Source organism: Salvia miltiorrhiza, chromosome 3 (genome assembly GCF_028751815.1).
Source record: "Salvia miltiorrhiza cultivar Shanhuang (shh) chromosome 3, IMPLAD_Smil_shh, whole genome shotgun sequence".
Lineage (NCBI taxonomy): Eukaryota > Viridiplantae > Streptophyta > Magnoliopsida > Lamiales > Lamiaceae > Salvia > Salvia miltiorrhiza.
This window is the reverse complement of record NC_080389.1, coordinates 55,751,225-55,823,313: the sequence shown is the minus strand read 5'-3', so window position 1 is coordinate 55,823,313 and position 72,089 is coordinate 55,751,225. Positions and strand designations below refer to the sequence as shown.

General features: G+C 37.4%; 4 protein-coding genes across 6 annotated transcripts; 1 reads left to right on the top strand and 3 right to left on the bottom strand.

Annotated features, from left to right (window-relative positions):
- Positions 1-27,148: 27,148 nt before the first annotated feature.
- On the bottom strand, positions 27,149-29,075 carry LOC131014555 (protein DETOXIFICATION 49-like). The gene has a single exon (XM_057942560.1). The coding sequence runs from the start codon at positions 28,926-28,928 to the stop codon at positions 27,357-27,359; it is 1,572 nt and encodes a 523-aa protein (XP_057798543.1). The 5' UTR covers positions 28,929-29,075; the 3' UTR covers positions 27,149-27,356.
- Positions 29,076-46,490: 17,415 nt separating this feature from the next.
- On the bottom strand, positions 46,491-50,681 carry LOC131014554 (serine/arginine-rich splicing factor RS40-like). Of its 3 annotated transcripts, none has more exons than XM_057942556.1 (6): positions 50,541-50,681; positions 49,730-49,862; positions 48,064-48,176; positions 47,718-47,953; positions 46,825-47,589; positions 46,491-46,714 (listed from the first exon to the last, which is right to left on the bottom strand). In XM_057942556.1, exons 2-6 carry the CDS (start codon positions 49,833-49,835, stop codon positions 46,684-46,686), a joined length of 1,251 nt encoding a protein of 416 aa, XP_057798539.1. In that variant the 5' UTR covers positions 49,836-49,862; positions 50,541-50,681; the 3' UTR covers positions 46,491-46,683. The 3 variants fall into 3 exon arrangements, with proteins under 3 accessions (XP_057798539.1, XP_057798541.1, XP_057798542.1); XM_057942558.1 differs by having other exon boundaries at positions 50,427-50,616; XM_057942559.1 differs by lacking the exons at positions 49,730-49,862; positions 50,541-50,681 and adding an exon at positions 48,375-48,404.
- An 806-nt stretch (positions 50,682-51,487) lies between these two features.
- LOC131019031 (two-component response regulator ARR10-like) lies at positions 51,488-54,865 on the bottom strand. The gene is made up of 7 exons (XM_057947717.1): positions 54,739-54,865; positions 54,371-54,523; positions 53,995-54,303; positions 52,566-52,696; positions 51,878-51,961; positions 51,663-51,752; positions 51,488-51,565 (listed from the first exon to the last, which is right to left on the bottom strand). Exons 1-7 carry the CDS (start codon positions 54,863-54,865, stop codon positions 51,488-51,490), a joined length of 972 nt encoding a protein of 323 aa, XP_057803700.1.
- A 4,119-nt stretch (positions 54,866-58,984) lies between these two features.
- LOC131019030 (uncharacterized) lies at positions 58,985-69,689 on the top strand. Its single transcript, XM_057947716.1, has 4 exons — positions 58,985-59,074; positions 59,170-59,223; positions 59,854-62,001; positions 69,394-69,689. The coding sequence occupies exons 3-4, from the start codon at positions 59,865-59,867 to the stop codon at positions 69,687-69,689; spliced, it is 2,433 nt and encodes an 810-aa protein (XP_057803699.1). The 5' UTR covers positions 58,985-59,074; positions 59,170-59,223; positions 59,854-59,864.
- The last annotated feature ends 2,400 nt before the right edge of the window (positions 69,690-72,089 follow it).

Below are 72,089 nucleotides of genomic sequence, written 5' to 3'. Positions count from 1 at the left end.
TCATAACAATTATTTCAATTTTCAAATATCGAAGTCGTTAAGCCCAGAGTCGCAACTTGGATGTCATAAATCACAGGTCAACCTATCTCTAATTTCAAAAACCAAGCTCAGTCAACCAATTTATTAGAATTTAAATCCAAATCTACATTGAGTTTGAGGTGAGGTGGCTTGTCTTTTCGTTTTTGTTTTACAATACTCCCTCCGTCCCACAATTAATGGCCCGTTTCTTTTCGGCACAGGTATTAAAGAGAGTTATATTAAGAGATAAGTTGTATGACCCACATCTTTAATGTTATGGTTAATTAATTTTAAATATTGTTAATAAAAAAATCTTTTCATATAAAATTATCCTGTTGCCGTCGACGCTCTCATCACCGGCGCCGCCGCCATCCCTTAACCTCGTCGTCTCCCTCCACCCCCAAATCCATCTACAAATATTTCAAATAACAATGGATCCATCCACAGATCCGAACAAAAATGGATCGATTCACAGAAGACAAATCAAAAACTCAAAAAAACAACAGAGCAATTGATTCAAGAAATCCATCTTTCACGCAAGAAAAAATAAAAAAATCAACAAAAGAGGGTGAAGGCGGAGGAGGTGGAAGAGGCAACGAAGATCCGACGGAAGTGGAGGAGACGTAGCAGATCCGGAGGCGAGCGAACTGGAGTAGCCCTAATTTCCGTCCTGGTCTCTCTCTCTCCCCCTGCTCTGTCAAGCAACCTAATTTCTGAAGATTAAAGGGGAGGGTGGAGGCGAGCGAACTGGAGGAGGAAAGAGAAAGGCGGAGGCGGTGGGTGGAAGTGGCGAGGCTGGACGGCGGAGGTCGGAGGCGACAGGGTGGCGGAGGCAGCACATTTCTGAAGATTAAATGGGAGGCTGGAGGCGAGCGAACCGATGGGTAGAAGCGGCGAGGCTGGAGGGCAGAGGTTGGAGGCTGGAGGCGACACGAGGGCAGCGGCGGTGGGAGCGCGAAGGCGATACGTGGGCGGCGGGAGGATGGAGGCAGCGAAAGGGAGATGCTGAAGTGGGAGAGGGAAAAAGAGTGGTGTGTTTTGATATTTGAGATTTAGGGTTAGATTAATTTTTTAGGTATTTATAGGTTGATTAGTGTGAATGTTAATTGAGTCCTAATTATGTCTAAAATTAGAAACAGACCATCATATATGGGACAATCCAAAAAGGAAAACATGCCATTATTTATGGGACGGAGGGAGTACTAATGTTTGTTGCAATTTTGCACTCACTATGTTTTATGTGCTCATGTTCCTGTGTAATAGTCTACAAATTGCACATATCCGTCATAGATCTCCGACGAATTCACGATGAAAAGTATGTTTTCGTATAGAATCACACACACACGTGGATCATATAGATCCCTTAACTTTTCGTATTATCAAAATCTGTATATTATTTAAACAAAATATACATATTGTTTGAATACTGTATATATGAATTCAAATATGCATATACTCTTTTCGTCCCATTATAAATGACTCAAAAATTTTAGCACGAGAATTAAAAGCGATAGAGCTTACACTTTTTCAAGGGTTAAATTTTTTCATTTATGGAAACAAGCTATTTATGGTAGGACGATCCGAAATATAATAGAGACTATTTTTAGTGGGACGAAAGGTAAATATGTAACAGCCCGGCCACAGGCCAACACGAGTCTTTTCTAGCGTGTTTTGTCATCACTCGCACGTCCCCGAGAAACTTCCCAAGGGGTCACCCATCCTGAAATTGCTCCAAGCCAAGCACGCTTAACCTTGGAGTTTCTTCCACGTGGACAATAGAAAAGAAGATGCATCTTGTTGTATGAATAGCTCAATCAAATCCTTTAAGCTCTCCTTGAATATGTCGTCCCATTCCAACATATTCTCGGACTCCCTCTCGTTCGGGTGTGTTCCGGTTCATTCATGCGCCCCTCCGTTTGAAAATTTTAATTGGAGTTGCTCCTTGTTCGTGTCTCTTTGCACCGATGATCACTCCACACTTTGTCCCCGAACGTCACAAAATAATTTATAAATATATAATTGTGTTAAATGTTATGTATAAATATGGAGATCCATGATTGAGGAAGGACTAGGTTCTACATAATCCCAACCCTATACATCTGTATGGAGTTATTGATGAGAAGTTGGAATAAATAAAATAAAATAAAATAAAATGAGACACGCTTCACTCAGTGTATCTAGATAGGCGGTGCATGCGTGTCCTATTAAAAAATTATAGTTGTGACCAATAAGCTTAATTTAATTAATAGAGTATTAGCGTGAATGTATATATCATACATCTGAAATGTACATCATATTTTGTGAAAATGAAAAATACATAGAACAATGTGAAATATTATTAAACTATTAGTCTTTCAAAAATTAAAAGGATGTTATTCAACAAAATTTGATGGACACATCCTAGCGAAATAATTCCTAATAATTAGATCTCCACAACGTAATGCTTTCCTCCATTTTCTTCAACTTCAATCATATATTTACCTTAAAATAACAGAAGGTTCAGTCTATTTTAACATTATTATGGCTACAAATTCTAAGAAATGAGCATGAAAGCCAGAATGTGACATGCAACTCAACTGCCTTAATCTTCAAACAATTCAGAAAGCAGCCGACATATATAATTTTTAATTGATTTAAGGTTCTTGGCTTGTTAATCAAATTAGACTGTACAAATTATTTATTCCAAATTCACTAATATCTTCTAGTTCCTTATCACTATCACAAAACTTTACTTGAAAATCATGTTATGGGCCAAAAATTCCATAAAATAGTACTTTATAAATATAAATTAATGTTTCAATATGATTTTATACCATCTTACGGCTTTTAACCCCTTTGAGAAGGTATATATTTTCTCATGCAAGACTCCACATTTGACAATATATAACTCGTGTGTTTTTTAGATAGCATATATATATGTAACAAACACCCTTTGGATGGAATGGAGGAATCCGTTTGTATTTAGGAAAATTTTAATCTCGGGATTATTAATTGCACTACACATGTAACCATCAGTAATCTTACATCTAATCTTGATTTCATCATATTATTATAAAACAAAGTTAACTAGAAGCTCAGGCGCCGCATATGTGCACTATCACCACAAATAATACTTTAGTAATTTGCTATATAGGCCGCCCTTTTGATTCTGCAAAATCTTCCCTCATTTGTTGATTAATCTTCCAACTTCAATTTCCAATTAAAATAATAATAATAATAATAATAATAATAATAATAAAATATTAGTCCACTGGACTCACTAAAAACTTGGACGTTGAGAAGTTGGTATGATAACATTATAGTTGGGGAATGTATTACTCCCTCCGTCCCACTTCAATTGGCACTTTTACTTTGGGCACGGAGATTAAGAATAAAGGGTTGAGTGTGTAAAGTGGGTGGGGGTCATTTGTTTAATGTGTGTAGAGAAGGTAGGGACCACATGCTATTTTTGGAAAATGTCAATTGAAGTGGGACAAACAAAAAAGGCAAGTGTGCCAATTGAAGTGGGACGGATGGAGTATATTTTAGAGATGGTTTTGGGTACATTTACTGAAGATTTTGTGTATATTTTATATATTTATCACAAAATCTTCTGTACATCCAGATGTACGGTATAAACTATACACAAAATTTTCTGTACATCTAGATGTACGGTACACCCGAGTCGTACCTGACCTGGATTCTGATTTAGATCTGACCCAACTGAATTATCTTATCCGAAGTGTTAGTGTCATTTACATATAGTGTTAGTGTCATTTGTAAAACAAAATAGTGTTAGTGTTATTTTCGAAATAGTGTAATTTGTAAAATAAAATAGTGTTAGTGTCATTCCAAAATCTTATTATTGTTATATATATATATTGAGTTGTGATACTATATTATATACAATCCATTGCCTTCTAAATCATATTTTTTCATCAATCAATGATGTGATAATTAATCATTTGGATGCATCATATATATAATTGTGGCTTGGACAAAACCGTTCCCCTATTATAACGTGGGCATGAATTAACGTACCCACCGTTGAGGTGAATTTCATTTTTTTTATCATGTATTTATTAGTGATAAAAAGATGAAAAAATATTTGGAAAATATTTTTACACTCCTACTTTAATATCATATTAGTCAATATTAGATCGAGAGAAATGAGTGAAAAGAATTGTTCGAAAAAATATTTCATCATGTCTGAAGAAAATAGTAAACATGTAAAAATGATGAAAAATAAATGAATATATACTTTTTGTGTCATTTTTCATACATGTAAAGGTACCCTAAAAACATTTATCTCCTATTCATTTGTGGAATTGGATTTTATTGATTTCTCACATGCATTTGCATATATGTGTAAAGAAGTATATATAATTACTAAATAAACACTCTTTTAATAGTATCTTCCATCAATTTCCCCGTTAAAAAGGAATTATTTTCCACCACATTTAGCATTTTCGTTATCTTATAAGATTGGACCACGAGATGTGCTGCCCTAATTAATTCATGCCATTAAATATCATCATTCCCAGTTCTCTCCTTCTATTATGTGGCTGATAATAATTAATAATTTATTAAAATATTGTTGCAGAATATTGCTTATCAATCTATTCAAATACATCAATATCCACATAAATAGAAATTGTTATCTTACGCACGTGCTGTAAGCACATCTACGAGCAGTTTGATATTAATATGCATTAGTTGTCAATTGCACTTTGAAAGAACTATATATGACAAGATAAAAAAAAAGTATCAACAATCAGATCACATGAATTTTTGTATCCTATTTTTGGTATCCCATTTATGTTCCATAATTGAATTTCTAAGTTTTTCTTCATCTTTATATTTCAGTCTTTAGTTTTTCGGTATATATTATTCAAAAGTTTGGAATTTTGTCAATTACATTGTGTGCGTTTCAATGCAAAAATGAATACAGTAGCTTAATTGGTGCACGAACACTTATACTCTAATTCTTCATTCGTGTATCACTACCAGAAAAATAGACTATTACTACATTTAACTTATGACATTTCGTAAAAACTGTCATTATAGATGCCCAATTGATACACTAGTCTTTTATTACATTTATATCTAAAGTACCCACATGGGTACTTTTTTTCAAGGAGATTTTTCCTTTTGAGTCATAGTTTATGATGACTTCTTTGGATTTTAGACTTTTTAGTACACTTTGTTTGCACCTGTTCTTTAATTTTTACATTTGGTCCTATTATAATATATTTTTAATGTTATATTTCAAATTTTGGTTAATAATTTATTAATTCATAATTAATGAGATGAAATTTCTAATTTTATAGTTCTAGATTATAAATGAGCATATTTAGGGTTATTAATTTCATAATTTATTTATTTTTAAAATATCAAATATAGAATAATACCTGGTGCGCAAGTGCGACGCTACAAAAAAAAAGGACAAAATAATTCTTCGCAGCTATAGATAGGGTTCACCTATAATCTTCGTTCATATAATGTGTAGGGTAACATTGATAAAATGATTTTTCATGATATATATATATATATATATATATATATATATATATATTGTTGGGGATGGATCCAACAATTACGGATAAGGACGTCGGGGTCGTCCGGTACGATGGGCACTAGCAACCTGAAACACGAACAACGTTAGAGCCTTCCTTGGAGCACCGGTGGGGGTGTCGATGGAAGGGCCTCCGACGCTCAAGTCAGTAAACAATATTAATAAAAATCGTATTGAAAGCAATTGAAAATAAATGAAAGATTAAATCGGGTCGATCTGGTCGACGGAGTTGAAGGCGATTGAGCAATGAGCAAAGGTCGTTGGGTCGTCTCGGTTGATCTGATCACCGGAAAACCTAAAGCTGAGAGCGTGGAGGCAGAATAGTGCGTGAGGGGAGAGAAGAGCGAGAGAACGTGTTGGAGTGCGAATGATTGTGTGGGTCGAATGACCTAGTAAGTTCTCATTTATACCGCGATGGCCTGACGGCTAGGGATTTGCTGGCACGTCTCCTTAAACCCTAATCGTTCCGATATTAGGGGGATCGTATCCCTGACCTCATTCCTTTCTTTCTCCCCAAGTCGCTGCCCTATCTAGGGTTTGGGTCGATGGGCCTTGATGACCTAAAGTACCGGGTTGGGCTGAATTAATTTAAATTAATTCAATTTTTCGGATTGGGCTAGGTGCTTGGGCCGCGAATATTTATTCGAATGGACTATACAAAATTTGCCCACTACAGTTTGTCCCCCACTCTCTAGTTTGATATTTTATCAAATAGAGAGTATGATTACGAAATATGACAAATAACAAAATAATCCAATTTTTATGAAGATATTGCTTATAATCTTTCAAGCGTGAGGCTCTCTGAGCTTATGAAATCGGGCTGATATATTAATTTAGGAACAAGAAATGTCCAGTCGATTTTTCTTATTTCAGCATATATTACTAATGTAATCGTGCGATTATATATAGCAATTGAATTAAATGGCACGTGGCTTAATCATTTTGGGCTGGCGAAATTCGTGGGCCCAAGTTCAATGTATGGGGCGTGGCCCATGCAATTAGTTGGCCCAAAACCCCTCCCTAGGGTTTCAGAAAAGAGATAGGGAGCAGCTGCTGCCCTAGAGCGCCGCTTCAAAGGCGGAATCGGAGACGGAGAGTCCCTGAGACGCGGCTGCCGGTGGTGTTTGCTCCGACGTCCCGGGAGCTGACGGCGAGGCCTATCAAACAGACTAGAGGCGACGGCGGGCTCTCTTGGAGCCGGCGGCGAAGCCCGATAAGCGGTTTAGAGGTGGCGGCGGGCCACGATGGCTTCGAGAGAAAGCCATGAAAGCTATGGTGACTGGAGAAATCGGCGGAGAGAAAGATAGCTGCGTCGTTGGTTTTAACGGGGGCGGCGACGGCGGATCTGCTAGAGGCGGACGAGAGAGATGGCTGCGCGAGTCTTGAGAAAGAAAAGGATTGAGTTTTCCTTCTTTTCGTTTTTCCCTCTCTTTTTTTTTTGTTTTTTGTTGTAGATCTGATGAGTTTGGCCGGAGATGTGAGGGGCAGTCGGTCCTTTCCCGGCGATTCTCGGGCAGTTTTTGCGCGGTCCGACGGGACGAGAGATGAAGGTGGCGCTGGTATGAGCGGCAGCGGCATAGGCTTCGCCGGATTCTGGAGATGACGGCGGTAGTTATAGAATCGGCCGGATCTTTTTCTGCCTTTTTTTTATTATTGATTTTCCCATTTTCTGGGTTTGAATGGAAATGTAAGATGAACACCTGTAAGATTGGGCCAGATTGAATAGAAATTTTCTTATTTTACTGCTGGATACATAGAATTTATATCATAGAGTTTCTTGTTTTCAGCTTTGATTTCGTGAATAAACAAAAGTTGGTCGAACATGTGTTCTTTGTGAATTTCTGGAGTTATTGGTGTAGATTTGTGGATGATAGGGTCGATAGGGTTGATGCTTGAAAGTGGATATGTTGGTGCAGCAGGTTGATGTGGTTGATAGGGGCATTATTTTGCCTTAGTTTGTTTTGTGTAGTGGAAAGTGGGGATACTGATGCACTAGGTTGATGGGGTCGTTTGGGGCATTATTTTGCCTTCGTTTGTTTTGTGTAGTGGAAAGTAGGGATACTGATGCACTAGGTCGATGGGGTCGTTTGGGGCATTATTTTGCCTTGGCTGATGGAGTATTACTCAAGTTAGCTGCGGATAGGTTGATCAGGGCGATAGGATCACTATTGGGTAATCTGTAAGTTGGCTAGGGACATAAAGGTTGATGGGGTTGAATGAATGTTAAACAATATAAAAAGGTAGGAGCACATGGGTGATAGGGTCTAAAGGCCTCTGCGATTTTCAGACCTTGGGTCTTTGAATTTAATTTGACCAATGACATTAATAAAAATGATAAAAAAGAGGTTGGTGAAAATATTGATTTTCGAGATTCTATAAAGTGGGGAGCATGTTCCCCATTTTTCCCACACAAAATTTTGAGGCATTTGGAGTTGAGAGCTTGAAGTTGGAAGAGTGGAATCTTAGAGAGAGGATTTTTGGAGGAGATAGAGAGAGGTTGGTTTACCCCTCACTATCTTTAAATGTTCTTGATGAATTTCTTTTGATATCCCAAGCATGTTAGCTAGGATTTTTGTCGTATTTTGCTTTGAGCTTTAGTCGATTCTCCGTTTGTCGTATTCGATTTTGATCCAAACTTGTTGTAAATATTTGCGTATTTACTGTTTGTTGGAGCATGTTAAATTTTTCTAAGTATGAGAACTAGTGAGCCCATTAGGGGCGATAGGGGCGATAACCTCTATGCGAAATAAATTACAATTTGGCTCCATGGGGGTGATACAGGTAATAACCGTTATGCATGAAAATTGATGACTTGTGCCCAACGGGGTGATAGGGGCAATAACTTTTATGCCTAGAAGCTTATGAATCGGGCCCAACAGGGCGATAGGGGCGATACCCTTATGTGTAATAAATTGAAACTTGGCCCCATTGGATCAATAGGGACGATAATTTTCACATAAAAAATTAGGAATCGGGCCCAGCAGGGCGACAGGGGCGATACCCTTATGTGTAATAAATAGAAACTTGGCCCCATTGGATCAATAGGGATGATAATTTTCACATAAAAAATTAGAAATCGGGCCCAACAGGGCGATAGGGGCGATACCCTTATGTGTAAATAAATTAAAACTTGGCCCCTTTGGATCAATAGGGACAACAATTTTCACATAAAAACTTAGAAATCGGGCCCAACAGGGCGATAGGGGCGATACCCTTATGTGTAAATAAATTAAAACTTGGCCCCTTTGGATCAATAGGGACAACAATTTTCACATAAAAACTTAGGAATCGGGCCCAACAGGGCGATGGGGGTAATACCCCTTAAGCATAATAAATTAGGACTTAGCCCCATGGGGTCAATAGGGGCAATATGATCTACATGCTTAACATATATAACCTAAAATAAGGGCGAGGAGATAATATAACCAACACTTTAAATGTATGATAACAACTGATAAGCCTCGATGGGGGTAATTTGGTTGATGACTTTCAAATATGAAAAGTAGAAGCTAGGCCTCATTTGGGCGACACGGTCATTAATATCACAATATTCACGGTAATGTAAAGGTCAAGCATGCTCTTATAAAATTAAAGATGATGTTGAGCAATGGAGTCGTACCTGTTTATTTGAGTGAATCACCCTTGTACAAATGCATTCCTATTATCCTTAACACTACTTGATTGGGTTGGGGCGGTCCTTGTTCTCACATGGCCTTCATCCTTGCTACTTTAGGGGCTTTGATTATTATGTCACGTGCACGAGAAGGATCAATCGGGTCGTCAAGTAGGACTCGACATTTGGTTGATGAGGATGAGGATAACATGTTAGACATTCCTACTGGAGTGGAGATCGGGGCTTGGCGAGGTGAATCGGGTGATTCATCTCAAGAGATGGGCTTAGGGATTAATAGTGCTGACGGACTTTACGGGGTTAAGGTTAATGAGACATTTTTGTTGGGTAAGAACCATCCCTCAAAATTCACCAACATAAACCAAATGTATAACCTTCGAATATTATACAACATACCAAAATGGGTTAGCCTTCACGCACCTGGTACGGCCCTTAGGGCGGATCATAGTGTCGCGGGTTGGGTGTGTATGTACGAGAAGACCTTCAAAGAGGGTCTACGACTTCCTCTTCCCCGCTTGGTCCTAGAGTTCTTGCATTATTATCATATCTCGCCGGGTCAACTCATGCCTAATGTCTGGCGAGTGTTGATGGGTATGCAAGCTTTTGGAGAGCTGAAGGGCTTCGAGGTCGATCTTGAAGATGTGTTGTCTACTTACACGGTTCAAGAAAATAACATGGAGAGAGGGCGATACCAGTTATCACGGGGAAAAAAGCTTCCCGAATTGGTTTGTGGTGTTACGGATTCTGGTTTTGCCTGGAAACAAAAATATTTTTTTATGAACTATGATGCCCTTGGCGACCTGACGGGCTATGATATTCCATCAGCTTGGTGTAATGCCCGTGAGTATTTTTGGGTTGATCGGGTCATTATGGTTTAAATTTCTTCTAACTTGACATTTTTTCTTTGTTGGTTTGTTTTGTAGGACGTCTCACCGTTCCTTGGCCGGTGAGTAATAGAAATTCGGAGAAAAGAAGAGCACGTTTCACCATATTTCCTAGCGACCAGAGGCATTGGAGTGTTATCTTGGAAGAAGAGAGTTTAAGACAGACTACTTTGTGGAGTTCCGTCCCTCCTGGTCCAGAAGGTATTGTTTTTCCTTCAACTAGTGCTCACTCCGAGCTTATCTTGTCTATTTGGGCCTCGGAGATTTTAGGGCATAGCGGCAGTTTTCACCCGGCTCTACACGACTTGACTTTGGATGAACGGGCTTATGCAGACTACGTGATGTCGCACCCTAAGATGAATCTTCTTCCAGAAAAGGATAGCTACGAAACTTACTTGAAGATGCGGGAGAAGAAGAAAGCGTCCGGCAGGGGCAAGAAGGGTGGTTCGGGTAGTGAGCCCGTTAGTGAATCCGACGTCCAAGTAGCTGAACCGTCGGGGCGGTCAAAGAGGAAGAAGAAAGCAGCGCCTTTTGAGGTCCCGGACTACTCCGATGGCTCTATCCATCTCACACTTCCTAGTGGGACTTCAGCCCAGACCGACTATGATTCATGTGCGGATCATTTTGAGCGTCTGTTGCTAGAGGACGACCGCACCCGGATGTTGAAGGTTGGCGTGGTTGATTCTGCCAGCACTGCCGCCCGTCTTGCGTTTCAGGTATGGTTAGGGTTGATTTTCATATGCATATTTATAACTATCTTTGCACGATTCATATTTGGTATAATCGAACTCTTTTGTTGCTTGTTTGATGTAGGGCTATCAGTATACTCTGTTAATGAAGGAGCAACTGGTAGAGGCGGCTGACCAGCTCAAGGTGGCTCTGAGAGAGCAAGACGCCCTTCGGAAGGAACTCGAGGAAGAGAAGGGTCGTTATGAAACGGCAGAGAAGGAGCTGAGGGACGAGCTATCCTTGAAGAGTCACCTGATTTCTACCCTTCAGTCTCAGATAGGGCAATTGGAGGCGACTTTGAAGGTCCGAGAGGAGGAGCTTCAGTTTAGCCATCTTCAGACGGTCGTTCTTACCCGTGGTGAGATGATGAAGAAGTTCAAGGAAGGGAAAGCGGGTTCCTGGAACGTAGAGAAGGGCATACGTGAGATGGAGGATGTGCTACGTGACAGAGCTGAAGGAGTGGGAGTGGTTGATGCCACTACTGACGGCGAGGGCGACGGGAGTGAAGACTAGACTTATTTGTAGTTGAAACTTCTTCAAACAATTTCTATTTGGTTATGTAATAGTAATTAGGCTCTTCGAACTTGATATTATCTACTTTTCTCCCCTAGTTTGAGTCTAGTCTCTTTTGGCTGGACTTGGACTTGGTATTTGTAGGACGTGTCATTTTTCGGTATATCCGGCCCGATCAGGGGGTTCGCTCTTTGATGCTTTATCCGACATATGTCTGAAGTTTATAAATTGGAAGATCATATTTTCAATGGTTTGGCATAAGGTTCACTAGGTATGCGATCTAAGATTTCCTAAGGGTTGAAACCCATGTGATGTGTGCTCAAACTCTTTCCTTGGTTAAGTGAGAAATGGTTGGTTGAAGGGGTGGGGGGGCTGCGCTCCTTAGAGCTGCCTACATACCCTTAAGAGGGATCAAGCCCGAATGTAGTTCTGACCTGCATAGAAAGGTCAGTAATTGTAGAAGATGATATGGGTCTCGGAAGACCTTATTGAAATAAAGTGAAATTTGTAGAGTTTAGGGTCAAGCGTGGTACTGCTTGAGATGTAGGGCGTTCCAACTGTTGTTGATTTCACGCCCGTCTGATGCTTGTAGCCTATAGGCTCCATGTCCGATCACCTTGGTGACCAAGTAGGGTCCTTCCCAATTCGGAGCTAACTTGCCAGCCCCTGCCTCCTTGGTATTCTGGAATACCTTGCGAAGTACCCAATCGCCCGGTTTGAAGGTTCGTGTGCGAGTGTTCTTGTTGTAGTGTCGAGCAATACTTTGTTGATATGAGGCTATTCTTATGTTTGCCCTATTCCTCTTCTCGTCGAGCAGGTCGAGTTCGTGGCACATGGCTTCATGGTTGTCGTGGTCTGTGGTAAACTCATACCTAGCGGTATGCACTTCGCTCTCTGTGGGGATGACTGCTTCCATTCCATAAGCGAGGGAGAAGGGGGTTTCTCCCGTCGAGGTTCTTGTGGTTGTCCGGTAAGACCATAGGACGCCGGGTAGTTCATCTGCCCATTTCCCCTTCGCCTTCTCCAATCGTTTCTTGAGTGTGTTCATGATGGTCTTGTTGGATGATTCAGCTTGCCCGTTGGCTTGGGGGTATCTTGGCGTTGAGAAGCTTAGCTTGATGTTCCAAAACCTGCAAAAATCTTGAAAGTCTGCGCTTATAAATTGGGACCCGTTGTCCGTGACGATCTCCTTGGGCACCCCATACCTGCATATAACATTCTTCCAGATAAAACCTTTTACCTCTTTATCCCTAACCTGGTGAAAAGAATCTGCCTCGATCCACTTGGTGAAGTAGTCCGTCACGGCTAACATGTAGACTTTTTGCCCAGGGGCAACAGGTAGTTTGCCTACGATGTCCATCCCCCATTTCATGAAGGGCCATGGAGAAGTAATAGCTCTTAGTGGCTCTGGGGGTAAGTGGGAGACTTGGGCAAATCGTTGGCACTTATCGCATCTCTTGACATAGTCTGCTGAATCGGCTTTCATGGTGGGCCAATAATACCCACTAGTTAGGGCTCGATGGGCGAGGCTTCTTCCACCCGAATGGTTGCCGCATTCCCCCTCATGTAGCTCGGAAAGGACATATCTTGCCTCTGCAGGGTTAATACATCTCAAGTATGGACCATTGTAAGAGCGCTTATACAATTTACCTCGAATAATGGAGAATCGGGCTGCTTGGGCTTTGAGTCGGCGGGCTTCATTTCTGTCATCTGGGAGTGTGTCTTGTGCTAAGTAATCCGTTATGGGGGTCATCCAGGTTGGTTCGGCTGACACTTCATGGACTTGTTCCTCCTTATCCTTTTGAGTCGCTGGCCATTGGAGGCAGGTTATCTGAATGACCTTTGGTTGCGTGGTCTGGATGGATGACCCCAAGTTGGCTAATGCGTCGGCATGGCTATTGTCCCCTCGTGGAACTTGGCTCAGGGTGAACTCCTCAAAGCTCGATTGTAACTCTTTAGTTTTGCCCAGATAGGCTATCATTTTGGCATCCTTGGCTTGGTAGGATCCTTGCATTTGATTGACCACAAGTTGGGAGTCGCTGAAGACATTGATTCGTTTGACCCCTATTTCCTTGGCCAATTCAAGTCCAGCCAGCATTGCCTCATACTCCGCCTCGTTGTTGGTTGCCTTGAATTGACACCGAATTGATTGTTCAACCATGTCGCCCTGAGGTGAAATAAGGACCAAGCCAAGTCCACTTCCCCTCATATTGCTGGACCCGTCAACATAAAGTTTCCAAATCCCCGTTTGATCGGGTTCTTCGGTCATGCAACATAGTTCCTTGTCGGCCTGCACGGTAAGGTTAGGAGTGAAATCAACAATGAAATCTGCTAGTACCTGAGACTTGAGGGCCATTCGGGGCTTGAAGGTAATGTCGTATTCGCTTAGTTCTACTGCCCATTTGGTCAATCGACCCGATAGCTCCGGCTTGTGGAGTATGGCTTTGAGGGGGTATGTGGTCACCACTGAGATCGGGTGACATTGGAAGTATGGTCGAAGTTTTCTTGCTGCGTGGACCAATGCGAGAGCTAGCTTCTCAAGTTGGCTGTATCGGGTCTCCGCATCCAGGAGGGACTTGCTCACATAGTATATTGGTGCTTGTCTCCCTTCGTCCTCCCTGACCAACACGGCACTGACAGCAGTCTCGGACACGGCCAAATAAACCAGTAGGACTTCATGGTCTTTTGGTTTGGCCAGAAGGGGCGGGTTGGTCAGGTATTGTTTGAGTTGTTGTAATGCCTCCTCACACTCCTCTGTCCACTCAAAGGTTTTTGATTTCCTAAGAGTGTTGAAGAATGGGTGACACCGCTCTGAAGATTTTGAGATGAAACGGCCCAACGCGGCTATCCTCCCGGTTAATTTTTGTACGTCCTTGACGCATGTTGGGGATTGAATCTTCATGATGGAGTCGATTTGGGCCGGGTTGGCCTCTATGCCTCTTTGGGTGACCATATAACCTAAAAATTTTCCTGCATTGACACCAAAAGAACATTTAGCAGGGTTAAGTTTCATATTATACTCCCTGAGAATTTTGAAGGTCTGGTTGAGATGGTCGATGTGGTCCTTTGCTTGAATTGATTTGACGAGCATGTCGTCGATGTAGACCTCCATCGTCTTTCCTATCTGGTGCGCAAACATTTTGTTGACCAAGCGTTGATATGTTGCCCCTGCATTTTTTAACCCGAATGGCATGAAGATGTAGCAATAAAGGCCCATGTTGGTCAAGAAGGCTGTCTTTTCCTCGTCATCAGGGTGCATTCGTATCTGGTGATACCCTGAGTAAGCATCCATGAAGCTCAGGAGCTCATGGCCGGCGGTTGCGTCCACCAACATGTCGATGTGGGGCAACGGAAATGAGTCATTCGGGCATGCCTTGTTGAGGTTTGTAAAGTCGATGCAGACCCTCCACTTGTCATTCTTTTTCTTTACTACTACCACATTAGCGAGCCATTCGGGGTAATGGACCTCTCGGATCAATCTGTTCGTCAAGAGCCTTTGGACCTCTTCGTTGATGACTTGATTTCTTTCAGGAGCAAATTTTCTTCGTCTTTGCTTTCTTGGTGGATAGCCCGGATCAACCTGTAGCCTGTGAACAATAACATTTGGGTCAATGCCCGTCATGTCCGCATGGGACCAAGCAAAACAATCGTAGTGTTTAGATAAGAAATTGATAAGCTTCTCTCGGGAGTCGGTGTCAAGTTGTGCTCCAATCCGAACTTTGTGATCCGGGTGGTCCATGTGGATTTGGACTTCATCTATCTCTATAGCTTCTTCCTCGATCAAACTACGTGGTCGTTTTGGGCGATCGGGTCGATCAGATTGATCTTCTATAACAGCTCTGCTGCTTGGATGACTTTGGTGCGGGCTGTTGGGCTGCGTCCTGCCTTCGGGCTCATCTGTTCGTGCGGGTTGACATGATGGAGATGGTTGATCCATCTTTGGGTGGGTCGAACCATTTTGCTGTAATTGCTAATGAGTGGCTTGCTTTGCCTTCATGGTCGTTTGGTAACATGCTCTTGAATCTTTTTGCTCGCCCCTGATCTCCTTGATGCCCCATTTAGTTGGGAACCGGATGACTTGGTGGTAGGTAGATGGGACTGCTTCCATATCATGGATCCATGGTCGACCCAAAATGACGTTGAATGCGGAAGGGGCGTTGATCACTAAGAACTTGGTTGATTGATTCACCCCTTCGGCATAGACAGGAAGGTCAATCTCCCCCATCGTGGTCTTGGTCTCACCACTGAAGCCTATAAGGACCGCGGACTTTTTTATTATTTTGGACTCGTTCAAGCCCATCTCCCTGAAAGCATCAAAAAACAAGATATTGGCAGAACTACCATTATCGATTAGAACACGCTTGGTCAAACAGTTTGCAATAAAAATTGAAATAACTAAAGCATCATGATGAGGGTGAAGAAGCTTGTCTGATTCAGTTGTATGAAAACTGATTGTTTGGGCCGGAAGGGTTGGAGCGGTCTGGCAGGGCATGTTGGTTTCCGCCTTGTTAGACTTAGCCTGTCGAGTATGCTTCTTTGCTGCGGAGTGGGTGACCCCGCTTACTTCGGAGCCACCAGATATCACATTCACGGTTCTTTCATGAGATGGTGGGTTTGGCGGTGTAGCTTCTCTATGGTCATCATGTCTATCATTTCCTTGTTGTAGGGTCTGCTTGCCCTTCTCGGTTAGGTAATCGGTGAGGTGGCCTTGTTTTAGTAGGTGGGCCACTTCCAATCTGAGGGCGATGCAATCCTCTGTCCGATGCCCATGGTCTGCATGGAACTCACACCACTTGGACCTGTCCCTCTGGTCGGCTGGGGCCCTCATCCTCTCTGGCCATTTGACCTTGTTGCCCAGGTTCCTTAGTGCCTCAACTGCTTCGGCGGGGGAGATGGATAGGGCATACTCTGGAATCTTTGCTTTCTCGCGGGGGCGTGCGTCGGGTGCCCTATCGTACTCATCCCTTCCTCTGCTTTGTCGATAAGGTGGATATGGTTAAGCACGTCTGTCACGACCTGACCTCCTGTCCACCCGGTGGTCTCTTTCGGGTCTACTGGGTGGGAAGACCCTCTGCATGTTGTATTGGTCTTCCTCCCACTTAATCTGTGCCCAAGCTTGAATCAACACGTCCTCCATGGTCTTGCACGGGTACTTGGTGAGAGTTTTATAAAGATCCGAGCCGGGCAATAGACCCTTGCGAAAAGCGGTGACAGCGGTTTGCTCGCTACAGTTGGTGATTGACACCTTCTCCTTGTTGAAACGTCCAATGTAGTCTCGAAGGGGTTCTCCCTGTCTTTGGACAATGACGTACAAGTCTTCCGAGATCTTCTCCAATTTTCTGCTACTTGCATACTGTTGGACAAAAACATCAGTTAGTTGGGCAAAAGAGCTAATAGAGTTATTCGGGAGATTCGTATACCACTGGAGGGCCGGTCCTATTAGACTAGAACCGAACCCCTTACACATGCACGCCTCCCTCATGTCACGAGGGATGGCCACGGTGAACATCCTCTGTCGATATTGGGCGATATGGTCGTCTGGGTCAGACGCGCCATCAAACATCTTCATGTGGGGGAAGTTGAACTTCCTCGGCATTTCCACCAAAGCTATTTCGTCCACAAAGGGCGAGTCAGCATAACAGCCCTTTGCACTTTTCTTGATTGGGGCCGGGACTCCTGGGATTCGTTGGATGACAGCCTCCATATCCGCCAATCTTCTAGCCAAGGCGGGGTCTAAATTCTGGATGGTGTTTGACGTGCCATGTCGTCCCTGATCGACCTGAAATGGTTGATCTTGGATGCTGCCATTATGACCGAGTGGACCTGTTCGCCTTGCTCCATCTGGTTGTCCCGTTGGGTCACCTTCGTGTGGTCCCATTGGCACAACATGCCCCTGTGTGGTATCGGTCCGGCCTATCTGGGTAGGATGGTCCACTCCCCCAGTCGTCAGGTTGACTTGAGTGAGGGCTCCCATTAGGTTTGTCCCGGTTGCTCTGGTTGTCCCGGGTGTTTGATCCAAAATTTGGGTTTCACCTGCATTCACATGAAGATTGCCCGTGTTAGGATGAATAACCTCCGATCTATTGTTTCTTACCGAGGATGAAGGGTCATCCGGGTTGATCTCAGTTCCATTGGGTGTGAGCGGGATGTCCTCAATATCCATCATGGGGTTAATAGAAACCCGGAATCGATCAGGGTGTTGCGTTTGAATTGGCGGAGGCGTTTGGATCTGAGTGAGAGCGTTCAGTCGGGCTAGTAGCTCTTGGTTTTGTTTTTCCAACAACAACCGACTCTCCCTTTCCTGGGCCATCTGGTCCATCAGGGCATTGAGCTTGGCATCTATCTCTACTTGGGCCAACAACTCGGTTTGCGAGGGAGCATCGGTCATGTCGCGTGTGTCGTTTTGGGTACTCATGGTAGAACTCGGTGATTGTTCGTCGGGAATGCTTGATTGCTAGGGCCCCACGGTGGCCGCCAAATTGTTGGGGATGGATCCAACAATTACGGATAAGGACGTCGGGGTCGTCCGGTACGATGGGCACTAGCAACCTGAAACACGAACAACGTTAGAGCCTTCCTTGGAGCACCGGTGGGGGTGTCGATGGAAGGGCCTCCGACGCTCAAGTCAGTAAACAATATTAATAAAAATCGTATTGAAAGCAATTGAAAGTAAATGAAAGATTAAATCGGGTCGATCTGGTCGACGGAGTTGAAGGCGATTGAGCAATGAGCAAAGGTCGTTGGGTCGTCTCGGTTGATCTGATCACCGGAAAACCTAAAGCTGAGAGCGTGGAGGCAGAATAGTGCGTGAGGAGAGAGAAGAGCGAGAGAACGTGTTGGAGTGCGAATGATTGTGTGGGTCGAATGACCTAGTAAGTTCTCATTTATACCGCGATGGCCTGACGGCTAGGGATTTGCTGGCACGTCTCCTTAAACCCTAATCGTTCCGATATTAGGGGGATCGTATCCCTGACCTCATTCCTTTCTTTCTCCCCAAGTATCTGCCCTATCTAGGGTTTGGGTCGATGGGCCTTGATGACCTAAAGTACCGGGTTGGGCTGAATTAATTTAAATTAATTCAGTTTTTCGGATTGGGCTAGGTGCTTGGGCCGCGAATATTTATTCGAATGGACTATACAAAATTTGCCCACTACATATATATATATATATATCTCAAGATCTGCGGTTGATTCGTAACCCTGTTGAATGAATTCGTGGTCCTGAGTTCAAAAATTCATACATGTTCTACATAAAATTCGTACATTGAAAAACGTTTTTATTTTTATTTTTATTTTTATTTTAAGAAGTGTTTTCACGGTAGCCCTTCCACACACACACACACACACACACACACACACATATATATATATATATATTTATTGAGAATTTGATTTTCGTAAGAAATGAGAATAATGAACAAATCAATAAATTCTTTGAACATCCTCATAAAACTGATGAACATACGTATCTATTTAATTTGTTAAAAATCTCATCATCAGTAGGATTTGAACCTCATACCAAAATGCTCGTTCATAAAAAATTATTGACATGTTCATGAAAATGAAATGACTTATTCACAACGGACGAATTCTCAATTCTCAACATATTTAGCATTCTCAATTGAACCTTTCTATATATATAATCCGTTCATAAAAAAATTACAGACATGTTCATCACAATTATTGATATATTCATCAAAATATGAACACGAGATTTATTCTTAATTTTGGACCGTTTGATGGATCATGATCAATGGATGAGATTGTTTCTCACTTCTTTAAATATTTGTCTTTCTCAATAGAACTTTTTCATTTATATATATATATATATATATATATATATATATATATATATATATATATAACCAAGTGTTCCGTCTTCGAGGCCTGGAATGGTGAGGCATGGGCTGCTAAGTCCCCGAGCCTTGTTCTATGTTCTAAAGACCCGATTCTTTTGTTTTGGATTGAATCCCACTTGAATTTATGGTTTTGTGGCGATGTTCTACCGATGCGTCGACTTTTTGGTTGCGGGCTTAGACTCATAGACTAGTAGTACTCAACCAAGCAAAAACTTTCACTTGCGCGAGATTCTCACATGGATGGATTGCTATCTTCCATACGGGATAGGAGGTGCGGAAATTCAGTAGCGTATTTGCTTTATCGAAATGCTAACTAAGGACTTTAATGCATTGCCTCTTTGAGTGAAGAAGAGAATATATATATAGCGTGCAATTACTAATGTATAGGAGCATCTCCAGCGCGCGTTTGGCGCCCCGGGTCGATCCGTGGCGAGGATAAGGCAGCCGCGCTGGAGACCTGGGCTGGGTCGAGGCCGCGTCGTAGCGGCGACACGGGGCGAAGGCCGAAGAGATATGGCGCGTTCGGCGGACGCGCCCCCTAAAAAAAATTGAAAAATCAGATTTTTTCAAATTTTCGAACGTTTGATTTTTTTTTTAAATTCGACCGTTTGATGAAAAACGACTAGTTTAGGTAATTTTTTTTTCTTTCTTTCCCTTCTATAAATACCACACTTCCCCTACATCAAATTTCACTCCTCTTATTCTCTCAACTAAAATTTTTTTACAAATGGATCGCGAGTTCGACGAATATCTTGAGCAACATGGCAGTGGTTCGAGCCTCCCTTCTAATGTCCCGATGATGGGGTTTGCTCCGTTCTCGCAAGCCTCAAATATCTTGGTTACGGAAAATCTTCCAACGCCGGCGGCACTCCCAAACATCCAAGAAGATCCGGAGGAGGAGAAGCCGAAATCCAAGACCACCCGCGCCAAATACTCCGGCGAAGAGACCGAGCTCGTCAATATTGCGGACGGAGGCTACCCACAATCCTATTTTTGGAACCTCCCAAAAGTTGCTCCAATATTGGGGATCAATCATCGAGAAATACAACAACCTCAAACCGGTGGGAGCGCCGACATGTAAGTCGGATCATCTCAAATCTCACTTCGCACGTGTCCAAAAGGGCACAAATTTTTTTGAGGGCTACTACAACACTTGCAAGGACTAGTGGGGCGGCGGTATGAGCGACGACCAAATCATCGAACAAGTCTAGACGATGTACGAGGTAAATTTTTGGAAGAGATTCAACTACATCAAAGCTTGGAAAATCATGCGCGCGAGTGTGAAAGGTTCTCGTCGCAAGCCGCGGATGTCCACTCCGCGAAGAAGTCGAAGGGCTTTGAAGGCCAAGCAACTAGCACTTCTTCGGAGCCGAGTATCACGACGAGGCCCCAAAGCCAAAAAATGGCAAAGCGAGACAAGGGCAAGGGGAAGAAGGGGGAAGAGTCTTTAGGAAAGTCGTCGTACTCCGAAGCCCTTGAGAAGGTCGCCGAAAGCATGAAGGAGCATGCCCTCCAAACGAGCCACATCGCCGAGGCCAAAAAATGCAAGTCGAGTTGAAAAGGGAGGAGCTCGATATGAAGCTCTTGAACACGGATACTACGCACATGACGGATGCACAATTGGCCTTGCACAACTAGGGATGGCAGTGGATCTTAGACCCGGTCCAGATCCGTTGATCCAGATCCGTTTTTACGGATCTGGATCTCATTTTTTTGGACCCGACGGATCTGGATCTGGATCTCAGTTTTGAAAACGGATCTGGATCTGGATCTTGAGATTTTAGATCCGGATCCGGCCCAGATCCGACCCGTGGATCCGTTTTATTTTATATATATATTTTATATTTTATATTTAGTTTACTAATAATATTAACTAAATTAAAAATAATAAATAAATTATATTCAAAAGAATAAAAACTAAAAGTAATTAGATAAAAGTATTTTGTGTTATATTTTTCATGATGGATATTAGATGTTGTTGATTTTGTGAAATTTTTTTAATTTAATTTAAAAATAGCAGATCCATGGATCTGGACCCGTGGACCCGCGGATCTGACGGATCTGGATCTGGATCCAAAATTTTCAGATCCACGGATCTGGATCTGGATCTGGATCTAGTATATGAAAACGGATCTGGATCTGGTATTGGCCAGACCCGGTCCAGATCCGGCCCGTTGCCATCCCTATGCACAACCACATGGTCCAAGAAGTGCTAAAGCGTCGATCGAGGACTAATTATTTAGATTAGGATTTTAATTTATGTAATTTTTTTTCGTTAGTTTAAATTATGTAATTTTTACTTTTATTGCAATGTTTGAATTTTAATTTTAATGAAATTCAAAATTTTAAAATTAAAGTGTAAAATTGGGAATTTTGTGGAAATGAAGATCTAAAACACAACCTAAGACACAAGGACTGTAGAGAGCTGTGTCACCACCTAAGACACAAGCATTGAAGATGCTCTAAATGTCAAGTGCAACGCTCTTTAAATAAAATATAATGAACTCTACGTCAAGGTTATCAAATAATTGATAATAGTATTTATTAATCATGCATGTAGAAAAATATAAAAAAAACATTCGATTTTGAAATTGGACTGTAATAATAAAATCTCATTTTCTGTAATTTTATTGGCCAAAAGAAGTCTGCGTGGCAACAAAATTATGTTTGGAACTTTTCATAAGATTCGTAATTTTAGTACTGGGTCACTGAAATAATGTATTTATCTCTTACATAATTAAACACAACTCTTTTCATAAAAAAAGGTAAGAATAGACCAATTCTATTATTAAACTAGATATCGGGCCACATGTGAAATATTACGTCGATGCTCTTCGGAAGTACGTTATGAGAAGAAAAAATATATATTAAGATTCATAGATACTGAATCTAATTTCTTCTTTCATAATTCTAATTAATTAGTCTATTTTGCTTGATTCTTTAATTTTTTTAAGAGTCAACTGAATTCTGACCTTTCAGAGTGAATTTAAGACTAATCGCGTTTCGTTAAAAAAATTAATTAGGATTCATAGATTAATTGTTTTGACTTTTGAGTTTCATTTAATTTAATTCCGACATGGTTCTTATTCGTTTCGTGTTAGTTTTTACTAGATTAATATTATCCATTGATCTTCTCGTTAAGAGGATCCGGATTCTGATTGCTTAGAATATTTAATTACTTAACTAAAGTAATGAAATTAATTAATCATTAGCAATGCTTGAACAACCAGACATATAGGGAGATTGGTTTGTAAACAGAATAAATAGAAAATGGAAATTGATATTCCTCAAAAGAAGAAAAATGGAAATTGAAATCAGCAAGATAATAATTTAGGGATTAAAGTTTTGTAAGTCATCGATATGTGGTTGAAAAATTATTGGACTCATCGAGCAGACAAAATTACGAGTAGTTAGTAAGTTAAAGGAGTTTTGAGTTTGATGCAGTCGATCCCATCGTAGGAAACAGTAAAACAAATTGTCATGCTAATTGTAATCTTGATTAGGTGTTGATTACGATTTGGAGGTGTAGAAAGTCTTGTTTCCTTGTTCGAGGCGAAAACCCATATTCAAGAATCATAGTACATTGCTGCGTCTTTATTATTGTTTACAAATCTCAATGTAATCAAATCTACTTCACTTGACGTAATTTACAAGATTAGTTGCAAATACGGTGAAGGCTTAGTTATCATGAAAATTGAGAACACCGTAATGGCCTGTAAAATTACTATATTCCTTCATAAATTAATTATAGGATTAATTGTTCATAAAATACTGAACTTTTGTCCAATTCTGATTTTGCACACAAACTTTGAACTATAGCGTGATAATTACTAAATTTTATATTTTATCTGATTTTGCTACTAATCCAAATTCCGGTCAAATATCAGGCTAATATGACGTGCCAATATTTGACATGACGTATCTATTGTTTAGCTCACCTGGCCACCGGGTCCTCACTTTAGTGATGAGACTTGGGTTCGATCCCCATTGAGAGCGAATTTGGTGTTTGGAGAGATAAGGTGGGTTTGGTGATTTCTTGGAGTGTTTGGGGTACTAACTGTTAACTTCTAACATTACTTTGTCCGATAAAAAAAAAACACACACACACAAAGCAAATAACTCAAATTGTCAATAATTTAATATATCAAATCAAATAATAGTACTTTTTTAATTCTCAAGTTTAAATCATTTTTTTTCTAATTCACTACTATTACACAACAAATTTCTCCAATATATAAAATAGAAGCCATTCAAATAGTATAAATATATATATAGTTTATAAAAAAATTAATCTTTAGATAATGAAATTTAATAAACTTTATTACTTAGCTAAATAAATTTTTTATATATTAAGTTATTGATAATTAAAATGTTCTTTGGCTGACACACCTAAATTCGAAGAATCCCCTTACTATTATTGAATTTATTCAATTAATTAATTCAACTAAAAAAAAACTATTATTTGATTTGATATATTAAATTATTGACAATTTGAGTTATTTGCTTTGTGTTCTTTTTTTTTATTGATAAGAAATTAAATAAAAAATATTAGTTTGCCAACTAATTGTCATGCAAGAATAAATACATCACGTTAAAATTGACACGCCATATTATATATTAGCTTGATATTTGACCGGAATTTGAATTAGTAGCAAAACCAAATAAAATCAAAAGTTTAGTAATTATGACGCCACAATTCAAAGTTTGTGTGCAAAATCATAATTGAATGAAAGTTCAGTATTTTATGGACAATTAACCCTTAATTATATTAAAAAAAGGATTAATTGCATATAATATCACAAACTTTGCCCGAAATTCATTTCCCCTACGACCTTTAAAAATTTCATTTTTTATTAAATACTTTGTCATTTGTTAAATTTCCCCACAATTTTTCCCCTCAAATCAGAATCGACGTGACGCTAATGTAGCTCGCCGGCACACGCCATTCCGGTAAATGAAATGTTGCGTTCAGTGTAAATATTAAAATCCTAGCTAGTTCCTAAATTTAAAGTAGCGTCCACATCAAAAAAAAAAAAAAATAGCATCCATTTTCTTCCACTTTCCCTCTTCTTCTTCTTTCTCATTTTGCCCGGCGAAGCACCGACGCCAACAATCGGTGCACTGGTTTGGAAGACTGGAAATATTAGGATTAATTATGAGGTATATGAGAGTGCAATCGGCACCACTGGTTTGGAAGACTTCGACACGAAGACTTCCACACTGGTCTGGAGAGGAACCCTTAGAAAAAGGTGGTGGAAAGGAAAGCAATCGTTTTTTTCTAGCGCCAAAAGCAATCTTTAATTTTCTTTTGGCTGAAAAAAATGAGAAATTAATAGAAATTAGGGCTTTTATTATTATTTAATATTATTCCACGTCAGTGTTACGTGTAAAATTAAATCCACATCATTGCTATGCCATTTTTCCGGTCATCGAAAAAAAAAATCGTGTGAAAATTGAATAAATGTTAAACTATTTGATAAAAAAATAGAATTTTTAAATATCGTAGGGAAAATAGATTTCAGGCAAAGTTCGTGATATTATATGCAATTAACCCTAAAAAAATGGGGGGGGGGGGGGAATGAAATTTCCGTTGCGTAATTCGAACTCAAATATTACATTCATTCATCAAAATGATATGTCCACCATAGATCTTCATGGTCAAAGGGCTGAGAATGATTTTTCATTCTTATTTTAAATAAAAAATTATGATTTGAATCTCTCCCTATGTATATAGTGATTTGAACGAGTTCAGGTCCCGATAATACACTATGAATTTGTTATGAAATGTATATTATGAATTTACTGTAAAAAATTATAAATTAAAATATAATTTAATTTTGTTATCTACGTGATTCAGAGCCTGAACCATAAACTTATTCAACAAAATGATTCCTAAAATTCATATGAAAATTGTGAATTTAGGTAAATGTTACTATATGCTCTTTCCAGAAAGAAACTTGAGGTAACAGTCAAATGCCCCTTAGGTCCGGGATGTTACATAATTTGATAGTATTGTTCATCCAAAGTTAGGAAGAAAAGTAAGAGAAGATATATTTCGATTGTGTGACATTGTGAATCATAAGATCCGTTTGACTTGCACTCAAGAAGGATGTGAATTTTAGGCAAGTTGGGAATATATGATTTCATAGTTTTGATGGGGAGCGTGGACCAAATAAATAACCCCACCCACCCGCAATACAAATTCTACGCAATTTTTCTCTTGGAACTACAAAGATACATTATTTTAATTAAAGGTACATATACAAATTGTGGTTCTAAAAGAGCAATATTTTGCTAAGAATAGTAAAAATTCGCATGCCTCAACGAGATAATATATGCGTATTTGCATGGCTCTAACTCCTCTCTCTAGGGTTCTCAAAAAAAAAAAAAACTCCTCTCTCTAGACCAGATTTCGTACAAATTTCTCAAAGAGAATCGGATCTTGATGATTTCCATGAGATGACCTCAAATTGCAACCAACAAGATTTTGCCATTTCATCTTAATTTATCACTACGAAAAGTTGTTAGAGGGTTTTTCAATAGATGTAGCTTTGACTCGAAGAGTAGTTATATAGAATATGAAATCCTTCATTTCAAATGAGTGTTAATTAAAAAGATTAAGAAATAAAACTATGGCTTTACTAATTAACCACATTTTAGTTTATGTAATTAATTAGTTAAACTGTCTAAAATTATATACGTACACTGCATTTTGTTTTAATTGATGTGATATTCCATTTTTTTTAAATCATTCCACTTTTAACTTATTAATTGATGGTGAATGATATAGGAATGTTTAATTATTCGTTGTTATTTTGACTATTAGGTCTTTTGTTTATTTATATTTTTTGCTTTAGTTTATGGGCTTGACCTGTTTATTTTGCAGTTGAATTTTCATAATAAAAAGTTGAATTTTCTTTACTTTCCCCCGTGTTCTCCCATATTCAAGAGAGAATCAACGAATTAATATTACTTTTATTTGTATTTCATTTAGTTATTCTTTAAATCAACGAAAGTACTCGTCTATTAATTTTTTTTTTAATGTTAAATCATTAATTAACATTGTAACTGTATATAATAATGATATATATTATTATGATGCAAGATACCATATATATTTTTACTACAACATATATATTATGATCAGAACCATTAAATTGAGATATATTTGATAACGAGTGATTCGACAACAAAAAGTGAAAAAGGTAACCTTTAAATTTTCAAAATGGAAAAACTAAAAAATGTGTTATTTGAACGAGTCACGCGTGCGAAGACAAATATAGGGTCAAAATATATAAATTTTTGGCTTGAAATCAAAATCGATATCCCTCCCTTCTTCTATTCGTCCTGTTTCTCGTTATTGGAAAAGTACTTGTATGTGAATATTCAAGTCTTCCTCAAATTAATTAGTTAGACATCATCAACAAATGTTGGTTGTCTAGGCCTCAAAATTAAACGTGGCCTAAAAATAAATACATTTTGTTATCAAATCTTTAATTCCAGGGGTCAAAAGTCATAACATTATAGTATATTTTCTTCTTTTCTAATTGGAATTATGCATATATTTCATGGAATTATTCGCATGAAGACAATAGCTCTTCGTAGAATCTATTAAAATTCTTTTAGACTGCGTCTAAGATAAATTGGTTAATTTGAAAAGATCGATGATTATTTTCAGATGGGATCCTCTGTCCCAAAATATTCTGTGTACCACGTGTACCACTCTTTATTTCTTTGTTTTATAAATTATTTTTTATAAAAATAAAAATTATTATTATATTATATGAGTTATTTTTTTCTCACTTTTTTTGTATATGTGTGTGTGTGATGACTAGGATAAATGCTATCCAAAAATATACTTTTAGTAAATCCCAATAGCCACAAAGAGTACCAGAATATGTCCGACGATTGTTAAATAGATAAGATGAAAACAAATACTACTCCAATACATAGTATAGTCATAAAAAATTAAGGCTACGGTGCTTTCCCTCGTGATATTCAAAAAAATTATCATCACAATCACATTGTCAAATTCCTTGAATCCCACTAAGAAGCAACGCGAAGTTACATCCTTACCCCTGCCTAAAAAATCTCATATCTAATCTACCCCTCCTCTTCTCCTCCATTTACATTTCAATAGTAAAATATAAAATTAAAAAAAAAAAAAAATCAACAGAGACAATCTTGGTTATGTTGAAATTCAAGAATTTGATAGGTCCCGGTGAGGTCGTCGGCTCTTCGGGCCTCGAATTCCCAATCGGTTCTGAGCAGCACGAGCATCATGGTAAGCATACACGAAGCCTGGGCCGCCAAAAGCCCGATCCAGAGGCCCTCAAAATCCATGTTGTAGTAGAAGGCCAAGCCAACGGCCACGGGCATCCCCACCAGATAGAAGCACCCCAAGTTGATATTGGCCCCCACCTTGGGGCGGGCCGTGCCCCTCAGCACCCCGCAGCCCGTCGTCTGCGGGCAGTTCCCCAGCTCGCAGAGCCCGATTATGGGCAGCACCAGCGAGGTGAGCGCGATGATCTCCTGGTCGTCCGTGAACATGCGGGCCCACACTTTCCTGACCGAGACCGCGAAGAAGAGGGCCACGAAGCCCAGCAAGAAGCTGGCGGAAAGGCCGATGGAGGCCGCGAATTTGGCCCGGTGCGGCCTGCGGGCCCCTATCTCGTTGCCTACTCTGGTGGAGACGCTGAAGCTGAGGGAGGAAGGGAATATGTAGATCAATGCGGTGGTCTGGATGAGGATCCCCATTGAGGCGACGGTGGCTTTGGGGTTGATGAGGAGGCCGCATAGGAGAATCATGATCTCGTACCACCACCATTCCAAGCACACCGAAATGCAGCTCGGAATGGCTAAGTCGAGGAGTGATTTCCAGCCGGTGAGGCATTCCCGCGATAGGCCGCCCCAGGTCTTCCGGTGGCTGCCGGAGATTACTACGTAGAGGATGAGTGAAACGACGACGTTGAGATTGGTCCAGACGGCGCTGAGCGCCACGCCTTGGATGCCGAGGCCGAGCTTGCAGACGAGGAGGTAGTTGATGGGGACGTGGAGGAGGATGGAGGCGGCGGCGCACAAGGTGAGCGGCATGGTTATGGACTGGGTTCTGAGATAAATCCGCAGCGGGTGGAGCAGCGCCTGCGCGAATAAATCGGGCAAGGAGAAGAGGAGATAGGACTGGGCTTGGGCGGCGATGGAGGGGTGTTGGCCGCAGAGGAGGAGGATGCGCTCCATGTTGAGCCAGAGGAGGGAAATGGGGAGGGAGGCGAGGAGGAGGAGGAGGACGGTGCGCTGGAGGGTGAGGCCGAGGAGGCTGTATTTCTTGGCGCCGAAGGCCTGACCGCAGATGGGCTCCATGCCCACGGCCAGACCGGAGAGGATGGAGTAGCCCGTGATGTTAGCGAAGCCCACGGCCAGGGAGCCGCCGGCCAGGGCCAGGTCGCCCAGGCGCCCAAGGAAGAGCATTGAGATCATGGAGCGGGAGTAGAGGAGGAGGCCAGTGAGGATCATGGGGAAGGCCATGCGCCCCAGGGAGAGGGCCTCCTTCATAACTGTTGCGGCAGGTTCCTCCACTGCTGATTTCGTGGGAAGGAGGAGGAGGTGCTCCGTTGGTGAGGAGGATACGCATTTCGTCTTGGGTGGCATGGGAGTGCTTTGTTGGCACATTTTAATTTGGAGAGAGAGAGAGGGGGGGAATTCACAAGGGGAGGGGAGATGGGTATATATAGCTGCACTCATCGGCTATTGTGTGTGTCGTGTTGTGACCGGCCGCCATGCGCCAGCAAACTAGTATGTGTAATGTGTGTGTGTGTGCAGCCATATTTGTTTAATATAACTAAGATTCTACAGTCGTAGATATAAATTTCTCACTTTTGTCGACACGGCTAAATCATCTTGTATTTGTATGCATCCAGGGATACACTACAACTTTATCATTTTTTCTTATACCCACAACCACTTTTATCTCTTCCGCGGGAGGAACAACATTAAAGCCACTGGAATCTTCTGGAACCCTCACTTCAAAACATGTTTATTTTTTTATTCTAATAATATTAATATGTGTGTGTATGTGCTTATTGACTCATGGAATGAGTTTAACTGCTAATATTAAACTGCAATCCATGGAACGTTGTTATTTAATTGAAGTCAAATATGAATTTAGTAGATTTAAAAGAAAGCCGTGGGAGACAAAAAGTATTAAGTGTGAACAAGTGATATAGTATGGTATAAAATAAACATGCCTGCAAGTGCAACAAGTTTAATTAGTCAAGTAAAAAAAGTGAATATCTGAGTTACTCGAAAGTTAGCAACAAAGAAGAGGACAATTAATTAAAATAAAAAAAAGGACAAAAATGAGAGATATAGGTGTTTTGGGGCGGTTTATAGGTGGACCCAACAATCGGAACGGCCTGCTACCGCTAGGCCCAAGCAGTGGTGTACGTATTTGATCCACGCCAAAAAGAAAGTTGCTAAGATTAGGATTTACTCATTTTCAACTTCGTTTTGTTGCGGCTAGGCGCACCGAAAGTATCACACTATCTCTATCCAGATGTTTATTATACCTTGCTTGTGCTTTTACTTCCTTCAAGTTTATGTCCAGAAAGCTACTATTTTGTTGTCAATTTTTTATTGTGTCCTCTTGATTTTAAAACAATGAAAAACATTGATTTTTACATTACATATAGATATAATAGTGTCGAATTTCAAATAATAATGTTTAATATTAAGGGCGCGCTTGGTGCCTTAGTTTATGCAGTACTAGCATAGGTATCCAGGCTTATAAGAGAGTTTGGTATCCTTTTCACTATTACGCACGACCCTCGATAAACGTAGGGCCCGATAACAATTTCACTTATTACGCTGGATTACGAAACTCGCCCCTCCCCCTCGGAATACCAAATGCGCCCTAAGGAAATTGGGCTTCGTAAAGTTGAAGTATAATTCGATTGGAGTTCGTAGACAATAAATGTGTGCAAATTACCGAAGCTCAATAAAGAGAGAATGACTCAAAATGAGAATGTTGCATAGGAGGGACGTCTGCACCATTAGGGGTGAGCAAATTCGATCTGGAACTAAGTAATTGAATCGAACCGTTGGTATTTGGTTGGTTTGATTTGGTTTTCAACTATTTTGATTTGGAAATTGCATAGGAGCAAAAGCTTGAGATTTGTTCATTATCATCCACTAGTGTATCTCCCGCGCGATGCGCGGTGATTATAATTCTGGACTCGCGTGAGCTACACATATAATTTACTTTTTAATATAAAAAAAAGTCCTACCATTATAAGAAATGAGAGGTTGACATTAAATTAAGGATGATATTTTTGTAAATAAATTATATTTGTAAGGATAAAAGATGTGAGACTTGTCTTAAAATGGAAAGTGTTATAATTTTTAGGGAAAAGTAGCAATTAAACCCCTTATATGACACCCCTATGATGTTTAACTCCCTATACTCGACATTGCATCAATCAATCCCCTGATGTCCAATTTTGGTGCAATTAAACTCCTCTCCCAAACGTACATTAAACGTTAACGCCTCATGTGCGATGTGCGAAAAATAATATATGTGTTGTATACAAAGATTTTCAAATATATAACTATTATTAAATGACAATAAAAATGTGAAAATTTTAAAAATATGCATGTATTGCATATATATTTTTTTGGAGCTTTATATTTAATTTTGCCAAACTCGCGCCCGCACTGGGCCCAACCCTCCCACTTTCCTCCCCCCTTTTTCCCCTTTTCGTTTGGGTCAATCGGACAAAGTATCATTTTTTATTTATAAAAGTGTTAGATGTATGCACTAAAATTATCATTTCTAATGTATTACTAATTATTTTTTATATAAAATATTATTTACTTTTATAAAAAAAATATCACATGCAAAGAATCATTTGCATTTAAGAATTTTGTCTTTTTTTTTTATATTTAAAAGTGTCATTTGTATATATTAAAAGTATAATTTGCAATGTATTATTTATTTTTAATATTGAATGAGTTAGCTTATTTAGAGAGATAACCGTTAGCAACACGTTAAAAATTTTCAATTACTTAATATTTATATTTATTTTATTGTTATTTTTCAAATAGGCAATTATTTAATTTTTTGTTTCCTCACAAATCATTTAGAATTGTTTTGGCTAATATTGAATTCATTTTTCGGTTAATAGTTTTGGAAATTTTTGTTGGAGTTTAACTACCGCCAGTTTTGTAGGAGATGTGCATTATAATATTTTTTTCTTAATTTCCAATTATATCCTTCTAATTGAACTTATTTACATTTATTTTGCTTTTTATATATATAAAGATTTTAAGACCGGACGGAAGTTTCTAAATTTAATGATAGGTAATAGGTTTTTAAAATTAAAATATCATGTCAAAGTGAAAACCGAACCAAAATGAAAGTTTAAGTACGGTGAATTGGAAGAAGAATTTAGATTTGGATGGATTCACATTGTTTAAAAATTTAGATGATTTGATTTTGAGAATTTGGATCAGTTTTCAACCAACCCGACCGATTACACACCCCTTTGCACCACGGTCCATTCCTACATGAGTCGCGGCCGCGAAATTTGACGGGATTTTGTTATTTGGAATCCTTTAATCCAGTTCTTGGTGTCATATTTATGCTCCATTTATTTTTAGGAGTGAATTAGTATACTTTTATTGTTTTATTTTTCCTTAAAAAGAAAATGGAAGAAAGGGCAGCATATATAACACAAGTGGTAATAGTTAAGGATTGCGATTGAAAGTAATTAATAAAAGAAGGAGTTAATCATAAATTGTAGTGTTGGAATACACCTGCGGTGGACATAAGGAGTCAATCAAGCGCAATTTGTGTTCAACCCAAAATGGAAATGAAGTCGTAGTAGTATTGATATTGGTCAATCATTCTACAGTAGACTGAACTAAGCTGCCCAAAGTGGACGTCTCACACACACACACACACTCCATATATATAAGTGGTCTGAGGTCCATTGCTCACCGTGGGACCAAACCATTTTAAGGTAATGCTTTGGTCTTATAAGCGTGTGGAATGTAATACTTATTGTTTTTTTTTTGTTTCCAGAAGTGGAAATCTTAATATCAGAATAAGCCAAATACACTCTTGCATGCTTTAACTGCCGTTGCCCAAGCTTTTACTTGACTTTAACCGCCCACTCATTTTCTTATCTCTTCGCATATATTCCTTTTACATTGCTTTTAACAACATTTATGTGCCAGGATATATCGATTTACTAATTTATCTCACCAATATTCCGAGTTTGGTAAGATATATATACAGCGGCCTTTCAATTTATTTACGCTCCTCCTCCATCTTTTCAAATTCACACTCTTTTTTATTGGGACAAATAATTGACTCAAATTTTTATTTGCATACGTGGGTGAGAAATACGAATGAATTTGAGACGTGAGATATTCAAATATTACGGTTGGTATTTATTCGAGCTAATTGTTAAAACATGACCATAACTTTCAGTGTTTTCAAAAAGAGAGCTATATATTACGGAATTTGAAAATGAGGACTATATGTTACGAAATTTGAAAATTAGGACTATAACTTCCATTTTTTACATTTACACTCTTATTGAACACATCATAATGAGGACTACAACTTTCATCACAACCCGAAATATGAGTGTAAATGTAAAAAATGAAAGCTATAGTCATCATTTTCAAATTTCGTAAAATATGATCCTCATTGTCAAATTTCGTAATATATAGTCCTCTTTTCTGAAAACACTGAAAGTTAGGGTCTTGTTTTAATAATTAGCTCTATTTATTCGAATTAATAGTGTGCAATGAGAATAACAAATTAATGAATATACATTTATGAATAAGCTGCTTGTATTGCATGAAAGACAAAAATTTCACCATATTAACTGAAAAGACTATTCGTCCATTAAAAATAGTTTATTCATAGATTTATATTGGTTTATTCATTATTCTCATTTCTCATAAAAATATTCATTCTCACTATAATCCAACTCGATATATAGGGAGGGGCTACGGTAAAAACAACTCTTAAAATAAAAAATACGAACCAGTAAAAACATATGAAATTTATGTAGAATACATATGAAATCGATGTATAAAGGTATGAATTGCGATTTTTTTTTTATATTTGCTATCTATGGGATTCGACCCCAGGATCATGAATTCATTCAACAAAGTGATGAATTGACCGTAGATCTTGAAGATATAAGGGCTAAAAATGGTTCCTATTTATATTTTAAGACTTATTTTATTTTAGCCCTCCCATATATATATTCCTGAAGGGGAATTTTTTTTTTCCTGAGTTCGAATTTTAAAGGAAGCGAAATTTTTTATTAATTTTTTGAATATCATTATTCAACATTATATGTACAATTGTTATGAAATATGTCACGATAAGTAGTTATAAATGTTTTTCGGCCAAGCTTTTGCGAGAATGGTCCCTTAGGTGGTGGTCTTGGTTGGTTGTTTGTTGGTGTTGTTTGGTGGATCAAACTGGCATCTTGTTGATGCCTTTTTCTTTCGGTTTGATCGCTGGGTTTGGAGTGTCAAGCATCGATTTTCACAGGGTGGGTTTGCTTGATCGAACTTCGTGGGGTTTGTTGTTTCTACCTGCAACTGTTTTAGCAGTTGCTTTATTTCTTGTTGTTGTGCTTTTTTCTTTTTCTTAGGTTGTGTGAGCCGAGTCTACCGAGAGGCGATGGTTAGGCCGGAATTCCTGTGATGGTCTCTCTCCGCTCTTCAACCCCCTTTGCTTAGAGGGGTATTCCCTTTCAAAAGTTTTTCTTTTAGGTTTTCTTTGAAATAGTTTTAATGAGACTCGGGCCCTTAATTTGTTTTTTCTGTGCTTTAAAGGATTTTTAGATTTTCTTTTTTCGTTTCAATAAAATCACAATTTCATTCATAAATGTTTAACTAATTAATAACATGGTCATATATGATATATATGATCATGTAGATATATATGACCATGTTATTAATTAGTTAAACATATATAACTACTTATCGTGACATATTTCGCTTGTTTAATTATTACAAAGTAACCAAATTACTTTAATAACGATCGAGGAGCTGCCACTTCACTACGCATGCACTAGGACTAGGAAAATCCCGCTTCAATGCAATAGCATGCAAATTGTACAAGAAATATATATAAATTGTATTTGAAAAATTAAATGTGATAGGATTGATCTAAAAATGTCGGTGAGATTCAAACGTAAAATATTTGGCCTCAAAAACACTTTAACATTAAACTAAAATAAAGTAGAAGTAAAAAGTCATCAGATTGGTATATATGATGTATCATGACTATAATGTATGCAATGCATGACCTATTAATTATCTTCAAAAAAACACCAAATATATTAAAGGGAAAGAGCTTCAAACAATATTTCACACTGTAGGGCATTGTTTGTCAATCTTCTTGAATGAAAGTGTCGAAAAAGAACACCAGAAATTATTAATAAATTATAAAAAGAGAGAAGTAGTTGAAGACAATAAAGCAGGCTGAAGCATCTAGATCTAGCTAGCACGACTTCTTCGACAAATTAAACCCGAATTTGGGTTTCACCAATCATAACTAACGCTAATTTCTTCAATTACTAGAAGCTGTTTTTATATTTTCAATTTTCGTCAAACAAAAAAGAAAAATTTAACTAGTAATTAACCAACCCACTAAGACGATGCCACTTCCCCATTCTAAATTAGGAAACGTCGAAAGTGCGTCATTTTCTTTGAACATTTCTGGTTTTACTTTTTGTATCTTACCTCAATTAATCATGTGTCATGACTTAAATGGTTGTTTACAATTGAAATATACAAGCTACACCGACAAAGACCGAGAATAATTCTACATGTTGCACTCGTTAGATTGTGTCACATGTATTTCTATAAATTATAGTAAAATTTTATAAGAAATAATATTCAAAAAATTAATAAATTTTTTAAGATAATTATTTTTTCGGTTGATTAATAATAATAATAATAATAATTTTTTTGGAGAACCTCATATCAGTCCAATCAATTTTATAAATTAATAATAGTTCAATATTATAAGTATGAACACTATGGTATATATCTTGATTATATTACTAGTTGTCTATTTTAATTCTTCTAATTGCATATATACCCAAAAAATTCTGGGATTACACACTAACTTCCTCTTATATCCGTTGAAATTGGGATAACATTCTAAAAAATAAAATTTCCATACATTAATAGTTCTCTAAATTAAAAAAAAAATTATATGGTCCAAATATTATTAATATAGAGGATTTTCTCTAATCGTTTTCTAAATATGACGTATAATTATTAACGAGTTTCTAATATACACATGTGCGATTAAAATATGGGATAAGACATGAAAATGTAATACATAATATGAGTTGTTAAATGACACGAATTCAAAAAAAATACTAGTATTTGATAGATAATATATGAGTGCAAAAAGAGACCAACTACCACTACAAGAAAATGCGGCTCTAACGACCGAAATTTGAGTCGTTAAAACCAAAAAATCGATCGTTAATGTTGTTAACGACCGAATTAACGACCGTTTTCGGTGGTCGTTGTTTGCATCGTCGTTCCGAGTTTTACGACCGTTTTTTTCGGTCGTTACATTTAACGACCGTTTTTTTTATTATTAACGACCGAATTTTCGATGGTTAAAAATAAATAATATATATATATATATATATATATATATATATATATATATATATATAGGGGAAGACTAAAATAAGAACGCTTCTTAAAATATAAATTAGGAACTATTTTCAGCCCTTAGATCATCAAGATCTACGGTTGATTCATCACCTTGTTGGATAAATTCATGGTCCTGAGTTCGAATCCCAAAGTAGCAAAAAATTATTTTTTGCAATTCATGCATTTTTGCTGGTTCGTAATTCTTAAAATAAGGGTGGTTTATTGAATAACCGCCCCTATATATATATATATATATAGGGGGACGCTATTCAGCAAACTAGCCTTAGCATATAAAATAAGAACAAATTCTAACCTTAGATATTGGCTGATTAAACGGTTGTGATCAAATAATCTTGGTAATCTTTAATTCATGGCATTCATTAATAACATGCATAGAGAGATACGTTTGGAGGGTAAAACTGGTATTCAGACTTTCCATATATCTGATTTTGACTTTCCATAATCTCGAGATTAAATATTCGAATTGATTGACAATTGAGTGGCTAGCACTCAATACTGCGTGAATTGGACTACCATATCTATGCATAGTAAACATTATAAATTCATATGGAGTTGTGTTATAATTCGTATTAAAATATTTCTAATTATTGGGACATTAATCATCAGGCAATTTAAATTTGGCTAAATATGTGTTAAAATTCATGCATGCATAATCTGTATATTCAATGCGTGAATATAATGTAATTGTGTGCAGGGGCGGAGCCAGACTTTCGATTCAGGGGGGTCCAAATTTTTTTTAACGTAACTTTGAAAGTGTGGCGAAGTAAATCACTCATCTTTTTTAATTTTTGTAATTTCATCCCCCAATTTTTTCGATTGTCGAATTATTAACTTGAAGTTTGTGTGAATTATTTCTCCATGTAATATTCGTGTTACGATGTATTTTGCAATAAAATTACTACATATTAAAAATTATGGTGCAAATACAAGATACTGTCTCTTTTCATTTGGAAAAAAATTTATTTGAAATTATACGAAACGACGTCGTTTAGGCCTCACAAAAACGACGTCGTCTTTACTAATCCACGTGAGCTGCAATTCAACACTCCGACGATCGAAAAAAAAAATAGGGGACGTAATTGAAAAAATTGAAAAAATAGTGATTTAATTCGCCACAGTCAAAAGTTACATTAAAATTACAAATTTGAAATAGAATGTGATATTATTTGCAAAAATCTCATAAAACTTTGTAAGACAAAGTAGCTTTCAATATCAAATTAAAAAAATAAATATCTGGAATCCAATCAAATCATGATATGTATAAATTAATTATGTGTTCACTTCTTCAAAACGTCTTAACTCTAAATATTGCATACTAATTACAGTTTAAAATAGCTCAACATAATAATAATGTAGATAAAATTATATGTTTTTTATTTTTAATATAAAATTACAAAAATACCCCTACTATTTTTTAAAATCCCAGGGGGGCCCAGTGACCCCCCTGCCCCACCCCTAGCTCCGCCCCTGATTGTGTGTGAATCAATATGTTTATGTGCATGAATATTTTAATAAACATAATTATGATATAATTCAATACAGGAGCGGGTGCGTGGTTTGTAAATTTTGGCAAGAACATCACATGAATTGTTATTAAAAAATGCATGAATTTGTTTATGACCAAATTCAAATGTAATAAAATTAATTTGATGAATATAACAATAATATTACTTTTGATCATACATGCATCTTGATTGGACAAAGACATGATACATCCAAATAACATAATGAAATAATATGATTCATACACCAGTTCACATGAGGCATAACAAATTAACAATTATCCATATAATTGTTAAATAAAATATAGATTGAACTCCAAAGCATATTATTAGTGTGTTTAACTTAATGAATAAATGAATCGAAGATTATTTAAAGCATGAATCTTTTTCTCAGTTCGCATGAATAAATGAATCAAAGATTGTTTTTATGTGTTGCATGAATTATATTTTATTTATTTTTTCATATGCTTTTTAGCTTGAAAATTAATGAATATTCTATAAATTAAATCTGAATAATATTTAATGGGTGGTTCTGGTATGAATTTCTCGTCTATTCATATTAAGGAGTATGTAAGTTGTTTCATAATGCATGAACTGTTATAACCAATTATATGAATATTTGTTTATCAATGCATGATTTTCGATGGCATTTGAGATTGTTTTAATGCAACTTAATAAATTCTATATAAATAACGTGAATTTTTTTACTTTCCTTGAACAAATCGATTTTTTTTATTCTAATTTGCCTGTATCAATATAATAAAGGATTTATGAGAAATGATATGTATCTTTGATCGTATAATACTATCCCATTAATTAAGGAAATGATTTGTAATCAAAAACTGAAATTACCATCCTAACCTATGAGTATATGTGGCGTTAATTTCATTAATTATGAAGGAGCAAGATCTGACCGTTGATTATTATATATCCAATGGTTTATAGTGGTTCCTATGTCTTTATCTCACAGGTATTTTAGTGTATTTCTAATGTATTTTGACATTAATTGCATACCATTTGACGAACTTCTCACTGGGTCACCCATCTTAGTTGTGCGTCAAGCACGCTTAACCTTGAAGTTTTTTTCGAGTGGTCACCAGTACAAAACATCTCGTACTATTGATATATCTAGTACCTATTAATTCATTTAAACTCTATTTCAATATACAAGATTATTAATCATTCATAACCTTATAATATGTCGAGATGATATCTAAGACTTGTAAAGCCGGCGAAACATTAACGATAATTATATGATCGAATTTAAAATAATAAAAATTTAATATTATCGTAAAGAAAAAGAAAAAGAAAATATGAGTATGAAAAATAACAATCAAATATACAATAAAATCAATATACAATCAAATAATAATCGTAATATGCAATATTATCGTAAAAAATTATTAATTATTATATTTATTTAGATTTATTATAATTCAATATACAATATCACTCATTTACTAAATCAAATAATTTATTATTTTAAAATAATAAAAATTTGAAAAATGAATAAAATAAATTAAATCAAATAATTTATTATTTTAAAATAATAATATTATTAATATGTTGAAAATAATGAATCTAATAATTTAGTAGATCTAATAAATCAAATAATTTATTATAATAAATCTAATAATTTATTAAATCTAATAAATCTAATAATTAATTATAATAAATCTAATAATTTATTATTATTTGCATATATTATCGTATTTTTTTTAATAATCAATATTATCTAATTTTTTGAATAATATTATGAAAATAAAAATCATTTTTAAAATATTCTCAATAATTTAAAAATAAGAATTAAATAGAAAAATAATTAAATAAATATAATAAAAAATTTAAAATAATAACGAAATTTAAAAATTTAAAAAATTGTAAAAATAATATTAACGACCGATTTTTTGGTCGTTAATAAATAAAATAAATAAAAAGATAAAAATAAAATAAAAAATTAATAAAAATAATTTTAACGACCGAAACATTATGTCTTTAAAAAATAAAAAATAAAAAATATTTTTTTATTAAAAAATAATATTAACGCCAGAATTTTCGGTCGTTAAATTTTTTTTTAAAAAAATCAAAAAGCAAAAAATGAAAAAAATATTAACGGCCGAATTTTCGGTCGTTAAAAAATAATTTTAATGACCGAAATTCGGCCGTTAGAAAAAATAAAATTTTAAAATAATAAAAAAATAATTAGCGACCGAATTTTCGGTCGTTAAAAAATTAAAAAAAAAATCGTTCGTAAATCGGTCGTTAAGGCTAGGGGTGAGCATTCGGTTATATGGTTCGGTTTTTGCTAAAACCAAACCAAACCATATTTTAGTTCGGTTTTAAAAAAAAAACCGAACCGAACCGAATTAACCGAACAAACCGAACCGAATTAACCGAATTTTTTATAATTAAAACCTAACCGAACCGAAAAACCAAATTAATCGGAAGAAAACCGAAATTTTTGAAAAAAAACCGAAAAAACCGAAATTTTTGAAAAAAAAACCGAAAATTCCAAAAAGAAACTATAAAATTAAAAAAAATATTAGAAGTTAGATATTATAAAATTATAATTAAAATATTATATATATATATATATTTATTATATATATATATTATAAATATAATTCGGTTTTTCGGTTTTGTTCGGTTTTAAAAAATCCGAACCGAACCGAACCGAAAAACCGAAATTTTATGAAAAAAAAAACCGAACCGAACCGAAAAATCGAAAAAACCGAACCATATTTTAAAATTTCGGTTTGGATCGGTTCGGTTATTCGGTTTCGGATTTTTTGCTCACCCCTAGTTAAGGCCGTAAATTTAACGACCGAAATTTTCGGTCGTTAAACGCGTGTTTTCTTGTAGTGTACTTTTTTAAGAAATGTGATAATATGTTGGTAGATGGGAAAGAGAACCACTACTTTTAAGAAAACGTGATAATGTGTGGTAAATAATGAGTGAAATCCGAGTCATGTTATAAAATAGAAATGATACTTTTTTATAAGATAGATAATACTCCCGAAATAGAAACAGGACTATTCTAGTGGGACGTTCCGAAAAGGAAAATAGGACTATTAGAGTGTGATGGAGGGAGTAATAAATAAACAAAAAAAGTGATACTCTCTCTGTCACGGTTATCTTGAGACTTTTTTTTTTTGTACGAAAATTAAGAAAACAATGCTTTGTGTGTAGGTGAAAAAGCATGATGAGTAAAAGATAAAACTTTTGTTAAATTAGAAAATACCCAAAATAGATGAGATGTTAAAAAGAAAAATATTAAAGTATTTAATTATGGTAGAGAGGAAATATATTTAAACATTCTCAAAACATAGAATGAATACATAATGGGACAACAAATTGTGGACTTAAAGATTCCTTCTCAGCTAATCAAACCAATATTATCTAGCGCTAGCTCTCTCTCTCTCTCTTTTAAATTTTAAATAACAATAAATAACTTCCTCGTATAATTTTGGAGAAAATTAAGTTAAAGACAGCTTCAAACATAACGATAACGATAATATATATATAGTACTTATTTACTAGAGTTTGAAGTGATTTTAAATGAATTAGCTGGCACTGTACCGCCTGCTGACAAGTACGTATTTTTGTTTGCATGCTTGCTTTGGCACACGTGTTTGAAGTGATTATAAATGCATGTAAAACCCAACTTAATTAAATTGTCTCCACAAACTATTCAGTTTAACGCCACAGTTCAGCTCAAAGACAAAATAACCGACAATTAAAAGAAAGAAAGAAAAAGAGTTAATCTATCATATATATATATATATATATATATATATATACTTATATATCTCATCATCATCCTAATCAAAGAGATAATGATGATTCATTTTATCAACTATTTAAGTTTTCGTGAATCATACGGGATCCATGATGATAAGCTTAATTTGTGTTTAGATACTGCTCATTATATATATATATATATATATATATATATATATATATATATATATATATACAGTTCTAAGTGGACCAAGTCATATATATTGGCTTAATTAATAATTCTAGCTCTGAGTGGACCTATATATATATATGTGGTCAAAAGATTCCACTTAGTCTTATCACAGGATCATGATAATGTGAACAAACTTCCGAAAATCATAATCTACTCAACTTATTTACAAACGATAATCACACGGTAAACATGCATGTCACTTCAAGGAAATAAGGAAATTGGAAAAAAAGTGTAGAATAACTATAAAATTAAGTTCAACCCTATGCAATGTTTTCATTCATGTGTAATGTTTGTAGCATTTATTTTATATTTAATTTAACACAATTTTCGTGATACTATACTCATACTCAATATATATAACACATACACTAGTACCCTGCAGTATAGCATACTAATCTCCTTATGTTTCTAGTTACATAAAAGATTGGTTATTGTAAAACACCGAGCGGTGTGAACTTCATATCTGCGAACAGTGAGGTCTAGGGTTCAAATCTCATCGTTCCCCCTCCCCCAAGTTAAAATAAAAAATAAAAAAAATAAAAAAATAAAGATTGGTTATCATGAGAACTATATTTTTCGTGAGAATATGGGAATATTGCACTAAACATATAATTAAAATCACAACATTTTCCATAGAATTAACTGCACTAAAAAAAATAATTTTTGGTCTTTGTGTGATTTAAATTCAGATGATAGATTCATTGAACCTATAAATCATTGCATCAGCGAGCGTCAAAGGAGGGCATGTATACAACAAAGTCTGCATATGAAGTCATAAAAGGGTTAGGGAACGAGGCATCGGTGGAGATTTGCAATAGGGAAAGGCTTGTAAAAATTTGGAACATACAGGCTCCACAGATGACGAGAGTAACGGCGTGGAGAATCCTCAGGAACCGGCTGCCAACTTGTGAAAATTTGAGAAAGAGAAATATCCCACTTGGAGAGGAGGAGATTATGTGTAATGCATGCTGTCAACATTTAGAAACGACAAACCATCTGCTTCTGTCGTGTCCGAAGACTGAAAAGGTTTGGATTGGAATTCATAGGTGGCTGGGAATAAAAGCAGTGTGGCCTCAATCGGTTGAGGCACACTTCGATTTGTTCACAAATCTTGACAAATGAAAGGAAGGTCGACTTTTTCTAGCGACAGTATGGGTCTGTACCATTTGGTTGTTGTGGAAACGACGTAACGAGAGCAGATTTGAGGGCAAGAATTGGGAGATCAATGACGTGATCGAAGAAGTGAAAGTGAGGATGTGGAGTTGGAACAAGATTTTTGGACTACTTGTTAAAGAGATTAGCTCCCAATCTTGGTTTTCTTGTGAAACTCCTCTTGTTCTTGTGTAATCTGGTGGTACCTCTGGTACCAAACTCTCTCGTAATAAATTTTTTTTTTTCTGATAAAAAAAAATAATACATTTTTCATTAATTAATTAATTAAGACAAACAGTGCGCACGTGGACTATATGTGAGTCGAGCTTGAAATTGGTGTAAATAACTATAGATGACCACACACTATATTCACATTTGATGCTTGATATTATTAATTCTTGTTCATACTAAATAAAAGTTATGTTCATTATTTAAGCCAAAGAGTAGTCTTGATTTTGAAAATATATCGATGCTTTCCATTGTGTCACCAAATTTCCAGCGCAAATTGGCAATTAAGAAATAATAAAGGAAGCGCAAATCAAGGAGAATATCTAGAAGTAGAAACAATGTGACAGGTGCTTGGGCAAATAGAAATGATTTGGAGAATGAATTAGAATCATGTAAAGAAAATGCGTTTAGACTATGAGGGGTTCTTGTTGAGATCGAGTAATACAAGCAAGAGCAATTTGTAATTAAGCTGTGCTGTGCGTTGTCATTTCCCCACAAAGAAGAAAAGAAAGCTAAAAACAAAACTTCAGTGTTGTCATCTACTCATAACAACAGACAAATTCCATTTTCGGATTGTTCGTTAGAAAAAGACTGGCCAATGGGAAAGCAGAGGGTGCTAGCTGCTTTGGGGTGTTGTACATTTACGTGTCGCACACCCTTTGGATTCTTGAATCTCAGGAATTGTACGTATGTACGAGTACTACTGTGTCACCCTTTGGATTCTCGAATCTCATGCATCTACGTACACGTGTCGCACTCCCTTTGGATTCTTGGATTTTCAATTTCCCGGATTTTCTTATGGGAATTTATATCAATCAACAAATTTCCCGATTTTCGAAAAACATCAATTTAGTTCTCACCTTTTAATTATACCATGGAAGTAACAGCTCAGACTTTCTTATTGGGTTTAGTAGTAGAAAATAATAATGCAATTTACTGGTTTGACGTTCATAACTTTAATTTACGTGGTTTCATGCATGCAATAATTTTTTAATATCATAAATCAATTTAAAACCTTGATGCTCACCTAGTGTTGCATTGTGTGTGGTGTTGTGTTCAAATGATTGTTGGAGTCTCCGATATTTTGATAACAAGCATTCTTTTGTATAAATGACACTAGCAGTCATGGCATAACTAAGTCGAGAATTTTATTTTAATCTTTCGTACATGTAAAATCTATAAAATTTTCAGTATCTTCTGTTCGAATCGTCCCCTACCATTAAATTGTACTATCTTTGAAAAAGTAGCATATCAAAAACAGATGGGATCCTCCGAATTGGAATCTATATAATCTAATCCCCACCAATGTAGGAGTTTGTATTATTTACATTTTAAAATGAGTTATTATTATATGTTATTGCCAAGAGAATTGAATCAATGTAACCTGGCCGATTCCACTGCACTCAAGTCGGCAACCAAACCTAGAATTGAAGTCACTACTCTTTTTATTTTTCAGTTTTTAAGCAGGATTAGTTTCATATTTAATGGAAGCCAAATGCAATGAAGTATGCATGTGAAAGTAGCATCCAGTTTATCAGACTTGTATCCTATTCAGCATAACACTTGGGTGGATTCATATGGTAAGTAGGGATGTCATTAATACCCGCAGATTCGGGTACCACGGGTACCCGTCCCTTATAGACTGGGTATGGAGGTGAAATTTTGGGGGAGAGTACCAAAATTATACCCATTTTGGGTTAAGGGATATGGATACTCGCTCCGAACCCGCCCTAATCATATTTCATACAATTAAATAAAATTATGAAGTTGGTCTCCTTTGAGACCAACGTATGGAAAAGACAGGTCGGTTCGGGGGTGTGGCGGGTCGTTGATTGCTTTTATGGGAGGGACGTAAAAATAATTATTGTTATACGAAAAAATAATTATTAATATAAAGAAAGTAATGTTTCAAAAATATATACTCCCTCCGTCCCCAAAATAAGTTCCTCTTTGGGGACGGCGCGGGTTTTAAGGAAAAGTGGTAAAGTGTATTGATAGTGGAGAAAAATATGTTATAATTAGTATTCAAAGTGGTAAAAAGGTAAAAAAGTGTTATAATTAGTATTGGGAGTGGTGAAAAAGTGAAAAGTAAGAATAAATAAAGTATTATTAGTGGTGGGGTAGTTGTCCAAAAATGGAAAGAAAGAAAGAGGAACTTAATTGGGGGACGTCCCAAAAAGGAAAAAGAGGAACTTATTTCAGGGACGGAGGGAGTATTTTCTTTATGTCGATTATTACTTTTCATCACAATAATAATTACTTAGAATAATTAATATTTTCCAACCAGTCCTGACGGACAGAACAGTGAAGGGCGCGGCGGTGGTGTACTTATTTTGGTAAAATAATTATTGTAACAAAAGTAATTATTGATATAAAGAAAAATAATATTTCAAAAAAAAACAATACTTTTCTTTATGTCGATTAATACTTTTCATCACGACAATAATTACTTTGAATTATCTGGCCTAGACCTGCGACCCACACCCAGGTCTGCCCTGACCCTCTCCTAGACCAGCTCCCCAGCCCCCGCCCGACCCGTCTCACTGATACATGCAGTTTGATAGGAAAATTTGTGAAAATTATTGTTTGTTTTTGTTAGAGATATATTTGAATTTTAATTATGAAATTTATGATTTGTGTGTGATGTTGAATGATACTAGTATTATTTATTTTGAATTTTTTTATATTTGATGAAATGGATAAAATACTTAATGTATAAGAAAATCTTGCAAAATAAATTAGTGGGAACCCGATGGATACCCTTCTTTCACTGGATAATCCCCATCCCAAACTCATCTCGTTGCCATCCCTAAAAATAGGTAAGGATAATTGACGATGTCCATGATAACTTAGCACCTGTCCCTGAATTGATTCTGCCATTTTTAGACTCCATTGGCTATCTTGGATCCTAAGGCCTAGTTTGGTTCGAAAGAATGGTTTATACAGCATAGATTAAATGTTGGATGCCTTTCACTGATTAACGAAGATTAATAAAAAAAATGAGTATTTGGTATTGTAGTTAGATGCGTCTAATTGTGTTTGGTATACATTGCATTCTTTACCTCTATTGTTAAAATGACATTTCTATCCCTCTATTATTTATGAATCACGAAAAACGAGGAAGGGCAAATAGGGGAGAGCTTTACCATTGAAAAATTCCAGCAACCGCATCAGAGGGGGGTGGTCGGATGCATAAAATGGAGTGAATAGTGATTTATTACCGGGCCGCATGATTTTCCAGGGCCAGACTTAATGAATATAATGGAAAATTCCCCTAATATGTAAGATTAGTACGCTAATCCAACGCATTCTATCTAACCAAATTAGGCCTAAATCTAATTATCTGCAAAGAAGGTTGCAACCACACGTAGAGATGTGGCAAAATGGGCCAATTTAGCTGGCTTGTTTATTGTTTAAACCAATAATTTAACTTCAGAAGAAACCAAAACTTGGAAATTGAGGTCGTCCATGCCAAAAAATTGGCACAATATTTTGGTCCTTTTATTGTGATTTTTTTTTCAGTGGGAATTAAGCCTAGAATGATAGGAACTTTGAGAACTCTTCACACAAAAATACTACTTGCCTCAGGATACACAGGAAAGAATTGTTGATTTAGCCCTCCCAAAAAGAATTGTATAGGACAAATCTCATAATTAGCAAATCTTTTATATGCATTCCAGTTGAAGAAGACTAGTCGACCAACCACATGCATAGCAAAAATGATAGTAACTTTGAGAATCTTGATGGAAGACAACAGAAGTAAACGTTACATTCGGTCAAGTCCAGATGCAGAAGTCGAATATAACAAAGCAATGTGCATACAAAGATAAGCTAATAATTGTCACTGGCAAGAGTTGCTGAGCTGCATTCTAGCACATAGCTTCTATGGAACAACCAAAGATGCAGACGACGATCAAGATCTTTCCCGTGCCACAGGTGATTGACTGCATTGCAATAACAAGCAGTGGATCAATATATATATACACCACAAAACATTCCAACATGAAACAGTTCAACTCCAACTTGAAACACAAATAACAAGTAAAAAGCATACCTCCCAAATCCATCAGCTGGGGGGCTTTCTGCGTCACTGTAAGCTGGAGACCTATCACGAGCAAAGTGATTGGGGTTAGATGCCCTCTCAGTTTTCTCTCTTTGAGGACTTACACTGGGGTCACGATCGTACTCGGGACTTTCACTCTTTCCTGGATTGAGGCCATTGCCAATATCACCGTTGGACCTCTTTCTTTGAGGACTTGAGCTGTGCTTATGATTGTGATCAGTCTCTCCATCCTTCCTGGGACTTGGACTCAGCTCATGATCACGTCTAAGATCCCTTTCCTTCCTATTGGGACTTGGACTCAGCTCATGATCACGTCTAAGATCCCTTTCCTTCCTATTGGGGCTCCCCCTTTCCTTCCTAATGGGGCTCCCCCTCACCTTTCTATCCGGGCTCTCCCTTTCCTTCCTATTGGGGCTCCCCCTCACCTTCCTATCCGAGCTCTCCCTTTCCTTCCTATCAGGGCTCCCCCTTACCTTCCTATTGGGGCTTCCCCTTTCCTTCCTATTGGGGCTCTGGCTACTCCCACGAGCATAGTCTGGGCTTGCTCGCTCTCTGCGATACGGACTTGGGCTACGGCCACGATTGTGGCCATAATCAGGACTATCCCTCTCTCTCCTGTACGGACTTTGGGATCTCACCCTATCATAGCCCCTTCTAGGTGATCGGTCACGAACATGGTCAGGGCTATTCCCATTTCGCCTATCATCGTCATCCTTCATAGCAAATTCAACAGTAATAACACGATCCAACAATTTGCTGCACAGGATACCCAAACAACATTAAACAGATCCTCAACATTATTTTACAAGAGAAAGTTCAGATGAAACCTATGAGCAGTATAAAGTTCAAGAATATTAAATATAGAGTCTAAAGTCTAAACTAACCTCATGTTAGTAGCATCCAGAGCTTTTGTTGCATCTTCCAGAGATTCAAACTGAATGAACGCAAAATTTCTCCTTACCCTTATATTTAATATTTTCCCATAAGGATCAAAGTGTCTTTCTAAATCTCTTGTTCTTGTATGATACGGATCAAAGTTTATGACAAAGAGCGTCTTTGAAGGTCTCGTGTTAGATGAAGATTTTTTGGAGCTTTCTGGCCGCCGGCTACTTCGTTCTTGCTGGGGCACAAAAGAGGTGTTAGGAATAAAAACATTTGAATAATTGAATATAAGAATAAAAAACATATAACGGATTCTCAGAAGAGATTCTAACATCATGTCCATATTACCTTGGTCCACTCAACACGAAGCCTACGCCCCTTCCTACCAAATTCAATTCGGTCAAGTGCACGAATTGCATCCTCCGCATCTCTTTCATCCTCCATGTACACAAAAGCAAAACCTGATAACAGAAAATATTCAAGAGCCTTGTCTAAATATCACTAATCCTTAAGCTCTTTAGTGCAACCTATTGTGGGAAACCCCTTGATACGATCTTTTGATCCATAGATGAACAAACCTATACCATGTTACCTGGTAACATTACTAAAAGACCTATCCTAGGTACCCAAACTATTAACCAGTTGAATCAGTAACAGACCTTGGCCAGTGAACTGAGCAATGTCAATGAACAACTATCCAAAGGTGGATGTTCCATTACACCACAAGGTAAAGTGTGTGCCTTCTCTGACTTATTCAGCTGCCTCAACTTCGAGGTCTGCGTGTAACGTGGGAAAATGAAGGTTGGGCTAAAGTGACTCATGAGGAATGAAGTCAATAATGACACATGAAAATGTGTGATGGTGATGTCATGGATGATCAGAGAGCTCTCCTAGGAAGTTAGAAGAGGATGCTTGTCACTGCCAGGAAATGAAATGCAGAGGAAACCCTTCCATCAGCTGGGAATTGTATTGATATTGCAATGAGATCCTGCGTCAAAAAATTAGTTGAACATGGGGGGTTCTCAGACTTTAAAAAGATATATTTTGCTTATTTTAAACACACCCTAACAACCCATGTAAGCCAACAAGGAATCACTTATGTCTTCCACGTGCAAGTTCACATGTATTCTACTGAAGTTGCTCCAGTGCTCACAGAAACCTCCCAATGCCTAGTCACCACAGCTGTCTTGCACTCTGTTTGTCTTCTCGAAAGATGATTACTGATCTCTACCTCATTCTATTCATGAATATAAACACTTGCCTATATCTGTATCTGTATACTATACAAATGGATTACTAAATTTCATGAGAGACTCACAACTGATATACTCATATACTGTACTACATAACTACAAAAAACAGGTACATAACCTTATAAAAATAAGAGACTTACGCTACCAACACTTTGTCACTAGTCATGACAAAATCAATGTAATTGCTACACATGGCAATTTTTCACTGTATTCATTTCTTGTATCTGGCGCTAGTCAGCTTTGTAGTTCTTATATCATACCATTCCCAGCAATTATACTCCTTGAGAAACATCAATTGCAAGAAAGTGATTTATAAAAGCATACTCAAGCCCATGTGGATAAATTTGCTTCTCGCCCAAAACACAGTTCAAATTGACTATGAAGTAATATTCTATTATTCCTGTGTATGAATAGCGTATATAATCAACTTCTAAATTTTGTAAAGCTTATTAACAGACACCAACTTTAATTACATTCGAATGGGAAAACAAACTAAGTTAGACTTATATCACCTCCACTAATTTCACGAAGCAAACAAGAAAACGGGATTCTAATTTCTATCCTTCCAAGGTTTCCTAATTTTATCAATGCACTGGTTAGGAGGGCTGATAAAATCATGCCCAAAATGATGCCATATTTTCTTAAGAGAACCTTACATTTGTAAAGATTGAAGCTTTATTAATAAACTAGGTTAATTAAAAAGAATTTAATTAGCTAAATGCTAATACTTTGGTGATAAAAATTAGGCCAATCAGACTTACCAGACTTCATATCGACCCTATCGACTTGCCCATATCTTCTGAAGAGTCTCTCAAGATCAGACTGCCGAGCATCATACTCAAAATTTCCACAGAAAATTGGTCTCATTGCACCTCAATTGTGATACCCTATTACCTAAATCCACAAAGAAATATCACAATTTAATAATAGTAAGAGCCAAATTTTGACATTTACGAATTCACCAGTACCAAGCTGCATTTGAGAAGACCTTTAGGCTAATACTACAACTACTTCAAATAAAATAAAGCTCTGACAACAAATAATAACGACATGAAATAAAATTTGAAGGCTTAACAATGTTCAAAGTACTGTTTTTCAAATTTCAGAAGGTCAACTCTTGTATTGGTTTTGATAAACTACAGAAGCGCATATATTTGGAGTAGCTCAATTTTCTAAGGTCGTCGAATCAGTGTTTTCCATTCCTTATATCAGCCAAATGCACAATTCAAACATAATCCAAATTTACAATCCTTCTTCGTTTCAAGCAGCAATATCTCCTAAATTCAATGGTAGGAGGAAAATAAGCGTAAATATTTTCTCAAATATAAAAACCATAGAGAATTTGATGCTTATCCATCCAAAATTAAAAAGAAATATCGTTGAATAATACTAACATTCACAAAACAAGCGATGCAACATCAATCTCCCCCCAAAATTGAACAACAGGGGTATTCATACCAATAAATCAATAATATATAGAACGACATAGCGAGATCGAAACCGACAGCAGAAAAGCCTCACAGATCGGCGTAAATGATGAATATTGTACAATAAAATCTCGAAATTCCGCACCTCTGGAGAAAATCGAAACCCTAGTAGATGAGATTGCGAGCTCTCGACGCGAGGAAAAGGAAAATATCTCTTACTTCAACTAAGAAATCGTCAGCTAAATGTGCTTAGATATTTATATCTGGACAAGGGGCTTATTGGTCATTTTAGCATATCATTTCAAAGATCCATCCAACTCATCTCTGTCCGTCTGATAAATTTTGTCCACCGCACCATTCATTGTCTTAAATTAAATTTTGGATTATAATTTTTATAGCTTCAACTTTCACTGAATTTAAAATTATATCCTTAAACTATCCTTTTTTTAGAAACGAATCACTCTACGGCGAAGATACACACACTGACACACATTGGCAAAAATATGGCTATCAAGAAAATTTACACACGCAGAAAATAAAAATATTTTAAAATTATTAAGGTAAAAACAATTACTATTTCCTAAAACCCCAAAATTAAGAATTTAGGTAAAAAAAATTATGTTCGAAAATATTCAGCCTGATTGGTTGGAATAAAAAATAGCTCGAGACAATAGAATTGGTTATGAATCAAGTGAGTTAGACAGATTGAAATCAAAAGTTGTATATATAAAGATGCCCTATTTAGCAGAAACAACATGGCTATTTATATCCATTTAGTAAAAATATTCAAAATTATTGACCAAATTAAATTAATCTTAGTTCCTACGATATGAATGGTTTTTAGTTTTTACCAAAGCCCGTTCTTAATATAAATTTACATGCGCGTACACATATATATTGAGAGGTTAATTAAAAGTTGGATCTCTATTAAACAGAAACATGTATTTATGATAATTCACAATTAATTAATGTAGTATATATACTCCAACAATAAAAAGACTCTGCATCACCATTGCAGAGTTTGTCATCCTAATACATTAATTATTAACTGTTAATCCTACAACATCTCAACTGCAACAATTAGCCAGTTCTTTACATGTTAGATCCTTCGAGGGAATGATCCTCTGCAAATGGGGCAAGTAAAGATTCCAGAAAGTCGTCGTCGTTTCGCTGCAATAAAAAATAAAGTTTTATATTTCAAAAGCAAGTAGTTTATTGGTGCAAAAGAAATAAGAGAATGAAGTAATTTATAGAGAAAAAGACATGCCTCATGAGTAGGAGAAACAGCATAAGTTTTACTTAGCTGAGCATATGTGCCAAACTCCAGAGAGTTGGCTAAACCATGAAGGACTTGTTGCTGGTTAAATTAAATTAGATAAATTAAAAATAGAAGATATATACTATTAAATAATTAAAAATACCACATTCAAAAGTACTAACAAAGAACATACTAGATCTTTAATTTTTGGAAAATAAGCATACCTCATTAGTTGGTAGAAGTACCGTTCCATTGAGTTGAGAAGAGGTGGTAAATCCTTGAGAGTAACTCAATTGGTTACTTTGAATCTACATTTATATTTTCCAAAACAAGAAGTTTAATAAAATGAAAAAAGGGGCTAAGACATGTGGATGCTATATATATATATATATATATATATATATATATAATTCCATGTAAATCACCAACAAAAAATAATTTTGAAGTAAAGAGACGTTAATTTTGCAGGTGATTAATCTCAAATTGTAGACTGCATTTACTTTAAGTCAAGTGATCGTCGATAGGAAACCTATCAAAGTTTAGAAGCTGAAAGAAACGCCTTTAATTTAAAAGCATGCATGTTAATTTGCAGTTGAGTGAGAAAAAATCAGTAGTTTATAACACTTGCCTGGTTTTGAGGTTGATCGAAAGAATATGAAACATCATGGTTGTCCCAATATTGAAGCATGTCGCCATAAGAGTTGGAGATTCCGCCTCCATTATTCTGCTGTCAAAATGCATTGTTTTTTCTGTTGTTTTAGGGGTAACCTCATGGGAAAAATTGCAGCAGTACATATCTTATATATATAGTAGTTAAATAATTTTCCATGACAAACCTCTTAAAAATGAATATCAAATATATATGCGCGTGCATTAATTGTGCATGAAGGCTAGAGTAGAGAGTAATTAAACCTGTGGCTTGTTCTGAATGGTGAGTTGATTCTGCAAATTAGTGCCCAAACAAGCTTGTTGAGGTGACAACATATCGAATTCGGAGATATCAAATATTGATTGATGTTGAACTACCAAAGGCATTCTGTAATCTGCAATAACATCACACAATTGTTGCAAAGAATCCAAATTTTGGGATGTAACGTTGGGGAAAGCATGTGAAATGGATTCATCTTGGAGGGTTATATTGGTCATCGAGGTTTGGGCCCCGCGATAATTTTGCGCCGCCCTGACACGTGGGCTGCCATCCTGACAAGATACTAGGTTTGGCACACTTGGGTTTTGCCAACTTCCTCTATTGGAAAGTAATCTTGATTGGGTAGTAAGGGTGCTGGATGAGGTAGCTTCTAAATTTGGGTTTTGATAGGTGTGTTTGCTCAATGTGTTGGGGATGAGGGTTGAAATTCTTGATGATTCAGAATTTGATTTGAAATTCCTGTTGATGAAGCCCTTGTGAGAAGAACAAGAAGAAGAATATTGTATTTTGTAGCTTGCATCTGATACTCGTCTTAGGAAGATCCTGTATTTCTGCAATCAAATTAAAGCAATTAATATATATGATTTATTATAGTTTATGAAGAATTGAAGATTAAATTTTATTAACAATTGAATCTAAGGAAGTTATAAAAGATCTAAGTAAAGATGAACTTAAGTAGTAATTAATTCTATAAGATTGTCAAAGAAATTGTTTTGGAGCAACAATATATAGCTATATCTAGGTGTAGACTATGAGCATGTGTGTAAAACTTTTTTTTTTCCATAACATTCCTATATTTTTCACACTTTTGCATAAAAACTTTATTTTCCATGTATTTTCAACATTAAACTTATTTAATTACGTATGATAATTTTGAAGATAGATTTCCGGTGCGTGAAACTAGTTGTCGAAACAAGTGAGATGAATCGACAACTTAATTTATATTCAAAATTTCAAATAAGATTAGCACTTATAATATGTCCATTCTTGATAATATATATTTTGAGATTTACTAATTAATTATTAACCTTTGGATTTGGTTTTTTTAAAGAAATTCCTTTAATCCAATGATTTTATTAGAAGTTCATAGTTAAACACAACTGAATAATGTGAGATTACTTAATGCATGAAGATTAAATCAATACGTATAGCAGTCTGAGGCAGAAAAAATTAGAAACCTGCAAATGACTTGCTACATTTTCTCTAGTCAACCCGGGGACATTCATGACTTCAAGAATTTTCTTCGGAACAGCTCCTACATATTATTTCAAAAAAAAATTAATAAATATACTAAAAATTAATTAAATGATCGCTTAATTAGTTCTAATTAACATATATGAATTTATATAAAATAATACACATCCAATAAAAAGGGGAAAAATTCAAGTAAAGTAATTAAAGATCGATGCTTACTATCAAGGCCAATACTCCTAATAGCTTCCAAGAAACGATTGTGCAGCGAATTAGTCCAAACAATTTTAGGTCTTTTCTGTGAAGAAGATTGAGAATTTTCCCCATTTTTTTTATTCTTGGCATGATCCTCATTGACTGATGATGAAGAAACAGCTATTATTTCATCCGAATTGATATTATTCCTTTTGATGGCAGCAAATTGCCATAAATCCCTAAAATCATCTGGACAAACCGGCTTGGTTATGAAAAATGCAGCACCACACTCCAAACCTTTGAGAGCCACGCTCTCTTTGTCGTCTGCTGACATCACTGTGTGAAACACACACACTACACATTCAGGCCATGCACATGCATATTATATAATGATGTAACTTACAAACTACAGGAAGCTTGAATTCTTTTGCTATGGCTCGTTGCAGTTCGAAGCCGTTCATATCTGGCATGTGAACGTCGGATACGACCAAATCGAAGGCGCCACCCTTGATACGAAGCGTGCATAAGGCATCATTTGGATGCTTCACTGTTACAACTGCAACAAAAATCAACTTTAATTTAAGGTTGTGAGAGAAAAGGAAGGCAAGAAATGTTTGGGTTTCCCCTCTAGAGATGTTCCCTTTTATACATATCTTTGTTTCTTTAGGGCTAAGTAATTAAAACTCCATGCATCTCAAACAATTTGAATCAAAATCAACACAGAGAATTGAATGAATTAATTAATAATCCATCCCTTGAGAAAAAAACTACCATCATATTGGAACTTCTTGAGTATAGCAGCAACAATGGCGAGGCATGTTGCGTCATCATCTACAACCAAAATACTAATTGTGTCGATTGATGAAGATTTGGTTGGACTGATTCTTCCACTTTCCATGTCTTTTTTTCTTTGTCAACAGAGGTTGACAATTTGTATGTTGAAGATGATGAAGGGATAAATCAGTTTGGTCAACTCTATGGATATAGTAAAGGTGACACCAATCAATGAAAATGCCTCATGTGAAGAGATGTAGCACAAATTTATATTGCAACTCGTTTTTCTTTTCCTTTTTCTTTTTCTTCTTGTTCCTGTGTTTTCCACTCTATTTGACTTCCATCTGTGAACCACACGACGGTTGGCTTCATTACTTAATTAATTATAGCCAAATATAGAATAAATTTGAAATTAAAAAGGGGATTAATTCATTGGGGGTGATTTAAATTTTTCATGATGCGATTAATCTAGAATATCTGTGTCGAAATCAACATTTAAAGCTACTTACCAAATCATGGGATGTTCATTAGTAGGCTGTAGGCCCTTTATTCTCATAAGATTTAATGAAATAAAGTTTTATTGGATTTAATAATGTGTCTTTCTTGAGATTTTCTATCACATATTATGACGTGTTGAAATATTACAAACAGTACTTCTCATTATAAAGTTTTCCACACAAATTACTCGATGCATTACCATTTACCACTCGGATTAGAATTTTTTGACGTGTCGTGTGAATTTTTATAATAAAGAATAATACCATGTATATTATTGAACTTTGGCCAAATTGTGATTTTACACATCATAAATACATTTTATATGTAAATTACTATAAATTTAACTAATTCTGGTCGATTTTACAATCGAAGTTCAATAATCCCTTTACGAATCAGTTTACACTATGAGAACTTTCAATTAATGATGTTTGAGTACGTCATAATTGAGAGGGAATTTAAAATGTTCATATTTGTTAAGTTGAATTTTTTTTTGAAGAAATTTGTTAAGTTGAAATTAAAAATGCTCTTTTATAAAATAAATAAATAAAAAATTGATCATATGCTCAAATCACCTAAATTAACCTTCGTGTCAACATCTACTTTGTATTTGAAAGACACAATTGACAATTTATGAAAAAGAATCAAAACAAAAAAGAAAAGTGAAGAAATATAATTTTTTGTGGAAAAATGTTTAGGTTAGAACTCCTCTTTTATATACTCCCTCTGTCTCAAAAGAATGTGCATTACTTTTGGTGACACGAGTTTTAATAAAATGTTGTAGATAATTAAGTGTATTGGGAGTTTAAAAAATGATTGACTTTATTATAAAATAAGAGTAAGAAATAAGGAGTTAGTGGTAGGGTAGTGTCCAAAAATGGCAATGCACACTCTTGTGGGACGTCCTAAAATAGAAATAAAGGTGTACTATTATGGGACGGAGGGAGTATAACTATATAGATATACTCCATATTTAGACGTCTCATTTGTAATATTCAGCTATTTTATTTTCTTTATGTTTTATAGATATAGTCGATAATACTCAATTATTTTATTTTCTTTCTTTTTTATAGATCGATATAGTCGATATATCTACATACATATTGATTTACGATATTTATATATGTCTCTTTTAATATTATGCACATTGTATGCACGTTGAGTATGTGATAAACGTAAACACATTAAAAATATAAATAAAATCGAGATTATAGAAATTAAGTGATTTTTATAGCAAAGAAATTATAAGTTTTATTATTACTCCAAATGACAAAGGTTGAAGCACCAAAAGCTCTCTCTTGCAAGAGATCATTGATTCAAATCTTATTTTTGTCCAAAAAATTATAAAATTCTGAAAATGAAATAAACAAGTACAATATTTAATTTCTTTGGGAGGGGAATGAAACAAATTTATGTTTTAAAAAAATTAGAGACGTTTTGATATTTTTATCAACCTCGAAATATGTTTTTCTTTTTTCTTTCAAGTAGAACATTGTTTAGCAAATGAGGTGGTCCTGGGTATACCCGAGTATACCATACAATTGGGTTGCACATAATTCACTTAGACTTTGACCCGTACCCTGATTTGAACTCATATCCTGACTCAAACCATATAAATAACACTATTTTGGGTATGAATCAACCCGGTTGTACGGTACACCCGGGTGTACTCAAGATTTTGTGTTAACAAATTAGAGGCGTAACAATATTCTCTTGCCTTATTTGATCATATACTCGTGATTTAAAACTAACTATATATAGATTGATTTTTTTTATTATTATTTTTTCGTTTGTGAAAATCCTTAATCATACTTTTTAAAGCAAATTAAGGGGTACTATAAAAATCACGATTGTCACTGTCGTTGATGCTCAGCGTGAGTTATCGAATGGGACGCCACCTTCTTCGGCGATTGCTCGCGGCCCAGGGCGTCCGAAGGGTGTTACCAAGAAGGGAAGGGTTTCTGATTCTTCTATAAAGCACCAACTCCGGCATATAATCAAGAATGGTATGTCTTCGAATATCCAAAAGGCAGCGGGCAGTGCTGCTGGGGCCGCACAGGGCGCAGCTCTTGACACTTCGTTGCCGGTGGAGTTTTTGAATAAAGTGCAACCGGCTCAGGCTGGAGGGGCGTTTCTGCAAAATTTCGTGATTCATTCTTCTTTCGACGTAGCTCGATCCATGTCGGCTGTGTTCTCTAAAAGATGGGTAGATATGGTGGACGATGAAGATTCTTTGGATGAGGACGACACTTTACATTTTTCCTCATAGTCTTGGTTTGTTTGTTACCCGTTGTCTCTTGCGGGTGTTTCTTGTTGATTTTGTTTTGCTTTTAGACGGATCCTTGGTGACCCGGCCCTTGACTTGCGTCTGTGCTCTCACGGCTTTATAGGTCCTGTTTTTTTCTTTTTTCTTTTTTAATAAAATTTCTATTTCAGCAAGGCATACTATAAAAAAAAATCCACTAGTGATATGAGGTTTGGTAGCTATTATGCGTGTCACAAAAATTAGTGACATTTAAAAGTGTAACTATTAATGATTAGTTACATCATCAAATGCCACTAATTTTTATGACACACATAATAGCTACCAAACCTCATGTCACTAGTGGAAACTTCTTTTGTAGTGTAAACTCATGTTTCTGTGCGTAATATTTTATAAATCTTATAGATGAGTAAATCACTCCTGAAAAACTATATAGATATTCTACAATAACAAGTCCCTCTTGTTATTAGAAATATACTACTTAATTTGCAACTGATCATATATATCTTATCTCTTATTTAGTCATTACAATTATTCTAAAAAAAATGTTATAATAGTCGAATTGCTATAACGACAAAAAATAATCAATTAACGATGGAATATTTCGCCGTTAAATCTTGCTAGCGACGTAATAGCGACAGACATTTTCACAACTAAAATTGTGATTGCTAAATAATTTAATAACGAAAAACAAATCCATCGATGAATTTAACGATGAAAAAAGCTTGGTCATGATTTAGTCACATAAGATGGAAGTTTTTAGTCGTTACCGTAGATCTTCATGTTGCAAAGGATTATAAATTGTTCCTATTTTATACAATAAGTACCTAAGCTATAAGCCTTTTAAAATATAAATTAGGAACTCATGAATTTTTATTTGGAATAAGTATGAATTAAAAAATTGAAAATATTCACTCCTTGTAAAATTCAAACCCAGAACAACGAATGCATCCAACAAAAATTGAAATGGTTCGAAAAAGATGCAGTGGTGAAGGATGTGTTGTTAAAGAACAGTTGCAGCAATGAGATTATGAGATCCCGAATAACAAGAAGGTTTGGAAGAGACAAAGAACTTTATGAGGAAGTGCTTTATGAAGGATCCGACAACTTTGAAATTTAATTTGACTATGAAAACACTACAAAAAAACGCGTAATTACAGGTGAAAATTACCGGCGGCGATTTTGCCGTCGGTAATTAACGGCGGCACGGCGGCGGCATTCCAGGCGACCCGAGCTTTCGAAATTACCGGCCAGTTACCGACGGCAAACTCGCCGCCGTTAACTAGCGACGGCGACGCCGCCGGTAAGTTTCGAATATATAATAAAACATTAAATTAACACAATTACCGACGACGTTTATACCGACGCTAGCTAGCGGCGGCAATTGCCGTCGGTAATGGCCAATATTAGGGCACGCGTAACCTCCTTTTTTCACTTTTGCGCAGAACAGACCCCCCCCCCCCCCCCCCCCCCCCCCGCCGCCGCTTCGCCCCTACTGCTGTTGCCTGCTGCTTCCACCAGCCGACAGCCGCCGCCGAACCCCGCCGCCGACCGCCGCCGTGCCCAGCCGCCCAGGTAACTCTCTTTCTCTCTCTCTCTCTCTCTCTCTCTATATATATATATATATATATAATTTTTAAATTTTGACTTATATTATTAATTTATTTTAGTTCGACGATTTCGTTTCGCCGCTTTCTTCACGACACCCGCCGGAAACCACCACCGTACGCTCTCTTGTTTAATTATTTATTTAATTATTTATGTATTTATATGTTAATTAAATAGATTTATTTGTTATATATAGTTAATAATTAATTTATAATTGGCTTTGTTTATAAATAAATTATATGAAGCATGAATAATTTTAAATTATATCAATTGAAGCATGATTAATTTTAAATTATATTAATTAATTAGTATATGTTGTTAGTTTAATTTTAAATTATGAAGCATGATTAATTTTAAATTATATTAATTTTAATCAATTTAGTTTAAGTTGTTTGTTAGAATAATTTATATATGTTGGATAATATTGTGGGATAGATTTAATCAATTTCTTAAGGATCTTCTCCCTCTGGGATAGAAATTGATTATTTCTTAAGGAACTTCTCCCAACAAATGATTGTTTTTAATTTAATTACCATGATTTTTATTGCTTTTATTTGTATTGTATTATTGCTTCGACATTGGGGGGCCGGGTAGACCTAGTATAGGCTTAGTAAATTAGGACCACTATGGTCACTATAGTTGCTGGTAGAGTCGAGCACTTGGTAGTTAGGATAGTGGGGTTATGCTGTCGAAATTTTGTTAGATTTCAAGTAATTTATTATATTTTATTTGTTTTTTTCAATTAGAATTTGCAAGAATGAGTGATAATCGTACGTGGATGTACGCGAGATACAATGATCGTACTGCATTTGAAACGGGGCTTGAGTTTTTCCTTGAGTGGGCGTTCAATCAAACGGCGTACACAGATGGACAAGGTAACATTAGGTGCCCGTGTAAGAAGTGCAAGAATCAAGCGTATTTAGATGTACCTACGGTCAGAAAACATGTTAGTAGGCGTGGATTTGTCCTGAATTACAAAGTTTGGGTTTGTCACGGGGAAGCACCGCTGTATATGCCGAGAGAACATGCTATAATGAATGAGGATGATGGATTATACAATAACTACGAAAGGATGGTGCATGACCATGCTGGACCTAGTAATTATCAAGATCCTCCAAATCTGGAGCAGCCGCCCAATAATGACGCTCAACAGATTTATAACATGTTGGATGCAGCGGATACTCCATTGTACGCAGGATGTGACACGTACACACAATTAAGTTGGATGACTCAATTCATGAGCATAAAGACTGAAAGCCACATGTCAGAGAGGACTTACAATCAGATGTCTTCGATGATGAAAGCTGCTTTACCAGAGGGTAACAACTGTCCAGAAGACTTCTATAGTACGAAAAGAAATCTACGTGGTTTGGGTTTGCCAGTAGAGAAGATCGATTGCTGTGTTAATAACTGCATGTTGTATTGGGGGGAAACTAGTGAGCTACATAGTTGTATGTTCTGTGACCAATCACGATATAAGGACAGCTTGCGTGCATCTGGAAGTCGCAGAAAGAAACAAGTGCCCGCCAAACAGATGCATTATTTTCCCTTGACGCCCCGATTGCAGAGATTGTTTGCATCTCCTGCAACTGCTGAACATATGCGGTGGCATGCGACCTCCACAGACGATGGGATAATGCGCCACCCGGCCGACTCTCCGGCATGGAAACATTTGAATTCAGTCTTTCCTGGATTCGCCGAGGAGATCAGAAATGTGAGATTGGGCCTCTCTACAGATGGTTTTGCCCCATTTGCACAATCAGGGCGTCAATATTCTTCTTGGCCAGTTATTGTCACGCCGTATAACCTGCCTCCGTGGTTGTGCATGAAAGAACAATTCATGTTCCTCACAGTCCTCGTGCCTGGCCCATCAAACCCAAAGATGAAGTTGGACGTATTCTTACAGCCATTGATACACGAGTTAAAATCTCTGTGGGAGGTTGGTGTGAACACTTACGATATATCGTTGAAGCAAAATTTCCAGATGCGAGCAGCTCTGATATGGACTATCAGTGATTTTCCAGCGTACGCTATGTTGTCTGGGTGGGGTACAGCTGGGAAATTGGCATGTCCACATTGCATGGAGAATACAGAAGCATTCACTTTGCCGATGAGTGGAAAACAATCGTGGTTTGATAATCATCGGAAGTTCTTACCTCCTAACCATGTGTTTAGGAGAAACAAAACTTCATTCTTGAGGAATAAGATATGCAATGTTGGTCCACCAGAACAAAGATCAGGAATACAAATCTTGAATCAAATCGAGGGGTTAGGCTTCGTGAAGGTTACAGAAGACTTCGATGGCAGGAACGCTCAACTCGCCAAATATCAAGATGTAGGGTGGAAAAAGAAAAGCATATTTTGGGATCTACCCTATTGGAGACATCTTTTGATTCGACATAATCTGGATGTCATGCACATTGAGAAAAATGTGTTTGATAACGTGTTTAATACTGTCCTGAATGTGAAGGGGAAGACAAAAGATACAGAAAAATCTAGAGAAGAATTGAACACCTTCTGCAAGCGGAAAGAGTTGAAGAAAGTGGATGGAACTCGAGGGTATCCGAAAGCATGTTATACGCTTGACAGGGAAGAGAAGAAGATCTTACTTCAATGGATCAAGAGTCTTAAGTTTCCCGATGGGTACGTGTCAAATATTAGTAGATGCGTTGACATGAACGCCCTGAAGATGCACAACATGAAAAGTCACGACTGTCACGTGTTCATGCAAATCCTTCTGCCTGTTGCATTTAAAGAACTTCTTCCTAAGAATGTTTGGGAGGCAATTACAGAGTTAAGTTTCTTCTTCAGAGAATTAACATCCCGCAACATGGCCATATATGACATGAGAATATTGAGTGAGAAGATAGTTGTTACTCTTTGCAAACTTGAGCGTATCTTCCCTCCTAGTTTATTTGATTCAGTGGAGCACCTACCAGTTCATTTGGCAGATGAGGCACGATTGGCTGGTCCAGTGCAATATCGGTGGATGTATCCTTTTGAAAGATATTTGAGGACATTAAAAAATCATATAAAAAACAAAGCCAAGGTTGAGGGGTCCATCGCCAATGCATACTTACTTGCAGAAATGTCAACCTTCTCTTCGTTTTACTTTGAAGATCAAATATCTACAAAGTGGACAACTTTGCCTCGCAATATTGAGATGCACGTTGCTGAAAATGATGATCCTCTTTGTCTCGCCATATTCAAACCTATTGGGCGTTCACTTGGCCGAGGGACGAAGAGATACATGGATGAGCGCGAATGGCTTGCTGCACACATGTATATTTTGAGCAATTGTGCAGAGGTTGCAGAGACATATAGCAAGTGAGTATTCTCGTTCAATTTACGTATAAGAAGTGTTCATCATATATAGGTGTTAACATATTTATTTGATTCTTTGTATCCAAGGATCTTCGAGGAGGAAAAACGATATGCAAATCCTTACATGACTGATGCAGAGTTTGAAGTCGCGTTTCACAACGAGTTTATTGTGTGGTTTAACCATTACGTAAGAGACGATAAATTTATGTTAAATATACATTTACTTACTCTAAAATTGGCTAGCAAACTTAAATGATATTTGTGTGAAACAGGTTTGTCGTCCTTGTAACGACGAGTTGAACCCTTATATTAGGTCGCTTGCAGCTGGACCATTAAGGGAGATTGAAACATACTCCGGCTATTTCGTGAATGGCTACAGGTTTCACACAACTGATCAATATGATAGAGAGAGTGCGACTATGAACAGTGGCGTTTGCATAAAAGGTTCGGTCTATGGTAGTGATAGAGATGTGCTAGACTTTTATGGGCGTCTGCAAGAGGTTTGCGTGCTGGAGTATCCGGGGTATCCAATTAAGCAGACAGTCTTGTTCAACTGTGAATAGTTTGACTTGTCGGCTCAGGGAACTTCTATTGATACAGACTTCAAGTTAGTTTCACTGAACCACACACGAAGATATAAGAAGTATGATCCCTTTGTTTTGGCGAGTCAAGTAGTTCAAGTGTTTTACTGTCCCTATCCCAGTACGAACCAATCAAAGAAAAATTGGTGGTCAGCATGCAAAGTCAACGCAAGATCAAAGGTTGAAGTGTCTACTGCAGCATCTACATCAACATTAGATCAACCATTTCAAGAAGAAGTGGTTACTATTATGCCTACTCACACAAGTGTAGGCATTGAACAACCACTTCTCCTTCATCCCCTCGGTGGAGTCGTTGAGATTGAAGATGACGATGAAGCAGAAGACGATGATCCCCCGTTGACATCTAATGATAGTGATGATGATAGTAGTGATGCTTATGAATAAATGTAAATGCACATTTTGGTTGAATTTGATTGCAAATTTGTTATGTTTGTTAGTTACTGTTGATGTTATGTTTCGCTACATATTTGTTAATTTAATTGTATGCAACAGGCATCATGTCTACCTCTCGAGGTTTCTTGGGATTTGGGAGGCGATCTGGCGTTAATGCGCCAGAAGCTACAGCAGATACATCTGATGGGTCTGGGACGCATATTTCTGGGACTCCCGAGACTCCCCAGGCTTCTAGTAGTTCACGGGCTAGAACGCCTAGGGGTCCTACAGCTGCCGCTATTAGAGAGAGAGAGGTTAAGGCACCTGATGGGAGGACGGTATTTCAGAGGCATCCTACGACTGAGTAAGTATTTTAGTTTAAATTACTGTTTCCCGTACACCATGATTAAGTGATAAAATAATTTGTACACAGTGTTTTGTTGGAGCCCACTGGCCTGTCCAAAGCTTGCACGCGCGCATTTAAGATGTTTAATAACCCAGGCGGGTACACATGGAAGTTGACGCCCCCGGCGATGAAGGATAAATTTTTTGATGAATTACAGGTACAGTTAAATTTATAATACATATAAATATATCACATATTAAATTGTTAAAATGTTTGATATTAAATTAATTCTCTTTCTTTCAACAGAAAGATTTTATGTGGCAGCCCGACGATGAGCGTGACGTGAGGAAAATGTGGGAGACAAACGCCCGCAAAAGGTACTCCGACATGATGAGCGACTACAAGCAAGATCTCAAGCAGTGTACCCGCCAAGGGAGAGAGATGTCTAGACCCGTCTGGATGACTCCCGATTTTTGGACTGGACTCCGGGATTACTAGCATCAGCCTGAGGTTGAGGCTGTTTCAAATCGAGCACGTGCCAACCGGATGTCCGAGCCCGATGGGGAGGGTACAGGGATCAGTAGGCACGTGGGCGGGTCCCAGTCGACTCGTATCCTGCAGCAGTATATGGTATGTAATTAACAAATAATTAAGTATATAAATTATATTAATATCTTGACTAATATAAATTATTTATCTTATATAAATGCATCTACAGGGCTTGGAGCCTGATTTTTCCCAGGATTCACCGAACTATGCCACCTTCCTCCGCCTCCACATGTACCCCGACGGAAGTTTTACGTCTCTGAGATATGCAAGAATTGACGTAAGTGTTTAAGTTTATTCAAATATCTAGTGAATGTATTTATTTTCTAACAATTATGCATTGTTATGTATGAATTAGGCGGAGGTTCATCAACTGGCCGCTGCCACAGGACGACAGGACCGGCTAGACGAGGTGTATTTGGAGGTGGTGCATCCGGATAGGTCACGGATCTACGGCGTCGGGAGTGCCAGGCAGAGTCAGGCTAGTAGGGGGTCTATCCGCAGCACGGGCAGTTCTGCGGTGTCTCAGCAGCTTTTTGAGACACGGATCTCCACGCTGGAGGAGCGATTGGCGGTAGAGCAAGCACAACGCCAACAGATGGAGGACCGCATGGCGGCAGAGCAAGCACAACGCCAACAGATGGAGGAGCGCATGGCGGCAGAGCAAGCAGCACGCCAACAGATGCAGGACCGCATGGCTCAATTGGAGGCGTTTATGAGGATGTATAATGCTCAGCCACCTCCAGGGCCTGATGCCGATGATGATGATGATGATGATGCTTAGAATTATTAAAACTATATATTTATGTTTTCAAACAAAATTACATTTGCACTTTCTTTTCAAATTTATGTTTTATTGAACTATATATTTCAAGTGCTTTAATTATTAAAACTATATATGTTTTATATATTTATGGCAATGATGATGATGATTGCATTTAACATAAACAAATAAATTAAATCACATTATAATAACCAAATTAAAACACTTTTGGTGTATTAATGTTAAAAAAATAATAATAATTAATTAATTAATTAATTAATTAATTATTAGATATTAATTAAATTCAAATCACATTATAATAACCAAATTAAAACACTTTTGGTGTATTAATGTTAAAAAAATATAAAATTAATTAATTATTAAATATTAAATATTGATTAAATATTTTACCGACGATAAAAATAAGGACCGAAACGAACTCGATCACTAATTAACAACATATTTCAGGTATTATCTCCACATATTCAAATATTATAATTATATGAGTGAGTATATAGCATTTAAATGAATTAATAGATGTAGATATATCAATAATACGAGTGTTCTGTACTGGTGATCACTCGAAAAGAATTTCAAAGTTAAGCGTGCTTGACACAGAGCACAAGCAAGATGGGTGACCCACTGGGAAGTCGGGTCGCCGATTGGAAAGTTCGTCTAAAGTATGCAATACCGTATAAATACGGAAATAAATTGTGGATATACAATATATAATAAAATAAATAAATAAATAAATAAAATAAAATAAAAAAATAAAATTAAAAACATTACCGTGGGCAAAACGCCGTCGGTAGTTACCGACGGCTTTTGCCCTCGGTAAATACCCGGCCATCCTCCGGCAAAGACCCACCGGACGGCGGTAGCCTGTTACCGACGGCGTTTTGCCGCCGCTAGTTAGCGGCGGTAATCGCCGTCGCTAGTTTTCCGGCAGGGTCTGCCGGACTCCGGTTGCTCTCTACCGACGGCAAAATCGCCCTCGGTAACTAGCGGCGATGGCTACCGCCGCTAATTCTCCGGCTAGGCTCCGCCGTTTAACGGCGACAATTCCGGCGGCATCGCCGCCGTTAACTGCCGACGGCGGATGTTCGCTGTCGTTATTTTCGTTGCCGACGAACCGTTTAGCGGCGGGAGCTTGCCGCCGTTATCGCCGCCGGTAACACTATTTACCGGCGGCCGTCTTTTGTTACCGACGGCATTTCGCCGTCGGTAATCAACGATTTTTTTGTAGTGAAAGAATCGAGGACAATGAATTATATGATAATATACTATATATATATACTAGTGCCGCACCCGTGCTATGCACGGGTTATGAATCAGAAATTTTTTGTTAGATAAAATACTTAATATATTTTTAGGTTAATTACGTAAAAAATCATGAACTTTGGGTCGATTTTGAAGTTTTCCATGAACTTTTTTTTTATCAAATTTTTTCTGAACTTAACCAACTGATCAATTTTGCATGGTTTTCAAAAATCCCCAAATTGAGTGCTGACATGGCACTTTTCAGTGACCTGAAATATGACATGGCGCCGCCGGAAGGGAACCAAAACGACGTCGTTTAGTTGGGCGTAAAACGACGTCGTTTTACCTCAAATTCTAGCCCCCGTCTTCTCCTCTATGCTACTCAACCAACATTGTATAAAATTACACAAGTTATAAGCTCTAAAAAAATTAACTTCCTCTATAGCATTAAAGAAATCATATTGAAAAATTACACAAGTTATAAGCTCTAAAATTACACAAGTTATGAACAAATTATAAATAAATTAAAGAAGTCATATTGAAAAACTAATTAGAGCATTAATCATCCTTCTGTATTTTTAAAACAGAAGATCTTTATTTTTTTTGCATATTTATCTTTCGTTTTTTAGTTTTTTTCATTCTTTAGTTTTTTTGTGTGTGATGAGGAGTAATATATGCGGAACAGCCAGGGGAATCACGGGGAGCAGCGAGATAGCTTTCATCAGAGGAATCAGACTCGCCAGAGGAATCAGACTCGCCAGAGGAATCATACTCGCCAGAGGAATCACACTCGCCAGAGGAATCATACTCGCCAGAGGAATCACACTCGCCAGAGGAATCAGACTCACCAGAGGAATCAGACTCGCCAGAGGAATCATACTCGCCAGAGGAATCACAGTCGTCAGAGGAATCATACTCGCCAGAGGAATCACACTCGCCAGAGGAATTATATTTTTTTCTCTATTCTCTATGTAGAAACATTCATTAACTTTATTTTTTTCCCAAAAATTCAGTATAGTTGGTTCAAAAAAAACTATAAAATTTCATATTGTGAGAAAGAAGTTGATGAGGAGTAATATATGCGGAACAGAGGAATGACTTTACCAGGGGAATCACGGGGAGCAGCGAGATAGCTTTTCGCCAGAGGAATCATAGACGCCAGAGGAATCACACTCGTCAGAGGAATCACACTCGCCAGAGGAATCATACTCGCCAGAGAAATCACACTCGTCAGAGGAATCACACCCGCCAGAGGAATCACACTCGGCAGAGGAATCACACTCGCCAGAGGAATCATAATCGCCAGAGGAATCACACTCGCCAGAGGAATCACACTCGCCAGAGGAATTATATTTTTTCTCTATTATCTATGTAGAAACATTCATTAACTTTATTTTTTTTTTCCAAAAATTCAGTATAGTTGGTACAAAAAAGATCTATAAAATTTCATATTGTGAGAAAGAAGTTGATGATGAGTAATATATGCGGAACAGAGGAATGACTTTACCAGGGGAATCACGGGGAGCAGCGAGATAGCTTTTCGCCAGAGGAATCATACTCGCCAGAGAAATCATAGACGCCAGAGGAATCACACTCGTCAGAGGAATCACACTCGCCAGAGGAATCAGACTCGACAGAGGAATCACACTCGCCAGAGGAATCATACTCACCAGAGGAATAATACTTAATCATAGGAATAGGCCCCACCAGCGGAATGGATACATCAGAGAAACGGATTGTATCAGAGGAACCACCTTTGTCAGAGGAATCAGACTCGCCAGAGGAATCACACTCGCCAGAGGAATCATACTCGCCGAGGAATGACTTTACCAGGGGAATCACGGGGAGCAGCGAGATAGCTTTCGCCAGAGGAATCACACTCGTCAGAGGAATCACACTCACCAGAGGAATCACACTCGCCAGAGGAGTAATATATGCGGAACAGAGGAATGACTTTACCAGAGGAATCACACTCGCCAGAGGAATCATACTCGCCAGAGGAATCATACTTGCCAGAGGAATAATACTTAATCAGAGTGATGAAGAGTAATATATGCGGAACAGAGGAATGACTTTACCAGGGAAATCACGGGGAGCAGCGAGATAGCTTTCGCCAGAGGAATCACACTCGACAGAGGAATCACACTCGCCAGAGGAATCATACTCGCCAGAGGAATCATACTCGTTAGAGGAATCACACTCGTCAGAGGAATCATACTCGCCAGAGGAATCACACTCGCCAGAGGAATCACACTCACCAGAGGAGGAATCACACTCGCCAGAGGAATCAGACTCGCCAGAGGAATCACACTCCCCAGAGGAATCACACTCGCCATAGGAATCACACTCGCCAGAGAAATCAGACTCGCCAGAGGAATCATGCTCGCCAGAGGAATCACACTCGCCAGAGGAATCATAATCGACAGAGGAATGAGACTCGCCAGAGGAATCACACTCGCCAGAGGAATCACACTCGCCAGAAAACTCACACACATGGCTCATCTCTCTCGCCCCACCTCTGGCCGGCGTCGGCTGCCGCCGCGCCTAATCCGGTGAGGCCGCCTGAGTCCCTCTCATCTTCTCTTATTCTACTCCCTTACCAAATTCTGTATTCGTGAATCACCAAGCCGAGCTTTAGTTTTTCCCCTAAAATTTAAATTATGGCCAGTTCCAGCCCTCTCATCCGTCCGATTCTGCTACCGGCGCCACGTTGCCTACTTCTCCGGCAATTGGCGGTCGCCTATCTGTTGGTCCCGCCGTTCTAAGCCTCACATTCCCCCTCATCTCTCAGTTCAACGCTCGAGGGGAAAAAAAGGGGCGAGCCCTAATCGTCTCTTTCCCTGCCTGAATCCGGCGATGTCACCGTTCCAAGGTGGAGACGTTCAGTTCCGTCTCTAAGCCTCATGTTCTTAGGAGTAATGATTCTTAATTTGGTGAGGTTTTTTAATTTGTAAGATTTATTTGTAAGATATAAACCATTTTATTTGGTGAGATTTTCAATTTCTGAAATTGAATTGCTGATTTTGAATGTTCAATTGTGCTTGAGCTTTGAATTGAAATGAAAAAACGAAAGCTAGAAGCTTAGAGAAAGGAAATTGTAGACATTCAAGCAAGAATTTGCCAACATTAAAGATAGAAAAGAAGCTTCTTGAGGTGTTTCCCCTTTTGTTCTGCTTTCCTCTCTCGTTGTTGTTTGGTTTTGCTGGTTCGCGTTGCTCTGGATGTCGCCTCTACGCTGCTCTGGAGGTCCTCTGGAGCCCTACTCTGCTCTGGAAAACTCCTCTGCTCTGGAGACCTCCTCTGCTGTCGAGGCCTTCTCGGCCCGGGAAGTCTGCTCTACTCTGGAGGACACCTCTGCTCGGGAGGTGATGTTTCTCCGCTGCTCTGCTCTGGAGCTTGCACGCTGATGTTGGACTGCTCTGGCTCTGGAGAGCGGCCGTTGGCTTCTCTGGTGCTTGCTGCTCTGATGAGGTCTACTCTGGCATTGTCTGCACTGGCTTTACCGCTCTGCTCTGGAGATTGCTGCCCTGCCGTGGGCTGCTCTGGAAGTTTCCTGCTCTGACGTTGCCTGCTCTGTCACTTCTCTGGCTCGGCTGCTCGGCCCTGCTGCACAGCTCTGCCGGCTCTGGCTCTGGCCCTGGTCTGCCTGCTCTGCTCTGGAGCTTGCTCTTCTGTCTATTTCTCTGGCTCCGCTGCTCTGCTCTGGAGCTTCCTAGCGTTGTCTGCTCTGGAGTCGACTGCTCTGGCGTTGTCTGCAGGAGTGCGCTTCTGCTCTGGCTCCGCTTCTCTGGTGTGGGCTGCTCTGGGACTTTTGTACTCGGGCTCGGCTGCTCTGCTCTGCTGCACCGCTCGGTGCAGCCTTCCCGCAGACATATAAGCAAGAAACTGCTGAAAAAGAAAGAGAGCTGCTGCACACATATAAGCACTTCAAGAGTATTGGATCAAAAAGGCATATACAGAAAATAAGAGCAAATAACATTTTAAAAATTTCCTCAAAATGGCATATACAGAAAATAAGAGCAAATAAGATCAACAACCATTGTATGCTCAGGATTGAAAGCTTGTTGTATAGATCTACTTGCTTAGTAGAGGTTTAAAAATTCCTCAAAGAATTGGTCACTGATAAAAAAATTATACCAAGATTAGTATAAATTCAGAAAATCAACTACAATAGACACTAAGCAACAATCTTTCAAAATGGAAAATAGAAATTGACAGTTCATGGCGGTGGTGGCCAGCGGCGGAAGAAGTCGCTGAGTTATGGCTGCTGACTGACATGAGAGAACGAAGATTGAGAGAAATTTTAGATCTTGAGCCCAACAACGCAAACCTCGGTTTGACATAAGAGAACGAAGAGGAAGAGGAGGGAGAAGGTGATGCTGGTGCTGCTGTCGCTGGCGAACGACGGTATCTATTTGGCAGGAGAAAGATAGAGAGATTGCTGGCGATTGTAGCCGGCGAGGGTGCGGCAGTCTTCGAGCTGCTTTCCAGTTCCCAGCGAAGATGAGTCGCTGCTGGTCCGGCGGGATACCTTCCTTGTCCTGGATCTTAGCGACGACTCCACCTTGAGAATGAGCTCCTTCTCCATTACGATTTTCACCAAGAGCAGCAGATAAAATTAGAAGAAAGAAGTCTGAGCATTGTATAGAAAAAATAAAAATGAAAGAATCAGGAGAAATGAGGAGACGTAAAGAGAGAGAAATAGTAAAATGAGCTGTAATAAATGGTGTCAGATGCCTTTTTTGCTTAAAAAGGGGAAGAATTAAATGAACATTAATTAGTGCACATGGAACACATCGTACGCAAAACGAAAAAAAAATGAAGGCTGAAGAAAGAGGCGGGAATGTGCGTTGCGTTTTTGCACTGATTCACTGCGTTTTTTTGCCAAAACTATCCTGGCTTTAGATAATAAATAGATATACTATGTATATATATATATATATATATGTATATATATATATGGAGAGGTTCAAGAAAGAACCATAAATAAAAGAAGACCGGAGAACCATTTTCAGCCATTCGATCATCAAGATCTACGGTGGATGCATCATCTTGTTGGATGAATGCAGATCCTGGGTTCGAATCCTGAAGGGAGCATTTTTTTTAAAAATTTTAGTGCATTAATTTTAACAGCGAATGCATTAATTTTTACAGTGGATGCATTAGATTTGATGGTTCTCCCGTTCTCACAAATAATGTAGTTCTCTCTAGAACCACACCCTATATATATATATATATATATATATATATATATATATATATATATATATATATATATATATATAAGAACCACTAAATAAAATTAGAACAGAGAACCATTTTAAACCATTCGATCATCAAGATCTACGGTGGATGCATCATCTTGGTGGATGAATGCAGATCCTGGGTTCGAATCCTGAAGGGAGCAAAAAATTTATTATTTTCGGATGCATTAAATTTAATAGCGAATGCATTAATTTATATAGTAGATGCATTGATTTTAATGGTTCTTATGTTCTCACGATAAGTGTGGTTCTCACTATAACCGCACCCTATATATATATATATATATATATATATATATATATATATATATATAATGCTTTTAAATATGTGCTGTAAGGACTTGGTATCCTCTATCCCAACTTTGGTATTCCATTATGTGTGCTATTGATTTTTTTTTTTTATCAATTCCTTTGATTTAATTTAATTTTGAAATTGTTATCTAGGTTGATTCATCTAATTAGGATTTATAATTACATTTTATATTTAATTTGCATTTATATAGCT

Coding starts and splice junctions, on each gene's coding strand:
- LOC131019030 (XM_057947716.1), top strand. CDS start 59,865: ATGAGTGATAATCGTACGTGGATGTACGCGAGATACAATGATCGTACT. Junction 62,002..69,393: donor TACTCTTTGCAAACTTGAGC/GTATCTTCCCTC, acceptor AAAAAACGAAAG/CTAGAAGCTTAGAGAAAGGA.
- LOC131014555 (XM_057942560.1), bottom strand. CDS start 28,928: ATGAGTGCAGCTATATATACCCATCTCCCCTCCCCTTGTGAATTCCCC.
- LOC131014554 (XM_057942556.1), bottom strand. CDS start 49,835: ATGAGACCAATTTTCTGTGGAAATTTTGAGTATGATGCTCGGCAGTCT. Junction 47,954..48,063: donor TTCGTGTTGAGTGGACCAAG/GTAATATGGACA, acceptor TTTGTGCCCCAG/CAAGAACGAAGTAGCCGGCG. Junction 47,590..47,717: donor CTGGATGCTACTAACATGAG/GTTAGTTTAGAC, acceptor TATCCTGTGCAG/CAAATTGTTGGATCGTGTTA.
- LOC131019031 (XM_057947717.1), bottom strand. CDS start 54,865: ATGGAAAGTGGAAGAATCAGTCCAACCAAATCTTCATCAATCGACACA. Junction 51,962..52,565: donor CCATTCAGAACAAGCCACAG/GTTTAATTACTC, acceptor ATATAAATGTAG/ATTCAAAGTAACCAATTGAG. Junction 51,753..51,877: donor TACTTCTACCAACTAATGAG/GTATGCTTATTT, acceptor TAATTTAACCAG/CAACAAGTCCTTCATGGTTT.